Genomic DNA, 72,089 nt, shown 5'->3' on the forward strand with positions numbered 1-72,089 from the left:
CCTGGACAACATAGTGACACCCTGTCTTTATTAAAAAAAAAATCTTTTTTTTAAGACTTTTTTGTTGTTTTCCTTTTTGAGACAGAGTCTCACACTGTCGCCCAGGCTGGAGTGCAGTGGCACAGTCTCGGCTCACTGCAACCCCTGCCTGCCGGGTTCAAGCAATTCTCCTGCCTCAGTCTCCTGAGTAGCTGGGACTACAGGTGCGTGCCACGCCTGGCTAATCTTTTTTTTTTTTTTTTTTTTTTTGTATTTTTAGTAGAGACAGGGTTTCACTGTGTTAGCCAGGATGGTCTCGATCTCCTGATCTCATGAACCGCCCGCCTCAGCCTCCTAAAGTGCTGGGATTACAGGCATGAGCCACGGCGCCTGGCCGACTTTTTTGTTTTTCTTTTTTTGAGACAGAGTCTTCCTCTGTCTCCCACGCTGGAGTGCAGTGTTGCGATCTCGGTTCACTGCAACCTCTGCCTCCCGGGTTCAAGCGATTTTCCATCCTCAGCCTCCCAGGCAGCTGGGATTATAGGCATGTACCACCACACCTGACTAATTTTTTTATTTTTGGAGGGAGGATGGAGTTTGGCTCTTGTCACCCAGGCTAGAGTGCAATGGCGTGATCTCAGCTCACTGCAACCTCTGCCTCCCAGATTCAAGCAATTCTCCTGCCTCAGCCTCCCAAGTAGCACCCCCACACCCGGGATAATTTTTGTATTTTTAGTAGAAATGGGGATTCACCATGTTGGCCAGGCTAGTCTCGAACTCCTGACCTCAGGTGATCCACCTGCCTCCGCCTCCCAAAGTGCTAGAATTACAGGCGTGAGCCACCGCACCCGGCCAAAGACTTTCTTGATGAAAGAAGCAAGATGTTAACAGAAACAGTCTAGTACAGACTCCTTATCAGCATACTGACACTTTAGCCTGCTCTAGATGACATAACATTCAGATGCTTACACCCCTGCATAGAGTCAACGTGAATGCTATAGCTACAAGCGAAGACTGATACAGACTTGAAATATTGGTAATTTAATTAAAGCCTATGAGTAGTGATGCAATATTCCAAAGTTCTTGGCAAAGTTAAGAATATATCAAGTACAACTCTCTCTTGATTTGCAATGTAGTTGCATTCTTGGAAATTTTAGTGCATACTAAACCATTTATGTACAGTTTGGGATTAGGTTGTAGGCTTGGATCATTGATATCTGAGATAATCAGATTTTTGGGTTTTTTTTTAACCTCCTATGTGAATGTCCAGAGGAACATCAGAAAATCATGCAACCTTCAAGGTGTGAAACTATCTGGCATGCCACAAATCTCTAGCATCCATAGTCCTTTTCCATGCTCCATGTCAGTGGTGACCCTCCCAGTCACTGACAAGCAAAAATGGCCTCATACATTTCCACACCCTATAGGGGTAGTGCCATCCAGTCTAATTCAACCCCTCCCTTAACAGATGGTCCTGGGAGGAAAGTGGCTTCCCCAAGATGAAACATGGGTTTGAGGGGACACCAGGACTAAAATTTAGGTGCTTGATTCCTAATTCAGTCCTATTGTCAGCCTGGAGTTTCCTAGGGACGTTGTCGCACTCACCCTGCCCATTTCTGCTCTCTGGCTACTAGTCCTGCTGGCCATTAACACACTATTACCTGTAAAGCATTAATGATCTAAATGTTAACTTAAACCCTTGAAAGTCTCTTTGCAAGATTTTGATAAAGTTACCCTCAGGTGATTCTCATGCAGAATGCCTATGGCTAACACTTCACCAGTCCCTAAAGTTAGTGCTGGAAAATCTATGAAAAAAGTGGTTCTATTGTCAGATATGTTTTGGAAATTCTGGATTAGCCAAAATTAAAAAATTATTTTTCAGGCCCTTTAATAAGTGAATATGCATGTAAATCCCCAAGATGGAATATGACTTGACTCATTTTCCAAATTTATTTGCTCATGAACTGTTCCCAACCACCTCTTTGGTGTTTTCTGGTTAAGTAGCTTGCTGCTAATCGGACGTAGATTATTCACATCTTTACCCTCATTTTGTAGATAAAAGAAAGGGGGGGAATAGATACTAACTAAAGTGAGTAGTTTCAAAAAGCTGTAGGAAGTTTGTGTATTATTTTAAATAGAACATAAAGGAGACAGTTGGGCACAGTGGTACACACCTATAGTCCCAGCTACTCAGTAGGCTGAGGCAGGAGGATCGAGGAGTTGAGCCCAGGAGTTCGAGGCTATAGTGTGTGATAATTGTACCTGTCAATAGCCACTGCACTTCAGCCTAGGCAACACAGTGAGACTCCGTCTCAAAAAAAAAATTATTTTTGACAACTGTTTTCTCTTTAAGGAAAAAAGAAAGGAGAGATTTTTTGATTTTTTAATTTTAATTTTCTAATCCCCATGAGGACAATCTTATATTGGTTCTTTTGCAGTTGGGGAATCTTATTCTTTTCATTGCTTGGGCACCAGAGCCTGGCCTGTAGTTGTTACCCAAATCATGTTTGCTAAATGAGTTATTCGATAAATTAAATAATCAATAGCAGTCTACTTAAAAGATGGCAGGATAGCTTCAGATCATTCTGAGAAGTGGGATTGTTCTCTGTATTTCTTAGGAAGAGCAGGAAGATCAGAAAACTTAAAGAATACAGAAGGAGCATCACAGCAAAACCTTTTAACCTCCACATATAAAACTAACCATAATCAGGACAGGCAGGAACAGTTGGGTAGGTTACGCACTATATAAATTATGGTGATGCCATTCACTATTCCTAAAACGTGTGTTTACAATTGACCTGAGCTGATATGACATATACATAGAAATAATTCAAGGACAGTCAGAGATTTATAGTTTTTTTATATGCCAGGGGGTGCTGTGGTTCAAGCTTTGAGAGAGATATATATACATATTTATGTTCTTTGTTATATTCTTTTTTTTTTTTTTCTGAGACAGAGTCTCACTCTGTTACCCAGGCTAGAGTGCAGTGGCATGTTCTCAGCTCACTACAGCCTCTGCCTCCCAGCTTCCAGCGATTCTCCTGCCTCAGCCTCCTGAGTAGCTGGGATTATAGGCACACGTCACCACACCCGGCTAATTTTTGTATTTTCAGTAGAGACAGGGTTTCACCATGAGCCACCACACCCGGCCCTGAAAATGCTTTGTCCTCCTCTACCACGGGGCCAGGATGCAAATATTCCAAATTTTTGTACTCTGCTTCCCTTTTAATTATAAGTTCCAACTTTAAGTCATTGCTTTCCTCCTGTACCTGACCATAGGTTGTTTGACCAGGCCACATCTTCATCTTGAACACGTTGCAGCTTAGAAATTTCTTCCACCTGGCCAGGCATGGTGACTCATGCTTGTAATCCCAGCACTTTGGGAGGCCAAGGCGGGTAGATCACCTGACATCAGAGTTTGAGATCAGCCTGGCCAACACGGCGAAACCCTGTCTCTACTAAAAATACAAAAAATTAGCCAGGCGTGGTGGTGGGTGCCTGTAGTCCCAGCTACTTGGGAGGCTGAGGCAGGAGAATAGCTTGAACTGGGGAGGTGGAAGTTGCAGTGAGCCGAGATCGTGCCATTGCACTCCAGCCTGGGTGACAGAATGAGACTCTGTCTCAAAAAAAAAAAAAAAAAAAGAAAAAAAAATTCCTCTACCACTCTTAAGTTAAAACTTCCACAAATTCCTGTGGATACAATCCAGCCAAGCTCTTTGCTAAGGCATAACCAATTCAAGGGTTTTTTTTTTTTCCAGTTTGAGAATTTCCTCATTTCCATCTGAGACTTCCTCAGACTGGCCTTTACTGTTGATATTTTATCAGCATTTTTGTCACAACCATTTACCCAGTCTCTAAGACATTCCAAACTTGCCCTCATCTTCCTGTTTTCTTCTGTAACCTCCAAACTCTTCCAATCTCTGCCATTACACAGTTCCAAAGCTGCTTCCACATCTTCAGATATCTTTATAGCAGCACCCCACTCCTCAGTACCAATTTTCTGTCAGTCCATTTGTATTGCTCTAAAGGAATGCCTGAAGCTGGGTAATTTATTTAAAAAGAGGTTTATTTGGATCATAGTTCTACAGGCTATACAAACATGGCACAAGTATCTGGTCAGCTTTTGGTAAAGCCTAAAGACACTCATGATGCCAGGTGCCAGGTGTGGTGGCTCACATCCGTAATCTCAGCACTCTGGGAGACCAAGGTGTGCAGATCACCTGAGGTCAGGAGGAGTTCAAGACCAGCCTGGCCAACATGGCGAAACCCTGTCTCTACTAAAAATACAAAAACTAGCTGAGCATGGTGGCATGCACCTGTAGTCCCAGCTACTCAGGAGGCTGAAGTAGGAGAATCACTTGAACCTTGAAGGTGGAGGTTGCAGTCAGCCAAGATCATGTCACTGTACTCTAGCCTGGGTGATAGAAAGAGACTCCATCTCAAAAAGACAAAGAAAAAAAAAAAAAAAAGAAAAGAAAAGAAAAAAGAAAAAAAAGAAACTTACAATCATGGTGGAAGACAAAGGATGAACAAGTGCAGGGGTGTCATACAGTGAGAGAAAGAACAAGAGAGAGAAGGGGGAGATCCTAGAATCTTTTAAACAGCCAGATCTCATTACCACTGGGAGGGAACCAAGTCATTCCTGAAGGATCTACCCTTATGGCCCAAACATCCTACTAGGCCCTACATCCAACATTTGGAATCACATTTCAACATGAGATGTGGAAGGGACAAACATCAAAACTATATTATATCTGTGATCCCAACACTTTGGGAGGCTGAGGTAGGAAGACGACTTGAGGCCAGGAGTTCAAGACCAGCCTGGGAAACATGGTGAAACTCTATCTCTACAAAAAATAAAAAATTAGCCAGGCATGATGGTGTGCATCTGTAGTCCTAACTACTCAGGAGGCTGAAGTGAGAGGATCACTTGAGCCCTGGAGTTCAAGGCTGCAGTGAGCTATGATGGCTCCACTGCACTCCAGCCTGGGAGACACAGCAAGACCTCATCTTTAATAATAATGATAATAAATGAAAGTTTTCTTAGTCTATCACTTATTTTTGGCATTGGGGTTTGCTTACATTTTTTTTTATCTTATAAATGGCACTAGTAGAAATATCTTTGTCCACTTCATTTTTGGTTATTTTTTGAGGAGGGTTTATCTTCCAATGAAATTACCTAACCACACCTATTATAATATTTGCAAGTTACTTACCTGATCCAACCAATTTGCAGCTACCAAGTGATGTGCAAGTGAACCTGTTTCTCATAATCACAGAATGTTACCCTTTTAATTTTTGAAATCAACTCAGTAGAGATATAATAATATCTTAAACCTATTTGGTGTTGCATTTTTCCCCCCTACTAGGAAGCTTGTAAGTTTTTGAAGTGATCATAGACTGTCTGCATTTTCTTGAGTATAAACTATATTTGGTCACATTGAGTTAGTTACTTTCACCTGCTTCTGTTGAACATTTAATAATAATGAGACATAGTCAGAGATGGAGGTGATGATGATGACCAATATTGGGCAGAACATAGCTGCTCATTTAGTCAAAAATTAAGAAAGATAAAGAGCTGTTTTAAACTCCCCAAATAGAAGATACTTACAACAATCCCTAAATGGAAAGGATTAATGGCAGACAGGACTTCTACGACTCTTGAAGATTAGCAGGGTCCATCCATATACCAGTAGAAATCCTGAATACAATCACTGTCTTTCTTGTCTTAGATTCTAAAATTCAGATGCCTACAGGGACAAGGTAAGGAACATAAATGTGTATTGGGCCAGAGGATCATAAGGTAGTGGGAGGCAAGGACTAGGAAAACTAGCAAGTGATGCCCACCTGTGACATTCTTATTAAGGAAAACATTCTTTGGGCCAAGCAAAACACATCTGTGGGCAGAGTTTGGCCATTGGCCACCAGGCTGTGCCCTCTGCTTAAGACTTCTTTTAGAGACAGTGTACTTGAAGGAGTGTACAGGAGCCACGCACAGGAAAAGAAAATGAGGCAAATAGGAGAGGTGTGAAAACATGTCAGTAGACTTTTTTTTTTTTTTTTTTGAGACGGAGTCTTGTTCTGTCACCAGGATGGAGTGCAATGGCGTGATCTCAGCTCACTGCAATCTCTGCCTCCTGGGTTCACGCAATTCCCCTGCCTCAGCCTCCCTAGTAGCTGGGACTACAGGCACGCACCACCATGCCTGGCTAATCTTTTGTATTTTAGTAGAGACGGGGTTTCACCATGTTGGCCAGGATGGTCTCGAACTCTTGGCCTCAAATGATCCATCTGCCTCGGCCTCCCAAAGTGCTGGGATACAGGTGTGAGCCACCACACCCGGCCATCAGTAGACTTTCAATACTACTAAGAAAAAGAGTAGCTCAATTCCAGTGAATGGTAACTAACACTCTGCCTCAATTACAGTAGCACAGGGTGGAGACTGTGGCCACTTGAAGAATGCATACCCTGAATTTTTCATTTGCTTTAAACCTGTTATACCTGTTATTATAGACATCTAAAAATATATGCAAAGAAGAGATGACAGCATAATGCAGTCCCTTGAACCCATCACCCAGCTCATCGATCCTAGGCAGGTTATGGAAGTCTTGGCCCATTCGTGCATCTGGTCAGTGGAAACAGCTACTATTCTACGCTAGCTTGGAGTTATATGCCAGTACAGAAGTCCAGCACTTCCAGGTTTTTAAAAAAATATTTTATTTATTTATTTAATTTAGACACAGTATATTGCTCTGTTGCCCAGGCTGGAGTGCAGTGGCATGATCATAACTCACTACAGCTTTGAACTCCTGAGCTCAAGTGGTCCTCCCTCCTGGGTCTTTCAATTAGCTGGGACTATAGGCATATGCCACCATTCCCAACTACTTTTTGTATTTTTGTGGAGACGGGGTTTTGCATGTTGCCCAGGCTGGTCTCAAACTCCTGGGTTCAAGCAATCCACCTCCCAAAGTGCTTGGATTGCAGGAGTAAGCCACCACACTCAGTCCAAATTTTTTTTTCTTTTCTTTTTGAGACAGAGTCTTGCTCTGTTGCCCAGGCTGGAGTGCAGTGGTGTGATCTCTGCTCACTGCAAACTCCGCCTCCCAGGTTCAAGCTATTCTCCTGTCTCAGCCTCCCAAGCAGCTGGGATTATAGGTGCATGCCACCACACCTGGCCAATTTTTATATTTTAGTAGAGATGGGGTTTCACCCTGTTGGCTAGGCTGGTCTCGAACTCCTCACCTCAAGTTATCCACCTGCCTCGGCCTCCCAAAGTGCTGGGATTACAGGCATGAGTCACTGCACCTGGCCCAGCCCAGATTTTTAAAAGAAACTAGACATTTTGATTTTTATTTAAAATCTTTTAATTGTTATTACATATTTATTTATTTATTTTTATAAACTAATTTTTTTTTTTTTTGTAGAGAATGGGGTCTTGCTATGTTGCCCAGACTGATCTCAAACTCCTGGCCTCAAGTGATTCTCCCACTTTGGCCTCCCGAGTTGCTGGGGTTACAAGCATGAGCCACTGTGCCTGGCCACTATTTTTTTTATTTTATTTTTGAGACGGAGTCTCACTCTGTCGCCCAGGCTGCAGTACAGTGGCACGATCTCGGCTCACTGCAATCTACACCTCCTGGGTTCATGCCATTCTCCTGCCTCAGCCTCCCGAGTAGCTGGGACTACAGGCGCCCGCCACCACGCCTGGCTAATTTTTTGTATTTTTAGTACAGATGGGGTTTCATCGTGTTAGCCAGGATGGTCTCAATCTCCTGACCTCGTGATCTGCCCACCTCAGCCTACCAAAGTGCTGGGATTACAGGCGTGAGCCACCGCGCCTGGCCACTGTTTTTTATATGTTGCTGATTTGTTTAAAACTTTAATTTTTATTTATTTGTTTTTCTTAAGACAGACTCTTGCTCTGCCACCCAGGCTGGAGTGCAGTAGTGTCATCATAGCTGGCTGCAGCCTCAAATTCCTGGGCTCAAGGATCCTCCCATCTCAGCTTCCCTTGTAGCTAGGACTACAGGTGCACCACCATTCCAGGCTAATTTTTTAAAAGACAGGGTCTAGCTATGTTGCCCAGGTTAGAGTGCAATGGCTATTCACAGGCACGATCATAGCACAGTGCAAGGCACCCTTGAAGTCCTGGGTTCAAGCAATACTCCTGGGCTGAGCCTCCCAAGTAGTGGGTCCCATAGGTGATGTGCCACTGTCCATGGCTACTTACTTCACATTTTTAATACATTGTAGAGGTCATGATTGTGCTGTCAGTTGATGATTTGGGGTCATAACATATACTTGGAGAAAATGCTGCTGGTAAGAGAGGAAATGCAGTCAAATGCTGGGCTGATTCTGGGCCCTTTGAGAATATCTGTGCATAAAAACAATTGCACTGTCGGTCAGGTCCTGCTGGGCCTGGAACATTGCTGTGATGGCCCTTCTAGCACATTATCATCAGCACTACAAGAATTTGGTCACAGGTTTAGCCCTTACGTTAGACACTGAGGTCCTTGAGGAAACTCCCAGTCTCTCCCCAGGGCCCAGCACATACTAACAATCAGTAGTGGTTTGAGAGATGTGTAAGTGAACAAATAAAAACATGAGAGTCTTTGTGTCATGTTTGAGTCTTAAAGTCACTCCTCACGTCATCGAACGGAGGTGTCTCCAGGTCTACTGACATGACTATTACTTTCCTTGTTGCTTAGGAAAAATGTTTTATATTCTTATTAATTAAAATTTGAATAATTGATGCTATTTATTCTCTGAACTTCTTCCTGTTTTTGTCTTTTAGAAGGTCATGAATCAATTCATCAAGAATAATGTGATTTGTGGTCACCTCAGAAAATAAAAACATAAGTTATTGATAATTCGATGATGTTGAACAGCAATGTTTGAACACTGAAGACTGTCAGCTATTTGAGAGTGAGAACTGTGCTTTAGACTTAAAAAAATTGATATATAATTTGCATACCATAAAAGTCATGCTTTAGAAGTGTACTACTTGGTGGCTTTTAGTGTATTCATAAAGTTGTGCAATCATCACCACTGTCTAATTTGAGAACCTTTCATCAACTCCCCAAAAAACCTCATACTCTTGAACCCGGGAGGCGGAGGTTGCAGTGAGCTGAGATCGTGCCACTGCACTCCAGCCTGGGTGACAGAGCGAAACTCCATCTCAAAGAAAAAAAAAAACAAAAAAAAAGCCACCTCATACTCATTAGCAGTCACTCCCCATTTCTTCCTCCGCCAGCCCCTGGCAATCACTAATGTACTTTCTGTCTCCATGGATTTGCCTATTCTGGACACTTCACATGAATGTAAATGGAGTCATACACTGTTGGCCTTTTGCAACTGGCTTCTTTCGCTTAGCATAATTTGTTTTGTTTTGTTTTTTTGAGACAGATGATTTTTTGCTCAGGTGATCTTGGCTCACTGTGACCTCCGCCTCCCGGGTTCAAGAGATTCTCGTGCTCCAGCCTCCCAAGTAGCTGGGATTACAGGCGTGTGCCACCATGCCTGGCTAATTTTTGTATTTTCCATAGAGACGGGGTTTCACCATGTTGACCAGGCTGGTCTCGAACTCCTGATCTCAAGTGATCCACCTGCTTTGGCCTCCCAGAGTGTTGGTATTATAGGCTTGAGCTACCATGCCTACCTGTAGCATAATGTTTTTAAGGCTTATCCACATTGTAGTATGTATCATACCAAATTTGTTTTCATTACTCTGTAATATTCCGTTGTATGAATATACAGGTTGAATAGACTTTATTCAAAATGCTTGGGACCAGAAATGTTTCAAATTTGGGTTTTTTGTTTTTTTTTTTGAGACAGAGTTTCGCTCTTGTTGCCCAGGCTGGAGTGCAATGGCACTATCTTGGCTCACCGCAACCTCCACCTCCCGGATTCAAGCGATTCTCCTGCCTCAGCCTCCCGAGTAGCTGGGATTACAGGCATGCGCCACCACACCCGGCTAATTTTGTATTTTTAGTAGAGACGGGGTTTCTCCATGTTGGTCAGGCTGGTCTCGAACTCCTGACCTCAGGTGATCCGCCTGCCTTGGCCTCCCAAAGTGCTGGGATTACAGGCGTGAGCCACTGTGTCTGGCCTCAAATTTGGGATTTTTTTAAAATTTGGGAATATTTGCATTATACTTACTGGTGGAGCATCCGAAATCCAAAAATCAAAAATTCTAAATGTTCCCAATCAACATTTCCTTTGAGCATCATCACAGTCTCTCCCCAGGGCCCAGCACAAACTAACAACCAGTAGTGGTTTGAGAGATGAGTAAGTGAACAAATGAAAAATAAGAGTCTTTGTGTCATGTCTGAGTCTTAAAGTTACTCCTCACATCATCGAACGGAGGTGTCTCCAGGTCTACTGACATGACTATTATTTTCCTTGTTGCTTAGGAAAAATGTTTTATATTCTTATTAATTAAAATTTGAATAATTAATGCTATTTATTCTCTGAACTTCTTTCCATTTTTGTCTTTTAGGAGGTCATGAATCAATTAATCCATCAAGAATAATGTGATCTGTGGTCACCTCAGAAAATAAAAACGTAAGTTATTGATAATGAGATGATGTTGAACAGCAATGTTTGAAAGCATATGTTCATATGTTTATATGTTGAATGTTTGAACATTCAACATATAAAAAGAGCATCATGTCCGTGCTCAAAAAGCTTCAGATTTTATATTTCAAATTTTCAAATTCGGAATACTCAACCTGTACTACATTTTATTTATCCATTCATCTGATGATAGACATTTGGGTTGTTTCTACTTGCTGGCTACTGTAAATAATGCTGCTATGAATATTCGTGTTCAAGCTTTTGCGTGGACATAACGTTTTCAGTTCTCATGAACTAAGAGTGGAAGTGCTGCTCTATGCATAGGATTGAATAGTAATTCCATGTTTGACTTTTGAGGCACTGCCATACTTTTTCCAGCATGTAAGTGGCTGCACCATTTTACATTCTCAGCAGCAATGTATGAGAATGTATGATTTTTCCTTGCCTACGCTTACTGTTGTCTATATGTCTGCTTATAGCCATCCTGGTGGATGTGAAATGGTAGTCCATTGTAATTTTGATTTACATTTTCCCAATGATTGTGTTGAACATTGTTTGATGTGCTTATTGGCCATTTGCATTATTTATTTATTTAATTTATTTTTTGAGACAGGGACTTGTTCTGTTGCCCAAGCTGGAGTACAGTGGCTCAGTCACAGCCCACTGCAGCCTCGAATTCCTGAACTCAAGCCATCATCCCACCTCAGCCTCCCAAGTAGCGGGAACTACTGGCACCAGCCACCATGCCCAGCTAATTTTTTTCTTTTAGTAAAGATGAGGTCTCGCTATGTTGCTCAGGCTGGTCTCAAATTCCTGGTCTCAAGAGTTCGTCTCTCCTCAGCCTCCCAAAGTACTGGGATTACAGGTGTGAGCCACTATGCCCTGCCCCATTTGTATATTTTCTTTGTAGAAATGCCTGTTCAAATCTTTTTAAATCGGATTATCTTTTTTTTTTTTTTTTTTTTTTTTGCCTTGCCTTTGTCAGGCTAGCATTGTTTTTCTACTGTTAAACTGTCATTGTTCTTTATATATTTTGGACACGAGGCCACTGTCTAGTAGATAATGTACAAATATTTTCTCCTATTCTGTGAGTTGTCTCTTCTTGATGCTTATAAATTACAGGATTTGATTTTCCAAGTTCAAGCTAGTTTATATTTGTCAAATTTACTCATGCTATACTGTGTGGTTTGGTTTATCCGATTTTGTGTGGGATTTTTACTTAGGTGCTAATGTGTTTTTCTCTCTTATTTTAAGGGTATCCATTTATCATATCACATAACAAGACATCCAGACATAGATGGGCTTAGAGGCCCTTTCTCTGAAGTTCTCTGGGCTCTTCCGCTTTCCAGGAACACACTTTTCTTTTCTTTTCTTTTCTTTTTTTTTCTTTCAGCTTCAGACTGTTTGTTGTCAGATAGAAGTACTATCACTCAAGTCTACCCACGAACCACCCGGACACAGCATGGCTGGCAAGCAGATCTCAAGGCTCAGCCAGTACAGCTGTCACGAGGCATCGATGATCAGGGTAACATCACGCAGGAGAGAGACAGTAAAGGGTGGTGTCACCAATGCACAACTGCTGAGGTCATCAGCATCTTCAGCTTCTGTGAAGGGGCTGGCGGGCAGGCATGCTGCACCTCTGCAGGCTGCCCTGAGTTTGCCCAGGGTGGCAGTGGTGGGAAGTGCCAGCCAGCACAGAATGAGGGGAACCCAGGTAGCAATTAAGTGGGGATAAATAGCCATTACCAAGGAGGCCTGACAACTGCAGGAGACCGCAGTCTATTCACAAGCAACTGCTTATTTTCCCATTGATCCTTGGCGGGATAGGGCCTTGCCTTCTGCAGCGCCCCAAATAACAGGCTCGCAAAGCCCAGTGCTAAGAGGTGGCATCTGAGAAGAATCCGCTCAGGTCTTCCTGTCTGTTTCATCTTAAGGCCTGCCAGGAGAAGAGATAATTACGGGTCTGAGATTTTGTTCCATCATAGACAATGGAGGGATCAACACATGCCTCTCTGAAATCAGATTAAAAAATTTTTAAAAGATTTCAGCTCAGGAAGATACCAGCATTTCCCACAGGTTTCAGTTGGATGAAAAAGGAGAGATTGAGAAAAAAGAAAGGAAGGGAGGGAGGAAGGAAGGAAAGGAAACTTGACGATTCTAAAAATAGAAATCATCAACATGGAGGGTGCTAAAGAGACTTTGCTTTCCTATTGTCCCATCCCCTCCCCCCAGAATATCTTTCCCTTGGCTTGTCACCCAACCCGAAAGTCACCCATTCAGGACTTATTCCATCTGGAGCCAAGGATCCCTAGTGAAGCCCAAGCTCTCCAGGGAGGTTTCCCTGGATGTTAGACCCTCTGCTGGACCTGCCTTTATCCTTCAAGGTCGCTACAAGTCATGGTTTGGGTCTCTTTAGGGAGGTGGTACAGTCTAGAGTTAAATGCACACGGTTCAGAATTAATTTTCTACATTTGACTAGAGTCCTGTATTCATTAGTGTTGACCTTGCACAGACTACATGACCTTGAGCTTCAACTCCCCATGCCCTTATCTGAAAAATAAGGAGAGCAGTGCCTTTCCTCTAAGGCTAGTCCCTGGGATCTGATGACATACTACATGGAAAGGCACTTAGTTCATAGCAGGGACCTGTAAATGCTAGCTGGAATTTTCCTCCACCCCAATGAGGGGAGTAACCAGTCCAAGGATGAGGACTGAGCGTACAGAAGGGGTTGCAAACTCACATGGCTTCAGGGGTCCAGTGATGATGGAGACTAGTTAAGCAGGCAGGATGTCACGTTTTCTTTCTTTCTTTTTTTTTTTGAGATGGACTCTTGCTCTCTCACCCAGGCTGGAGTGCAGTGGTGCGATCTCAGCTCACTGCAACCTCTGCCTCCTGGGTTCAAGCAATTCTCCTGCCTCAGCCTCCTGAGTAGCTGGGACTACAGGCATGCACCACCACACCCGGCTAATTTTTGTATTTTTAGTAGAGACAGGGTTTCGCCATGTTGGCCAGGATGGTCTCGATCTCTTGACCTCGTCATCCGCCTGCCTCTGCCTCCCAAAGTGCTGGGATTACAGGAGTGAGCCACCAGACCCAGCCAGGTGTCACTTTTTCAACAACAACAACACTTTTTACAGCAATATCATGTAATTTGCTTCCATTGTAAATGACTCCCTATGAAATCAGAGGCATTTACCACTCCAAATCTAAGTCATAAATGTTTATATTTCTTTGGTTTGGTTTTGTTTCTACAATAAGAATGTATACTTTTACAATAATTTTTTAAAAACCAATGAAGACCAATGAAGATTTAGGCTTGATTCCACAGCACATATACTGAAAATTAGAACAATACAGAGAAAATTAGCATGGCCTCTACGCCAGGATGACATGCAAATTCCTGGAGTGTTCCATTAAAATAAATAAATAAATAAAGATTTGGAGTAATGAGAGAGAGAGAGAAGGGGAAATTGAGATGAATAAAACCTAGTCTAAGCCAGAAAGGAAAAGTCCTTTCTTTTTCTTTTCTTTCCTTTTCTTTCCCTCCCTCCCTCCCTCCCTCCCTCCCTCCCTCCCTCCCTCCCTCCCTCCCTCCCTCCCTCCCTCCCTCCCTCCCTCCCTCCCTCCCTCCCTCCCTCCCTCTCTCTCTCTTTCTTTCCTTTTTTTGAGACACGGTCTTGCTCTGTCACCCAGGCTGGAGTGCAGTGGCATGATCTCGGCTCATTGCAGCCTTGACCTCCTGGGCTTAGAAGATACTCTCACCTCAGCCTCCTGAGTAGCTCAACTACAGACTCAAGCCACAATGTCCAGGTAATTTTTGTATTTTTTCGTAGAGACATAGTTTTGCTATGTTGCCTAGGCTGGTCTCAAACTCCTGGGCTCAGGGGATCCATCTGCCTCGGCCTCCCAAAGTCCTGGAATTACAGGCATGAGCCACCATGCCCAGTCAGAAAAGTCCTTTCATATTAAATGATTGTTTTCAGCTTTATTGAGGCATAATTGAAAAATAAATATTGTATATATTTTAGGTGTACGATGTGATGTTTTTATATATGTATACATTGTGAAATGATCACCATAATCAAGCTAATTAGCATATCCATCACCACTCATATTTACTTTTTTTTGTTTTTGACAGTTTTTTTGTTTGTTTGTTTGAGACAGAGTCTCGCTCTGTCGCCCAGGCTGGAGTGCAGTGGCGCCATCTCGGCTCACTGCAAGCTCCACCTTCCCGGGTTCACGCCATTCTCCTGTCTCAGCCTCCCAAGTAGCTGGGACTACAGGTGCCCACCACCACGCCCGGCTAATTTTTTGTATTTTTAGTAGAGACGGGGTTTCACCATGTTAGCCAGGATGGTCTCGATTTCCTGACCTCGTGATCCGCCCACCTCAGCCTCCCAAAGTGCTGGGATTACAGGCGTGAGCCACTGCGCCCGGCCTGTTTTTCGACAGTTGAAAGGAGTTGGCGGGGTGCTGTGGCTCATATCTGTAATCCCAGCACTTTGAGAGGCCGAGGCGGATGGATCACTTGAGCTTAGGAGTCAAGACCAGCCTGGCCAACATATTGAGTGTCCCTCTCTACAAAAAAACAAAAACAAAAACAAAATTAGCTGGGCATTGTGATTTGTGTTTGTGGTCCCAGCTACTTGGGAAGCTGAGGTGGGAGGATCCCTTGAGCCCTGGAGGTCGAGGCTGCAGCTATTGCATTCCAGCCTGAGCAACAGAGTGAGACCCTGTCTCAAAAAAAAAAAAAAAAAAAAAAAAAAAAGAGAAAAGAGTGGAAGGAGTTCGCCGGATGTGGTGGTTCATCTTAGCAGGTTTTTTGGGGGTGATGTCCAGTCTACTCAGTGTACTGGGAAGTGCATTGGTTGTGGAACAGGTAAAATGTAACAAGAATAAATGACTTTTATTTGTATTATTTCCGTCAGAATTGCTGCACTATCTCGCACAATGCCTTGCCCCAACAGCTATTTGGTGAATTAAAATGATTCTGATTAATTTCATCCTATCACTCTCTGGTAAGCAACTATGGTGGTTTCTTATTGGCTGCAGGATACAACACAAGCTCCTCTTCAATTTTCACACCTCTTTCTAATCTGGTCCCACCCATGTAAAAATTAATAAATAAAACTTGAAGGCCAGGTGCAGTGACTCACGCCTGTAATCCCAGCACTTTGGGAGGCCGAGGCAGGTGGATCACCTGAGGTCAGGAGTTCGAGACCAGCCTGACCAACACAGTGAAACCCTGTCCCTATTAAAAATGCAAAAATCAGCCAGGCGTGGTGGCACATGCCTGTAATCCCAGCTACTTGGGAGGCTGAGGCAGGAGAATTGCTTGAACCTGGGAGGCAGAGGTTGCAGGGAGCCGAGATCACGCCATTGCACTCCAGCCTGGGCAACAGAGCAAGACTCCATCTCAAAACAAACAAACAAACAAACAAAAAACAACCAACCAAACAAACAAACAAACAAAACCTTGATTGAGGTATAGTTACGTATAGGACAGGGACCCATTTTGGTAGTCAGTTGGCTATGTTTTGGTACTTATAAAGCCATTTACCCACCACCTATTCAAAATGTAGAACACTTCCTTCACCTCACAGAGCTCCCTTCTGCCCCTTTGTGGTGACTGCTCACCCAGCTCATGACCGATCTTATTTCTGTCACCACAGATCAGTTTTGCTTGCTACAGAACTTTATGTAAATGAAATACACAGTGTAGTCTTTTTGTCTGGCTTTTTTCACTCAGCATGATAATTGTGAGATTCATCTGTGTTATTGCATGTATCAATAATTCAGTGTTTTTTTTTCTTGCTGAGTAATATTCTACTGTGTAGATGTACGTCAGATTCTTTATCAAGTCCCCCATTGATGGACATTTGGTTGATTTCCAGTTTTTGGCTATTATGAATAAAGCTACTGTTTTAGTCTGTCTTTGCTGCTATAATATTAGAATGCTAGACTGGGTAACTTATAAAGAACAGAAGTTTATTTCTCAGGGTTCTGGAGGCTGGAAAGTCCATGATCAAGGCATCAGCATCTGGTGAGAGCTGCTCTCTGCTTCCAAGAGGGAGCCTTGAACACTGCATCTTCCAGAGGGGAGGAATACTGTGTCCTCACATGGTGGAAAGTGGAAAGGAAAAAATGGGTCCAATTTCCTCCATCAAGCCCATTTATAACAGCATTAATCTACTCATGCAAGCAGAGCTCTCCTGATCTAATCACCTCCCCAAAGGCCCTACCTCTCAACACTGTTGCATTAGGGATTAAGTTTCCAAAACATGGCCAGGCATGGTGGCTCACGCCTGTAATCCCAGCACTTTGGGGGGCCTAGGCGGGAGGATGGCTTGAGCCCAGGAGCTCAAGACCAGCCCAGGCAATATAGTGAGAGCCTATTTTTACAAAAATTAAACAACTAGCCAGGCACAGTGGTGTGTGCACTTGTGGTCTCAGCTACTCAGGAGCCTGAGGCAGGAAGATTGCTTGAGCCCCAGAGGTGAAGGCTACACTGAGCCATGATCGCACCACTGCACTCCAGCCTGGGCAACAGGGTGAGACCCTGTCTTTAAAAAATAGTAATAAAATAAAATAAGTTTCCAAAACATGAATTTTGGAGGGACACATTCAGAACATGGCAGCTACTATTATATAAACATTTATATGGAAGTGATTTTGTGGACATCCGCTGCTACCTAGAAGTGGAATTTGCTGGATCATAATATAGGTGTTTTTGTCTTTTTTTTTTTTGAGATGGAATCTCTCTCTGTTGCCCAGGCTGGAGTGCAGTGGTGCAATCTCGGCCTACTGCAACCTCCGTCTCCCAGGTTCGAGCAATTCTGTTTGAGCAATTCTCTGCCTCAGCCTCCCGAGTAGCTGGGATTACAGGCACCTACTACATTTCCCGGCTAATTTTTGTATTTTTAGTAGAGATAGGGTTTCACCATTTTGGCCAGGCTGGTCTTGAACTCCTGACCTCGTGATCCACCCACCTTGGCCTCCCAAGTCCTGGGATTCCAGGTGTGAGCCACAGCACCCGGCCGTGTCATTTTTATATGAAACTTACAATCGGTGTTCAAAGGTGGTTGTAGCATTTTACCCTCCCACGATCTGTGTATGAAGTTCTCATTGTTCCACATCCTTGTCAACTCTTGTAATTATCGGTCTTTTAACACTTAGCTATTATTGTGGTTTTCATATGCATTTCCTTGATAACTCATGATGTCGAACATAACTTCATGTGTTTATGGGCCATTTGCATATCTTTTTTGGTGGTTTCTGGTCAAAATTTTGACCATTTAAAAATTGGGTTGGGGGCTGGGCACGGTGGCACACGCCTGTAATCCCAGCACTTTGGGAGGGATTATTGAGACATTCTCTGAACCTTTTTGAATCTCACTTTCTTTGTCTCCAGGATGAGAATACAAGCAGACACCTCACGGAATGGTTGGGAATATTAAACGGATTATATGCGTGGAAATCACACATATAATATCCGCACAAGCTCAAGTGATCCTCTGGCCTCCACAGCTACTTGGGAGGCTGAGGTGGGAGGATCCCTTGAGCCCTGGAGGTCAAGGCTACAGCTACTGCACTGCAGCCTGAGCTGATCACTTGCAAGGCGAGCAGATCACTTGAGCTCAGGAGTTCCAAAACAGCCTGGGCAACATAGCAAGACCTCATCTCAAAAGAAAAGGGTTGGTTTTCTTATTATTAATTTGTATGAATTATTATTATGAATTAATTTACTTATTTATTTTTGAGACAGAGTTTTGCTCTTGTCACCCAGGCTGGAGTGTAATGGCACGGTCTTTGTTCACTGCAAACTCTGCCTCCCAGGTTTAAGCAACTCACCTGCCTCAGCCTCCCGAGTACCTGGGATTACAGATGCCCACCACCACACTCGGCTAATTTTTGTATTTTTAGTAGAGACAGAGTTTCACCATGTTGGCCAGGCTGGTCTCAAAATCCTGACCTCAGGTGATCTTCCCGCCTCAGCCTCCCAAAGTGCTGGGATTACAGACGTGGGCCACGCGCCCAGCCTGAACTATTTCTTATTGGGATTAAAGACATTTGCTACATATGCACGTTGTGAATATTTCCTCCCAGTCTGTGGCTTGCCCTTTTATTATCTCTGGAGAATAGAAGTATCTATAAAGTCAAATTTATTTATTTCTTCTTTAACATTTTTTATGTCCTGTTCAGGAAATCTTTGATAACTTCAAGATTGCTTTTTGTTGTGTTTTGTTTCTGGAAGCTTTCTGGTTTTGGTTTTTATGTTTTGTCTGTGATTAATTTCAAATTAATTTTACATGTGGAGTGAGATTGGGTTGGGATTAAATTTTTTTCCTTAAAAGATACACAGTTTCAGCACTGCTTTTTAGAAATAACTGTCTTGACCAGGCCCAGTGGCTCATGCCTGTAATCCCAGCACTTTAGGAGGCTGAGGCGGGTGGATCTTCTGAGATCAGGAGTTCAAAACCAGCCTGGCCAACATGGTGAAACCCCAGCTCTACTAAACATAGAAAAATTAGCCGGGCGTGGTAGCAGGCGCCTGTAATCCCAGCTACTCAGGAGGCTGAGGCAGGAGAATCACTTGAACCTGAGAGGCAGAGGCTGCGGTGAGCCAAGATCATGCCACTGCACTCACTCAAGCCTGGGTGACAAAGTGAGACTGTCTCAAAAAATAATAATAACAATTCAACATATTTAATAGATATGAAGCTATTTGGATTTTAAAATTTCTCCTTGGGTTAGTTTTGATAAGTTACTTTTTTCTTTTAATTTTTTATAATTTTTATTCTTTTAATTCTAATCTTATGACAGATAAGATAAATTATGTTTTTAAAGGAACCCATCCATTTTATCTAGGTTGTTGAACATATTGGCATGCAGTTGTTTATAAGATTCTCTTATTATTTGTTTATATGTGTAAGATCTATAGTAAATAAAAAGAACACTCCTGCACTGAATAGGAGTTGGCAGAAAATCTCTAGGAATCTTTCTAATGGGAGACTTCAAGATTGATAACCTGTCATGCCTTCTCTGCAGTCCTCTGCTTCTAGATTTTCTTAGTTCTTCAGCTGTCGATCAAAAATAGGAATTGTGTTCTCACCAGTAACATCCTTTCCTCTTTACTTCATCTTCCTTTCTCTCTCACCCTTTTAGAGGAGTTGCTCCAATCTTTTGCTCTATTGCAAATGAACCTAAAATGGCAATTTAAATTTGCAATGGTAATTTGAATGCAGTGGTTTCCTTAGCAACAAAAACTTATTTGTGGTTCAGACTTTGGAATTTAAAAAATCTCAGAGGTCTAATTAGTACTTTTCCTGAGCAAGCCATTTACAACCAATATTTTAAAAAGCCAACATAATTTTAAAACAGTAAATTAAGATTATTTTATCACAGCAGGTACATGGGGCATTGGATTTCCCAACACTCTTCCCACAAACTTCCTGGAACTAAAACTTAACAAAAATTCATAAGGACACAGTGCCAGCTTCTACAATCCAGCAAGTCCAGCATGGATGAAATACTGACCACAAAAAAAGACAGCCATTCTTGCCAAATCCCTGACCATTTTAACCCAGTAACAGGCATAGCTTAGTATTAGAAAGATTTCATTCCTGGGTGGCACAGGCATATGGGGTCAAATCCTCCTCCCAAACCACCTGCTATCTCATACCTCCAACACATACACACAGACACACAGACACACACACACACACACACACACACACAGCAGTGTTCTGCACTGTTTCTTCTCCAAATTATCAAATTATCCAGTGGTCAAAAGGTATTTGGTCCCATCCAGTCTCTCTCAGTTTGTGGTACGACTAATTTGTTAATGGGGCTCCAGAAGGAAAGTGCCTAATGTTTCTTCTAATTGGACATGACTGCTTCAAAATGACTGCGGCTGCCAGCCAGTTCTCACTGTCCCCGAGGCTGGATAATAAGCTTCTGCCATCAGGCCCTGGGTCCTGACCAGGACCATCTGCGGTAATGAACTTGGAAGGCTCATTGTAGATTGCAAAAAAGGAAAAGAGAGAGAAAAGCACAGTCCAGCTCTTGTCAGGAGGCTCAATTATGGCTTCTGTCAGCTTAACAAAAGAAATTCAGAAAAGCTAGGATTGGAAGGGGTGGGAGGGAGCAGGCAAAGAAGGATGGGTGATGGGAGAGACCCATGATGGCAGAACAAGACTGAAATTCCTCCAGGACCAAGGTTTCTGGAAGGAGAAGCTCAGAGGTCACCACAATAGGGATTCAGTTCCCAGAGTCCAAATGTGAGGCTCTGCAGCCATGGGCACCAGGGGTCAGGGTTCACTGCGTGTCACTGATTTGAGGGTACAAGCTTCTCCCTACTCGCTGCAAATCCCCATCACCCATACTGCAGAGGGATGGGGCCTACGTGCACATTATAGGCTGATTATTATTATCATCATTGTTGATTGTTTTCTAAGACAGGATCTTGGAGCATTAAGATTTTTTTTAAAAGCCCTTTTATTGTGAAATGATACATATAAATAAAAGTGCCCAACATGTAAATCTATGGCTTAAGGTATTATTTAAAAGGAAACACTTGTAATCAGCACTCAGACAAAGAAATAAAACTTTGTCAGAAGCTTCATCCTGCCCCTTCCTGATTGTAACGCCTTCCATCACCCCAAAAAAGAAGTCACTCCCCTGAGTTTTATGCTGATAAGTTCATTGTTTTATTTATAGTTTTATCACCTAAGTAGGCAGCCCTGAACAGTTTAGTTTAGATTTGAGTGTTTTAAGCTTTATCTAACTGGGAACTAATACAGTATATATTGGTCTGGCTTCTTTTGTTCAACATTGTGAGATTCATCTAGGTTGTTGCATATGGTCATAGTTGGTTAATCATGATAGTGGGTTTATAGTTGGAGTATTATGTCATATAAATATAGCACAATTTATGTGGTTAATTGCTGAATAGTGTTTGGGCTATCAAATATCTTTTGTCCAAGAACAATGCTTTTAGGGATATTCTTGTCCATTAGTACACATGTCTCCAGAGAATACAGCTAGAAGAGAAACTGCTGAGTGTTAAGCATCCCAGAGAGATTTGACAAGACTAATTCTTGAGTCACTGTAAACATCTAGAGAAGAGACCACTCATCAGAAATTTATCTGTTAGACCAGGTGAGGTGTTTGTAATCCCAGCACTTTGGGAGGCTGAGGTGGGAGGGTTGCTTGAGCCCAGGAGTTCGAGACCAGCCTGGGCAACATAGCGAGATTTTGTTTCTACTAAAATAAAATAAAATTAGCTAGGCATGGTGGTGAGCGTCTATAGTCCAAATTATCTGGGAGGCTGAGGTGGGGAGATCACTTGAGCCCAGCAGGTTGCGGCTGCTGTCAGCCGTGATTGTGCCACTGTACTCCAGCCTAGGTGACAGTGAGCAGTAAGACTCTGTCTCAAAAAAAAGAATTTTTTCTTTTGCCTTGTGTGATTACCAGTCTCCAAGATGGCCTTGAATGATCCCCAGATTCTGATATTCATGTTGTTCTGTAGTTCCCTTCCACACTGTATAAAAGGTGGGTATGGTCAACTGAATAGGGTAGAAGTGATGGTCTGTGACTTCCAAGGTAAGTCATAAAAGACACTGTGACTTCTACCTTGCTCTCTTGGATCACTCCTTCTGGGGGAAGCTTGCTGCCATGTCATGAGGATACTCAAGCAGTCCTACAGACAGGCCCAGCTGGCAAGGAGCTGAGGCCTGTAGTCAGTGTAGATGAAGCATCTGATTCTCTAGCCCCAGTCAAGCCTTCAGATGACTGCAGCCCTGGCTGTATCTTGACTTCAACCTCGTGAGAAACTCTGAGCCAGAATTACCCAGCTAAGCAACCCTTGGATTCCTGATTCTTACAAACTGTGTGAGATAATACATGTTTGTTGCTTTAAGCTACTAAGTTTTGGGCTAATTTGTTATGCAGCAATAGACACCTTGGTTTATTTAGACTGGCAGAGGTCGGAAAGCAAAGCATTCCCAAATATCAGCTGTTCAAAAACAACCTATAGTGTATATTTATCTTCTCCTCCTACTTGGCTTAGAAATTAAAATAGTAGTCACCATCAGGTTGAGTTTTCATTCTTTTTCTCTCTTCCTTTTTGTCTTCCTTTCTTTCTTTCCATCCTTTCTCAACTGCCCCTCTTTGACCTAAAATTTGAGTGATAAGAATTCCTCTCCTCTCCTTCTCTCCCCTCATATTTCCTCCTTTCCTTTTCCTTCCTTTCCCTTCACATTTCCTCTCCACCTTCTTCTCCTCTTCTCTGCTCTTGCCTGTCCCATCCCGTTCCCTTCTCTCTTCTTCCATCTTCTCCCCTTTGTTCTTCTCCTCTCTTCTTTATTCTCCTGATTCATTTATTCTTCCATTTCTATTGTCTCATCTCCTGGCCCCTGCCACTCTCCCCATTTCCCTCTCTTGCCCCAGGGAAGAAAAACAAGCTTTGCCTTGGCTGGGAACCCCAGCAAGAAGAAATGAACCATTTCTAACTGTAGGGTTTGGATGTTGTCCTTGCTAAACCTCATGTTGAATTGTAATTCCCAAAGTTGGAGGTGGGGCCTGGTGGAAGGTGATTGGACCATGGGGATGATTTCTCATGAATGGTTTAGTGCCATCCCTTTGGTGCTGTCCTTGAGATAGCGAGTTCTCTTGAGATCTGGTTGTTTAAAAGTGTGCAGAGCTTCCCCCACCCACCACCACTTGCTCCTGCTGTTACCATGTGAGACACTTGCTCCCTACTTCACCTTCAGCCAGTAAGTACTTATTAGGTTGGTGCAAAAGTAATACTTTTACTTGCCATTAAAAGTAATGGCAAAAACAGCAATTACTTTTGCACCACATAATACTTCAAGAAGTAAGCTTCCTGAGGCCCTCACCAGAAATGAATGCTGGCACCAGCCTTCTTGTACTGCCTGCAGACCGTAAGCCAATTAAACTTCTTTTTATTACAAGTTACTAGCCTCAGGTATTTCCTTACAACAATGCAAGAATGGCCTAACACACTAACCATGATGACATCCATGCACATGGTGGCCCCGCCTGTGCCATCCAACAGCTTTATGTCAAAAGATGTGATGCTGTTCTGGACGATAAGCGTTTTTTTGTTTTGTTTTGTTTTGTTTTGAGACAGAGTCTTGCTCTGTCGCCCCGGCTGGAGTGCAGTGGCACGATCCCAGCTCACTGCAACCTCTGCCTCCCAGGCTTAAGCAATTCCCCTGCCTCAGCCTCCTTCAGCCTCCCAAGTAGCTGGGATTACAGGTGCCCACCACCACATCCAGCTAATTTTTTGTATTTTTAGTAGAGATGGGGCCTCACCATGTTGACCAGGCCGGTCTCAAACTCCTGGCCTCAAGTGATCCACCCGCCTGGCCTCAAGTGATCCACCCGCCTCGGCCTCCAAAGGTGCTGGGTTTACAGGCATAAGCCACCGTGCCTGGCCGCGGACAATAGGCATCAAGCTGACAATTCTAGCACCAAGGCAATGGGTCACATCTTACCTGCTCAGCTCAAGGCAGGTGCCAGGGAGGTTGCTTTAAACTTTTGGTATCTCTTTGGAAGGTTATATTTCCCTAGCATGACACCAATTTGCAGATAGCTCCTTGCCTTCAAATTCACCTCAAATTTATATTAGTACATAAACACACAGTTACTGTAAAGTGCTCACACAAAATAGAAATAAGTAGAGGAAAAGAAAAATGCCCTTTCTCCTATTCTTCCACTCCTGCTTGGTGTGAGGCTTTCTGGAACTTTTTCTATATCCACACAGGCTGGTAGCTTTGTGGTATTTACATGAATGGGACTACACACTCTATATGTGCTGTGATTTTCTTCTTTTACATGCAATATTCAGTACCGTGGACCTCTACCCATGCCAGGACTTATTGATCTACTTCACTCTTTTTAATGGCTGCATATGTACAACCATTTTACCATTCCTTTCTTAAAGAGTGTTTAAATTCTTAACAATTTTTTTCTCTTAAAAAACGGCCAGGCTGGGCCTGGTGGCTCATGCCTATAATCTCAGTGCTTTGGGAGGTAGAGGTAGGAGGACTGCTTGAGCCTAGGAATTCGAGACAGGCCTGGGCACCACAGCGAAATCCCTTATCTATTAAAAAAGAAAAAAAAAAAGGCCGGTGTGGTGGCTTTCACCTGTAATCCCAGCACTTTGGGAGGCCAGGGCAGGGAATCGCTTGAGCCCAGGAGTTCAAGATCAGCCTGAGCAGCATGGTGAGACCCCCCCAACTCTATAAAAAAATTTAAAAATTAGCTCGGCTTGGTGGCACATGCCTGTAGTCCCAGCTACACAGGAGGCTGAGGTGGGAGGATTGCTTGAGCCTGGGGAAATCAAGGCTGCAACAAGTCATGATTGTTTCACTGCACTTCAGCCTGTGCAACAGAACAAGACCCTATCTCAAACAAACAAACAAAAAAATGCTGAGCTGGGTGTGGTGACTCATGTCTGTGATCCCAGTGCTTTGGAAAGCCAAGGCAGGAGGATTTCTTGAGTACAGGTGTTCAAGATCAGCCTGGGCAACATACTTAGACCCATCTCTATAAAAAATAAAAATAAATAAAAAAATTAGTGAGGAGTGGTGGCACGCCTATAGTTCCAGCTACCAGGGAGGCTAAGGTGGAAGTATCACTTGAGTTCAAGAATTCAAGGCTGCAGTGAGCTATGATTGCACCACTGCACTCCAGCCTGGGTGACACAGCAAGACTCTGTGTAAAAAATAAAAATAAAAGATGTTGCAATAATCATCCTTTTACTGTTATGGGCTACTATATGAATATTTCTTCATATGGGCTCATAGGTAAATATCTTACATCTTGACAGTTACTGTCAAATTGCAACAAACCCGAAGAGAAAGAGGCAGCCAATCACTGAAGGAGTCTGGAAAACACTTCAGGCTAAAGGACCTTGAAGGTGAAGGCAGAGGAGAGGGGCACAAGAGAGCTAGACCTGTACCAGAGGCTTAAGGACAGTGGGGTGATTGAGTTTAGTGAGAAAGGAGAGGAGGAAAGTGACCTTAACTGAGTTCAGTAAGATAAGGTTGGCCCAGTCAAGGAGGGAAATTGGGAGATTGCATTCTGTTTTCCACAGTATTTGGCACCATTGAGAGGTATTAAACAAGAGTGGCCCTGAAGGGCTGTGATAACTGGTGCCTTCAGGCACTCACCTCGAGGTCAAAGTCAGCCTTCAGCCTTAGGTCACTCATAGACAAAAATACAGGAGGCTACATGGACTGTTCTGGATATAACCTGAATGATTCAAGGTCCGATACAGTCAGATCTCTGTTTCTGTGGGTTCTGCATTGGTGGATTCAACCAACTGCAGATTGGAAATATTTGGATCAACACTGACACTGGAGAAAGAAAAAAGAAAAAAAATTGGAGAAAAAAATTGCCTCTGTCCGTGTGTGGTGGCTCACGCATGTAATCGCAGCACTTTGGAAGAAGGAGTTGAGAGGACCGCTTGAGCTCACGAGAGTTCAAGACCAGCCTGGGTAACATGACAAAACCCATCTCTACAAAAAAATACAAAAATTAGCTGGCTGTGGTAGTGTGCACCTGTAGTCCCAGCTACCAACTACTCAGGAGGCTGAGATGGGAGGATGGTTTGAGCCTGGGAGGTGGACGTTGCAGTGAGCCGAGATTGCGCCACTGAACTCCAGCCTGGGCGATAGAGCCAGATCTTGTCTCAGAAAAAGAAAAAAAGTCTGTACTGAACATGCACAGACTTTTTTCCTGTCATTATTCCCTAAACAATACAGTACAACAATGGTTTACATAGCATTTACATTGTATTAGGTACTATAAATAATCTAAAGATGATTTAGAATATACAGGAGGATGTGTGTAGGTTATATGCAAAATACTATGCCATTTTATATAAAGGACTTGAGCATCCACAGATTTTGGTATTTGAGGGAGTTCCTGGAGCCAGTCCCTCCCGGATACCAAGGGACAAATGTACTTTTCAATTAAGTGACTTAGATGATGGCAGTAAAAGTTCATTTTAGTCATGGAGGTATAAATCCTTTCAGGTTTACAGGCAGCTCAGAGCTCCAACCAGGCTGAGAGGGTCTTGGGCTTTAGGATGATGGGAAGGGAGTTTGGGGAAGGGAGGAGAAATGGAGGCAGGGACGGGTCCACTGTTGAACGAGAAAGGGAAGAGGGCCTAAGGTTGATGGCGTGGATCAAGTGGCTCATTGTGGTAGGAAATCTTGAAAAAAAAGAATTTTAAAAATCAGTAAATATTTCAAGGCAGATGTTAGGGGAGAGGAGTTCCCAAGATTCTATGCTTTCCTGAAGATAGGCCATCTAGAGGAATGGCTTCCAACATTTTTGGCTCATGTACCCTGTGGTAGAATTTTTTAAAACTATATACTATTTCATATAACAGACATTACAATTTTTTAATTTGTTTAGTTTGAAAAATGTGATTTTTGAATACATAAACACATATACATACATACATAATTTTAAAATATGATTGTTTCCCCAATTTGTATTTATCCAATGTAATCTAAATTCCACAATGACTTTTGTATTTATCGGCCACTGACAAATACATAAACAATTTTGAAAAATTGGAAATTTTATATTTCTTTTTTTCTCCCAGAATCTTATCCTAATATAATTTTGCTTGAAAGTCTTTTATTGACCAGACGTATGGCTCATGCCTGTCATCCCAGGACTTTGGGTGGCCAAGATGGGAGGATCACTTGAGCCCAGGAGTTCCAGACCAGCGTGAGCAACATGGTAAGACCCTGTCTTTATGAAAAAGTTTAAAAATTAGCTGGATGTGGTGGTGCACGCACTTGTAGTCCCATCTACTCTGAGGACTGAGGTGGGAGGATCATTTGAGCCCTGGAGGTTGAGGCTGTAGTGAGCTATGACCACGCCACTGTACTCCAGCCTGTGTGACAGAGCGAGACCCTGTGTCAAAAAAAAAAAAAGAAGTTTATTATAATAATGAAGTCTTGAGGTCATCACGGCTTGGACCAGACAGGTGGCAATTTTGGATACTACCTCTTTGTTGAAGGGGATAGAACTTAGAGAGACAACCATACCAATTATACAATGCTGAAACATGATGGAGTGGGATTCTCAATAGCCCTTGGGTAGGTTGTGAGGATTAAAGCAAGTCAACAAATGAAAAGAAAAAAAAAATTCAAAGAAATAGAAACCATTCAATGAAGAAAACAATGTGTTCCAAGTTATTAGTGTTATTCCCTCTCTCAGTTCCTGAGAAATATATCATAAAGCCTTTTACAAAGTTAACAAATAATTTTTAATTATATCTGTTACTCTTTCTCTTAGAGACACCTTGTTGATGAAACCAGGTTAAAAGCTATTTCAAATGGGTAATGGTGCATTTTGTAATTTTTCCTGACATCTGTGAACAAAGTTCCAAACATACATGCCACATTTTATTTTATTTTAATTAATTAATTACCTTAAAAAGAAAATAGAGATGATATATTGCTATGCTGTCCAGGCCAGTCTTGAACTCCTGGCTTCAAGTGATCCTCCCACCTAGGCCTCCCAAAGTGCTGGTATTAAAAGTGTGTTACTGTGCCGAGCCCACATTTTATTTTTAAAGATAATTTTGGAATATCTTCAATGAGCATGATATACAAACATGTATAATGGACACCTGAGAATTGAAGTTTGGTAATCTCATTTTATAATGGAACATGATTATGTTTAATAATAAAATATTTACAAATAAACTGATACAATGTCCAGGTTTTATTTCAAAATAATGACAGTAAAGAAGTAGGTGACAGTATAGATGAAAGAGATTGTCCATTACTTGAAATTTGTTGAAGCTGGATGTTGTATACATGAGATTTCATTACACCATTCCTTCTAACTGAGCATATTTATAATTTTCCAAAACAAAAAGTTAGAGGCCAGGCGTGGTGGCTCACACATGTAATCCCAACACTTTGGGAGGCCAAGGCAGGACGATCATTTGAGCTCAGGAGTTTGAGACTAGCCTGGGCAATATAGTGAGCCCTCATCTCTATTAAAAATTAAAAAAAGAAAAAAAAATTAGCCAGCTGTGACAGTCTGTGCCTGTGATCCTAGCTACTCCAGAGACTGAGGCAGGAGGATCACATCGGCCTGGGAGTTCAAGGCTGCAGTGAGCTATGATCATGCCAGCCTGGGTTACAAAGTGAGACCCTGTCTCTAAATAAATAAATAAATATTAAAAATACAGAAATAAAAAGTGAGAAAAAAGAGACAAAAAACAAGTTATGTTTAAAAATCATGGTTAAAGGCCGGGTGCAGTGGCTTATGCCTGTAATCACAGCACTTTGGGAGACCAAGGCAGGTGGATCACTTGAGGTCAGGAGTTCAAGACTAACATGGTAAAATCCTGTCTCTGCTAAAAATACAAAAATTAGCCAGGGGTGGTGGCATGTGCCTGTAGTCCCAGCTGCTCAGAAGGCTGAGGCAGGAGCTTGAACCTTGGGAGGCAGAGGTTGCAGTGAGCCAATATTGCACCACTGCACTCCAGCCTGGACAACAGAGCAAGACTCTGTCTCAAAAAAAAATAATACAATAACATCATGGTTAGGACAGAATTAATAAGCATGTCAACAGTTTAAAAGGATGAATTAATCTTAATAAACTAAAACTCATTTTTAAAACTTCTGTTCATTATGTCTTAGATTGCATTTAAAGGAATGGGAGAGGCCAGGTGTGATGGCTCATGCCTATAATCCCAGCACTTTGGGAGGTCAAGGTGGGTGGATTGTTTGAGCCCAGGAGTTTGAGACCAGCCTGGGCAACATGGTGGAAGCCCCCTCTCTACAAAATATACAAAAAACTCGCCAGGCATGGTGGTGCGTGCCTGCAGTCCCACCTACTTGGGAGGCTAAGGTGGTAAGATCACTTGAACCTAAAAGTTTAAGGCTGTAGTGAGCCAAGAATTGCTTGAACCGGGAGGCAGACGTTGCTGTGAGCCGAGAACACACCACTGCACTCCAGCCTGGGTGATAAAGCAAGACCCTATCTCTAGAAAGAATATTTAAAAATACATAAATAAAAGAATAGAAGGAAAAATGAAAAGAGCAAACAAAAGGCATTGGTTAATAAAGCTTATAAAAGTTATGTAGTATCTGCTTCAGCAGCACATACAGTAAAATTAGAATGATGCCAAGAATATTAGCATGGCCGTTGTGCAAGGATTTTTTTGTTTTGTTTTTTGAGACGTAGTTTCGCTCTTGTTGCCCAGACTGGAGTGCAATGGCGCCATCTCGGCTCACCGTAACCTCTGCCTCCCGGGTTCAAGCGATTCTCCTGCCTCAGCCTCTCGAGTAGCTGGGATTATAGGCATGCACCACCACGCCCGGCTAATTTTGTATTTTTAGTAGAGACGGGTTTCTCCATGTTGGTCAGGCTGGTCTCAAACTCCCAACCTCAGGTGATCTGCCTGCCTCAGCCTCCCAAAGTGCTGGGATTATAGGCGTGAGCTACTGCGCCCGGCCAAGGATATTTTTAAAATAAATTTTAAAAATTTAAAAGTTATACTCATAATGGTTATTAAGAGCATTATTTACAGTCAAACCCACCACATAAGGCAGAGGTTCAAAGGTAGTATTTCACTCTCCTGCTCAGACCCATCAAAATCTTCCTAAGGCCCCTTAAGATAGTTCAAACCCCATGATAGACTCTTACCATGACTGGTTTTTGCCCATTTTCTCCAGCCCACCTTTCACCAAGCACCACCCCATCCCACACTCTGCTCTCCAGCCATTAAAACTTTTTCTGACATTTCCACTCAACTACACATTTGGGTATTGGAACATTTGGAAGAATTCACTTGTAAATCCACTTGGGTTTAGTGTATTCTTTGTGGAAAGATTCTCAAATAGTCATTCAATTTCTTTCTTTCTTTTTTTCTTTTTTCTTTTCTTTTTTTTTTTTTTTGAGACGGAGTCTGGCTCTGTTGCCCAGGCTGGAGTGCAGTGGCGCAATCTGGCTCACTGCAAGCTCCGCCTCCCGGGTTCACGCCATTCTCCTGCCTCAGCCTCCCGAGTAGCTGGGATTACAGGCGCATGCCACCACGGCTGGCTAATTTTTTTGTATTTTTAGTAGAGACGGGGTTTCACCGTGTTAGCCAGGATGGTCTCCATCTCCTGACCTCGTGATCTGCCCACCTCGGTCTTCCAAAGTGCTGGAATTACAGGCTTGAGCCACTGCGCCCGGCCCGTCATTCAATTTCTTTAGTCGTTACAGTCTCCATGGTTTGTCTTTATTCTCAAGTATTTATTTATCTCTCTTTTTCAATCCCAACTAATGTGTAGCATCAAGTAAGTTTTTTTTTTAACTTGAGGTAAAATTTACATAATATAAAATTAACCATTTTAAAGTGTATGATTCAGTGGCATTTAGTATATTCATAATGTTGTACAACCACCACCTCTATCTAGTTCCAAAGTATTTTAATTACCCGCAAAGGAGATTTCATTCCCATTAGCAGTCACTATCTTCCCTTCTGCTCAGGCTCTGGTAAACCACTAATCTGCTGTCTGACTTTATGGGTTTGCCTATTCTGGATATTTCATATAAATGGAATCATGTAATATGTGACCTTTTGTGTCTGGCTTCCTTCATTTAGCATGTTTTAGAGGTTCATCTGCATTGTAGCATGTATAAGTTCTTCCTTTTTTTTTTTTTTTTTCTTTTTTGAGACAGGGTCTCACTTTGTAGCCCAGGCTGGAGTGCAGTGGCGTGATCACAGCTCATTGCAGCCTCCATCTCCTGGGCTCAAGTGATCCTCCCACCTCAGCCTCCCAAGTAGCTGGGACCAGGAGCATGTGCCACCACACCCAGCTAATTATTATTATTTTTTTTTTAGAAACAGGTTCTTCCTATGTTGCCCAGTTGCAAACTCCTGGGCTCAAGTGATCCTTCCGCCTCAGCCTCCCAAAGTGTTAGGATTACAAGTGTGAACCACCATGCCTGGCCCTTCATTCCTTTTTAAAAATTGTGATAAAATATACAGAACATTGGCCGGGCATGGTGGCTCATGCCTGTCATCCCAACACTTTTGGACGCCAAGGTGGGTGGATTATCTGAGATCGTGAGTTTGAGGCCAGCCTGGTCAACATAGCGAAACCCCGTCAAAAAAAATTAGCTGGGCGTGGTGGCAGGCGCCTCTAGTCCCAGCTACTCGGGAGGCTGAGGCAGGAAAGTGGCGTAAACCCGGGAGGTGGAGATTGCAGTGAGCCGAGATCGTGCCACTGCACTGCAGCCTGGGCGACAGAGCGAGACTCCGTCGAAAAAAAACAAAACCAAAACCAAAACCAAACAAACAAAAACCTTCCTAGCAGCATTTGCGTGAACAAAATGGCAGCCCCCATATCTCAGGGGTTGTCTCTTTTATCAAGGGTTTTGGGCTGGTGATCTCCGCAGCCAGTTCTGGTGAGTCAGTCTGCAGCTATAGTTCCAGTAAGAACTAAAAAACGTTTCACACCTCCTATTTATCAACCTAAATACAAAACAGAAAAGGAGTTTATGAAACACGCCTGGAAAGCAGGACTGGTTATTCCTCCAGAACGTCTGGATCATCCCATACATCTGGCCTGTACAGCTGGTATCTTTGATGCCTATGTTCCTCCTGAGGGTGATGCTCACATGCCGTCTCTTTCAAAGGAAGGACTGAAACAGAGAACTGAAAAAATGAAGAAGAATGTGGCATCACAATTTTTAATCCAGAAGATAAAAGAGGGTGGCGACAATTTTGAAACAAAGGACTTTCCTGAAAAAGCTAAGGATATATTTACTGAAGTTCACCTTTGTCTAAACAACTCACACATGACTGACTGCATACCTTGGTAACTGAGCACTGTTTTCCAGACATGATCTGAGACATCAAATATAAGACCATCCGCTGGAGCTTCGTGGAATCTTTAGAGCCCCACCATGTGGTTCAAGTTCGCTGTTCAAGTCTGATGAACCAGGGCAACATATACATCTAGTCACCGTAGGCATGCACACCCAGCAGACTCTGGCCATCTGTGACTGGTTTGGCCGGTTGATGTATGGACAGGAAGATGTACCCAAGAATGTCCTGGAGTATGTTGTATTTGAAAAGCACCTGACAAACCCCTATGGAAGCTGGAGAATGCATGGCAAGATTGTTCCCCCATGGGCACCCGCTAAGCACCATCCTTAAGATGGTTATGATCCCTGGCCCTCAGCTGAAACCAGGGGAAGAATATGAAGAGGCACAAGGAGAGGCCCAGAAGCCTCAGCTAGCCTGATGGCAAGAATAACTTCTGGGGTGAAGCCTGGGTGATGAGGCTTCTGGAAGCTTTAAAGTCTTCCATCTCCATCATGCTATAGAAAGAAATACCTTTGTTCTCTCCCGCCCTGCTCGGGTCTTTTCAGCAGTCTCACCGTCAACAACCATGGCTGATGGCTGGCCCCAGGCAGGTGGCAGGTATAACACGGCCTTGGATCCTCTTCTTTTTTAAATTGTATATCTAGCTTCTGAGTCTAGATGAAAGGCAGTATGTTTCAGAGAATGTCGGATACCAGTTTTTCCCACAGCAGGGGCTGTGGGAGATAACCAGCAGTATTCTGTTTGTAATCACAGGGCAGGGATCAGAGTTTAAAATAAAACACTGTCAGAGTGTGTGGGGGCGAGGGGGGTGGGCAGAACAGAACATAAAATTCACAATTTAACTTTTTTTTTTTTTTTTTTTTTGAGATGGAGTCTCACTCTGTCGCCCAGGCTGGAGTGCAGTGGCACCATCTCATCTCACTGCAACCTCTGCCTCCTGGGTTCAAGCGATTCTCCTGCTTCAGCCTCCCAAGTAGCTGGGATGATAGATGTGCATCACCACACCCAGCTAATTTTTGTATTTTTATTAGAGACGGGGTTTCACCATTTTGACCAGGCTGGTCTCGAACTCCTGACCTCAGGTGATCCGCCCTCCTCAGCCTTCCAAAGTGCTGGGATTACAGGTGTGAGCTACCACACCCGGCCCAATTTAATCACTTTTAAGTATACAATTAAGAGTACATTGTATACAATGTATACAATTAAGTATACATTGAGTACATCCACATTGTTGGGTAACCTTCACCACCATCTATTTCCAGAACTTTTTCATTATCCCAAACTGGAAGTCTGTACTCATTAAGCAGTAACTCCTCATTTCCCCCTTGATAACCACTATTCTACTTCCTGTCTCTATGAATTGGACTATTCTAGGTTTTCCATATAAGTGGAATCATACAATGTTTGTCCATTTGTGTCTGGCTTATTTCACTTTTAAGTTTCATCCCTGTTGTAGTATGTATCAAAATTTTCTTTCTTTGTAAGGCTGAATTATATTCCATTTTATATATATACCACATTTGTTTATCCATTCATTTGTTGATGGACATTTAGGTTGTAACTACCTTTTGGCTATTGTAAATAATACTGCTATTGGCTGGGCACGGTGGCTCACACCTGTAATCCCAGCACTTTGGGAGGCCGAGGCAGGCGGATCACCAGAGGTCAGGAGTTCAAGACCAGCCTGGCCAACATGGTGAAACCCCATCTCTACTAAAAATACAAAAATTAGTCGGGGGTGGTGGCAGGCGCCTGTAATCTCAGCTACTCCAGAGTCTGAGGCAGGAGAATCGCTTGAACCCAGGAGGTGGAGGTTGCAGTGAGCCGAGATCGCCCCATTGCACTCCAGCCTGGGGGACAAGAGCGAGACTTCGTCTCAAAAAAAAAAAAAAAATAATAATAATACTACTATTAACCTGGGTATACGAATATCTGCTTGAGTTCCTATTTTCAATTATTTTGGGTATATACGCAAAGTGGAATTTCTGAGTTCTATGGTAATTCTACATAGTTTAACTTGTTTGTTTTTTAAAATTTATTTTGTATTTCAATAGGATTTTGGGGAACAGGTGGTGTTTGGTTACATGAATAAGTTCTTTAGTGGTGATTTCTGAGATTGTGGTGCACCCATCACCCAAGAAGTGTAGACTGTACCCAAATGTGTAGTGTTTTATCCTTCACCCCCGCCCACCCTTTTCCCCAAGTCCCCAAAGTCCATTGTATCATTCTTATGCCTTTGCGTCTTCATAGCTTAGCTCTCAATTATGAGTGAGAACATACAATGGTTGGTTTTCCATTTCTGAGTTACTTCACTTAGAATAATAGTCTCCAATTCCATCCAATTTGCTGCGAATGCCATTATTTCATTCCTTTTTTATGGCTGAGTAGTATTCCATGGTAGATATATCTACCACATTTTCTTTATCCACACATTGATTTAACTTTCTGTGGAACCACTGGACTGTTTTCCACAGCTGCTGCACCATTTTAAATTCCTCCCAGCAGTGCCTAAGGGTTTCAATTTCTCCACATCCTAATCAACACTTGTTATTTTCTGTTTGTTTGTTTGTTTGTTTTGAGACGGATTTTTGCTCTTGTCGCCCAGGCTGGAGTGCAATGGCATGATCTCGGCTCACTGCAACCTCCGTCTGCCAGGTTCAAGAGATGATTCCCCTGCCTCAGCCTCCCGAGTAGCTGAGATTACAGGCACCTCCACCATGCCCAGCTTTTTTTTGTATTTTTAGTAGAGATGGGGTTTCACCATGTTGGCCAGGCTGGTCTCGAACTCCTGACCTCAGGAGATCCACCTGCCTTGGCCTCCCAAAGTGCTGGGATTACAGGCATGAGCCACTGTCCCTGGCCTCTTTGTTTGTTTTCAGTAATAGCCATCCTAATGTGTGTGAAGTGTGTGGTTTCAATGTGCATTTCCTTAATGATTAGTAATGTTAAACATCTTTAAGAATACAGAAAATTAGAACAAAACCTATTGACAAGGTTGATCTGATGGGCACGTATAGAAATGATTGGAGAATATAACATCTCTTGAGGGACATTAGAAAGCTTTATGAACTAGGGCCAGGCACAGTGGCTTAAGCCTGTAATCCCAGCACTTTGGGAGGCCGAGGTGGGTGGATCACGAGGTCAGGAGATCGAGACCATCCTGGCTTACACAGTGAAACCCCGTCTGTACTAAAAATGCAAAAAATTAGCCGGGTGTGGTGGCGGGTACCTGTAGTCCCAGCTACTCGGGAGGCTGAGGCAGGAGAATGGCGTGAACTCGGGAAGCAGAGGTTGCAGTGAGCTGAGATGGCACCACTGCACTCCAGCCTGGGCAACAGAGCAAGACTCCATCTCAAAAAAAAAAAAAAAAAAAAAAGAGAAAGCTTTATGAACTTGACTAGGCACTATGCCATAATATAAAACTAAACTTCAAAAATCTGGTCTAGACTTTATGTTCTTTGTCAATAAAGGTTTTCAGTAAGACATCATTAATAAATAACTAAAAAAATCACCTGGAACCTTAAAAACACACTTCTAATTATCTCATGGTGCAAGAAACAAATCTTTAAATTGAAAGAAATGTTGATTTCCAAAACTGTTGAATATTAGAAATCATTTATAATTTAATTTTAGCAAAAATATAAACTATCATGAGATGCAGCGAAAGCTCTAATCAGCTAAAGCTCTCCTGCTGAAGCAGGAGAATTGCTTGAGCCCGGGAGGTGGAGGTTGCAGTGAGCTGAGATTGCACTACGGCACTCCAGCCTGGGCGACAGTACGAGACTCTGTCTCAAAAAAAAAAAAAAAAAAAAAAGAAAAAAAATTTAGATCTTCAAATGCTTGTATTAGAAACTAAGAAAAATTGGCCAGGCACAGTGGCGAACACCTGTAATCCCAGTACTTTGGGAGGCCAAGGTGGGCGAATCACCTGAGGTCAGGAGTTTGAGACCAGCCTGGACAACATAGTGAAACCCTGTATCTACTAAAAATACAAAAAATTAGCTGGGCATGGTGACAGGTGCCTGTAATCCCAGCTACTCAGGAGAATTGCTTGAACCTGGGAGGTGAAGGTTGCAGTGAGCTGAGATTGCACCACTGCACTCCAGCCTGGGCAGTAAGAGTGAAACTCCTCAAAAAAAAAAAAAAAAAAAAAAAAAAAAGAAAGAAACTAAGAAAAATGAAAATTAATGTAATAAGCATCCTACTAAAAGTTAGGAAAAGAATACTATCTAACTTGCTGTGCATTAGTCTCTGAGTTTGTAATTTCAATTATTGGAATTTTCCTGTCTACCATTTCCATCTTTTTTTTTTAAGTTTACCTCTTTATTTCTGATGTTTTCCTATGTTATGCTCATCTTTGTGATTGCATCTTTTATTTCTTTAACCATCTCACACACAGCCTTTTTGTATTCTCTACCTGACATTTCCAACTCTTTATAGTTGGGGATCTAAATCTATTGTCTTGTTTCTATAAACTGCCTCACAGCGGCTTTCTTTCTTACATGTTGTGAGTTCTTTGTTTTTTAGTTTATTCCTGATTTTCATTTATGACAGTGCTATAGGCCTGCTTTGGGAACGTTTTTCAGATTGGAGTTGGCTTTGCTTCTGCAGGGGGTTGGGTACACCCCTACCCTTCTTGTTATTTCAAAAAATCAGTATACTATTTTAGCGCTGGGATAGTAAGGGCATTATTAAGAATGGAATGTTTGTGTTCTCCCAAATTCATATGTTGGAATCCTAACCCTCAAATTGATGATATTCAGAGTTGGAGCCCTTGAGAGGTGATTAGGTCATGAGCTTGAAGCCCTCATGAATAGGATTAATGCCCTCGTAAAAGGAAATCCCAGCGAGCTCTCATCCCTCTCTGCCATGTAAGAGCACAACTAGAAGTTGGCCATCAGCAACCCAGAAGAGGGTCCTCATCAGAACCTGACCATGCTGGCACCCTGATCTCAGACTTCCAGTTTCAGAACTGTGAGAAATAAATTTCTGTTGTTTATAAGCTACACAATCAATGGTACTATGTTATAGCAGCCTGAACAGACTGATGTAGACACCGTGCTATCCCTGCTGCCAGCTTGTTAGGTCTGACTTCCGGACTCTCCTACGGCTCTCCTCCTGCTCTCTGCCATTCTGGCCCTGATCTCCTGCCACCATGGCCTCACCTACCTACATGTATAGAGCTGGCTTCTGACACCCTAGGCCCCAGGGCCCAGATTTTCCAAGCCCCCTATTCCTCCCTCACCCAGGATTTAGCTTTTTAAATTATTTTGTTTGGTTAGTTAATTTTAGGGGGTTGTCTTTGGGGATCTCTAATAACTCCTATAAGATTGAGAGATTGATCAGCATTTCCTACCAAAGTGCATCATTTCTGGAGTCTTACTGTTTTGGAACAGAATTCCTTTTTTTTTTTGAGATGGAGTCTCACTCTGTCACCAGGCTGGAGTGCAATGGTGTGATCTCAGCTCACTGCAACCTCTACCTCCCAGGTTCAAGCAATTCTCCTGCCTCAGCCTCCCAAGTAGCTGGGACTACAGGTGCACACCACCACGCCCAGCTAATTTTTGTATTTTTAGTAGAGACGGGGTTTCACCATGTTGGCCAGGATGGTCTCCATCTCTTGACCTCATGATCCACCTGCCTCAGCCTCCCAAAGTGCTGGGATTACAGGTGTGAGCCACCACACCCAGCCTGGAACACAATTTCTTGGAGCTCCTACTCACTCATGATTGTTGAAGTAGAGAAGCTGGATTAGTCTTCTTCTTATCTACAATAATATCTGTTTACATCATTTTACTTTCAACCTTTCTAAGGTTTCTTGGTTTTATTTTTAGATGTATTTCCTAATAACATATACTCTGACAAATTATGCCCCTTAACTGGAGGGCTTAATCTGTTTCCACATATTGTTACACATTTAGATTTATTTCTACCATATATTTTCCACCTTTTGTTTTTCTTACCTTTTCTGCATTGTGATTTTATTTATTTATTTATTTATTTATGAAATATGGTCTTGCCATGTTGCCCACCTGGCCTCAAAGCGATCCTCCCACCTTGGCCTCCTGAAGTGCTGGGATTACCAGCATGAGCCACCGTGGCTGGCTTAATTTGCATTTTTGACTTAAAGGCTAAAGTTGAGTTATTATCTTCAGGCTGGTCCTGAACAATTCAAATGTGTCTGGAAGCCTTAACTCTAATCACCAAGCTTCCAGCTTATATGCTATTATTTGTTGTCCACTGTTTTACCACTACTTACTTTTATTTTTATTATTATTATTTTTTGAGATGGAGTCTTGCTCTTTCATCCAGGCTGGAGTGCAGTGGCATGATCTCAGCTCACTGCAACCTCTGCCTCCCAGGTTCAAGTGATTCTCCTACCTCAGCCTCCCGAGTAGTTGGGATTACAGGCGTGCACCACCAAACCTGGCTAATTTTTGTATTTTTAATAGAGAAGGGGTTTCACCATGTTGGCCAAGCTGGTCTTGAACTCCTGACCTCAGGTGACCCACACACCTCAGCCTCCCAAAGTGCTGTGATTACAGGCGTGAGCCACCACACCCCACCTCTAGTATTGTTTTATAGTGGAAATGTTTGTTCAACAATTCCCCTCGTTTACCATTTTCTTTGCTGAAATTGCTCCTTGAATCTCAAGTCATCCTTTGACATCAAAATTTGGTTTCTTGAAATACACACTTTAGGAATTCCACTAGTGAAGTTTTATTGCTATAAACTCACTCAGTTTTTTCTTATCTAACAAAGGTCTTCATTGTTTCAATGTGAAGATAGCTTCACATTTAAGATATTTTCTACTGTCTTCGATATTCATTTGTTCCTGTTGGGAAGCTAGCTTCCAGTGCAATTCTTATTACTATATAGAGATTCTTTTTTTTCTTAGTTACTTTTTTTTTTTCTAATCTCATGTCCATCTCTGATCCATTCTTAGTTACTTTTCAATAATCTTGCTGTCTTCAATGTTCTTCAGATTTATTAAGCTATGTCTCAGTATGGAGTTCTTTTTATATGTTATGCATGAGAGTTTTTATCTTTTCAATGTTTATCATCAATTTTGAAAAATTCTAGCAATCATCTTTTTTTTTTTTTTTTTTTTGAGACAGAGTCTCACTCTGTCACCTAGGCTGGAGTGCAATGGCACAATCTCGGCTCACTGCAACTTCTGCCTCCCAGGTTTAAGCGATTATTCTGCCTCAGCCTCCCGAGTAGCTGGAATTACAGGTGCCCACCACCATGCTTGGCTAATTTTTGTATTTTTGTAGAGACGGGGTTTCACCATGTTGGCCAGGCTGGGCTCGAACTCCTGACCTCAGGTGATCTGCCCGCCTCGGTTTCCCAAAGTGCTGGGATTACAGGCGTGAGCCACCGTGCCCGGCCACAATCATCTTTTTGAATACCACCTCTCCTTCATTGTTTCTATTCTCTTTTCTAAGAGTTTGTTTTAATATATGGTAAAACTTATTCTATCATGTCTTTTTTTTTTTTTTGAGATGGCATCTCACTCTGTCGCCCAGGCTAGAGTGCAGTGGCGCAATCTCGACTCACTGCAACCTCCACCTCCCTGGTTCAAGCAATTCCCCTGCCTCAGCCTCCTGAGTAGCTGGGATTACAGGCGCACACCACCAGGCTCGGCTAATTTTTTTGTATTTTTAGTAGAAACAGGGTTTTACCATGTTGGCCAGACTGGTCTTCAACTCCTGACCTCAGACAATCCACCCACCTTGGCCTCCCAAAGTGCTGAGTTTACAGGCATGAGCTACCGCACGCAGCCATCTATCATTTCTTTTACTTAACCTCTTTATTTTATTTTCCACCTTTTTTTCTCCAAGTCACATTTTTCATAATTTCTTTATATTTATCTCCCTTTCATCAGTTTTCATTTTAATGTATATTCTCCTATTTAATTCTTCTATTGAGCCTTAAAAATCAACTGTAATTCTTGTTTATAGAAATATACTGTGTATTCATAGTAATTCTTATTTATAGAAATACATAAATAAGTGTATTCATACTAAGAGAACATTTATATATGAGTCTGTTTCTGAACTCTTCATTTTGTTCCATCAGTCTATTTGCTTATCCTTTGCCAACACCACAATTCTATCACAATTGCTTTAAAATAAGTTTTGATATCAGCAAAAGTGGTCTTCCTACTTTGTCTTTTTCCTTAAGATTGTCAGTTATTCTTGACCCTAAGCAATTATAAACACACACAGGCACACACACAGTTGAGATTTTGATTGTAATTGCATCAAATCTATAGATTATGTTGGGGGAAACTGACATCTTTATGAACTTGAGTGTTCAAATCTATGAAGGAGGTACGTCTTTGTATCTATTTAGATTTTAATTTTACTCAATAATGATTTTAGTTTTCTCTGTAATGCTCTGTTCTTCTTTTGTTAGATTTTTCTTAGGTATTTGGTGTTTTTCAATGCTATTGGAAATGATATTTTTAAAATTTGATTTTTGAATTGTATATTTCTAGTATCTAGGAATGCAATTACGTTTTCTAAAAAGATTTTGTATCCAGCAATTTTGCTAAGGCCACTTACTAATTCTTTTGTATTTCTGTCCCTAATAATATTCAAGTAATGAATATTTTATTTCATATTTATTTATTTTGAGATGGAGTCTGCCTTTATCTCCCAGGCTGGAGTGCATTGGTGCGATCTTAGCTCACTACAGCCTCTGCCTCCTGGGTTCAAGTGATTCTCCTGCCTCAGCCTCCCGAGTAGCTGGGATTACAGGCATGCGTCACCACTCCCGGTTAATTTTTTTGTATTTTTAGTAGAGACGGGGTTTCACCATGTTGGTCAGGCTGGTCCCAAACTCCTGACCTCAAATGATCCACCCGCCTTGGCCTCCCAAAGTGCTGGGATTTCAGGCGTGAGCCACTGTGCCTGGCCTTCCATTTAATATTTTTAAACCATGTGAACTCATGATAGAAATTTTCAAACATATGCAAAATTGGAATAGTATAACATTCCATCTCTCCATCACCCAGCTTCAATAATTGTCAACTCATGGACATTCTAGTTTCCACTGATAGCCTCTATCCATATCCCCCTCACTTACCATTACATGTAAATTACAACATCTTATAATTGTACCTATAAATATTTCACTGTGTACATCTAATAGATAAGTACTTTATTAAAAGCCCCAAACCACATTACCATTATCACACCTAAAGAAACTCAGGCCTTTGACTATGAGTTTTCTGAGAAGACTCTCCCTGAACCTACCTAGAGCCAAGGCCAAGACAAACTCTTTTCCATGCTGTCTTCTTCCTATACAGATTTTTTTTTTTTTTTCCTGTCTCACTGTTTCCCTATGGTGTAGCCCTTTGTGGAGGTCCAGCTTTAAAAGCGGGTCTCTGATCTTACTCCTGGCTCTTTGTCTGGTTCCCAGCAAGTGGTCTAAACTCTAGGCACCAGGGGTGAAATGGTGCCCTCAGGGCAGCTGAGGATTCAGAGCTGATGATTACCCAGCATTGCCTCTTCTCACAAGGATTTCCCTTTGTTGTTGTTTGACTTTCTTTTTGTAAGCTCATCCAGGCATTGTAAAGGGTGAAGCTGTTGTGCACTGGAGGATTTCAGTATATTTAGGTTACCTTCTTCCTGGAAATTCTGAACTCATACTTAATCATATAGTTTTAGAATTATCATTTAACGATCCCTTATCTAGAATTTTGAGCAGAAATAATGGGGTGTCACATGGAGAATTCCTCCATAAAATGATGTTAAACCTGAGACTCGAAGGATGCGTATAAGAGGGGGCTGGGTAAGGAGCAGGGGAGACACAGTGTTTTGAAAACTGGGAAGAGTATTTTAAACAGAGGCGGCAATCATATGAAGCCTTTGTGGTAGGAAGGGGAGGCACAAAGGAAGAAGGCTCAGTATGAACCAACCCAGAAAGACCTGCTCCATCCAGCCTATTAGGCTGGGTTGGAGCAATGAGATTCCCACTGCAGTTGAAATCTTTGGTGTGATTTCCGCAGGCAGCCTCTCTTATCTTTATAAAGGTTCCAGGATGTACAGAGGACCTTCCCCACTCTCTTCAACAGCAGGAGGTTATTCTCATTGTATCATTTAGGACACTGTGGATGGAAAACCTAAACTGCCCACAAGCTTGGGTCCACGCTTAATAGATGAGATTACCCTGTACATTTATTAAGACTTAAAGCAAATGGCTGGTCTGGGTGGCAAATACCACACCCTCAGACTCCTTTACTCAATGTCCCACCTTCCTTTTCTTGTGCTGTTTGGGAGGCATTTTCCTCAGCAGGTAACTGCATCCCCAAACTAACGCAGGAAGCTTGGGTGGCTTCCCCTTGGGGGGCAGCTGCCTGGGAAGGCAGCCAACTTGCCTTTTGGTCTTCTGAGGGAAAGCCAGGGTACAGGTTGGGGCTGGGGAGAGGGGGGCTCAGCCCTCTCATATGCCTGCCAATAGCCTTGCACACTTATGTTACCAGCATCACTTTATTAAAAATACAAGTAGAATGACTCCATTAAATATCATTTACTTGGTGGTTAGTAGACTTTAAAAGAACTCACTCAAATAATGCATGAACTGTATTTCTCTTTTTTTAGAGAATGCATTGGTTTCCCAGGGTTGCTGCAGCAAAGTACCACAAATTGGAGGACTTAAAACAGGAGAAAGTTCTTCTCACACAGTTTTGGAGGTTCGAAATCCAGAATCAAGGTGTTGGCAGGGTTGGCTCCTTCAGAGGGCTCCCAGGGAGAATCTGTTCCATGGCCCTTTCCTAGCTACTGGTGTTGCTGGCAGCCCTTGGCATTCCTTGGCTTGTAGGTGCATCATTCCAATCTGTGCTTCCATCTACACATGGCTTCTCCTTGTGTGCATTTTTTTTTTTCTTTTCAGATGGGGTTTCGCTCTTGTTGCCCAGGCTGGAGTGCAATGGCACCATCTGGGCTCACTGCAACCTCTGCCTCCCAGGTTCCAGCGATTCTCCTACCTCAGCCTCCCAAGTAGCTGGGATTACAGGCATGTGCCACCATGCTCGGCTAATTTTGTATTTTTAGTAGGCACGGGGTTTCTCCATGTTGGTCAGGCTTGTCTCAAACTCCTGACCTCAGATGATCCGCCTGCCTCAGCCTCCCAAAGTGCTGGGATTATAGGCGTGAGCCAGTGAGTCACTGTGCCCGGCCCCTTGTGTGCTGCTTCTTTTGTTTTTGATATGGAGTCTCGCTCTGTTGCCCAGGCTGGAGTGCAGTGGCATGATCTCGGCTCACTGCAAGCTCCGCCTCCCGGGTTCACTCCAGTCTCCTGTCCCAGCCTCCCGAGTAGCTGGGACTACAGGCGCCCGCTACCATGCCCCGCTAATTTCTTTGTATTTTTTTTAGTAGAGACGGGGTTTCACCATGTTAGCCAGGATGGTCTTGATCTCCTGACCTCTTGATCCACCCGCCTCGGCCTCGCAAAGAGCTGGGAGCCACCACGCCCGGCCCCTTGTGTGCTTCTTATACAGACAACAGTCATATTGAATTAAGGACCCAGTGTAATTGAGTATGACCTCATTTTAGCTTAACTAATTATATCTGTAATGATTCTATTTCTAAATGAACTTACCATCTTTTCTTTTCTTTTCTTTTTTGAGATGGAGTCTGGCTCTGTCACCCAGGCTGGAGTGCAGTGGTGAGATCCTGGCTCACTGCAACTTCCACCTCCTGGGTTCAACTGATTCTCCTGCCTCAGCCTCCCAAGTAGCTGGGATTACAGGCGCCTGCCACCACACCTGGCTAACTTTTGTATTTTTAGTAGATACGGGGTTTCATCATGTTGGCCAGGCTGGTCTCGAACTCCTGACCTCAGGTGATCTGCCCGCCTCGGCCTCCCAAAGTGCTAGGATTATAGGCATGAGCCACTGTGCCTGGCTAAAGTTACCTTCTGAATGAAGTATTGGGGGTTAGGACTTCAACATATCTTTTTGGGGCATGCAACTCAACCCATAACAGAGAAAGACAATATATGTGAAATACAGTACTATGATCTCTGTGGTACAAAGTTCTCTCCTCAGCAATCTGGCAGAATGTCATCTGCTGGTTTTAACCTCTGGTATTCTAGGCTTCTGTGTCAGGATATAACAGCCTGACTCCTCAAAGAAGGCAAATACTTTCTCCTCATTTTCCTTACTCATGAACTCAGGCAGAGTCTGGGTTTGCCAGAGTCAGTGTCCATGGGTTTCCGTCATTTATGAGGCCTTTACCTACAGACGCAAGGCCTGGCTCATGAGAACTCTGGCAAGAAGATTTAAAGTCACAAGCAAGGGGTGAGAAATACTAGAATCTTTTTGGAACCGATTTTGGAGTGTGATGGGATCTTATTTTATAATTATTCCAAATGATTATCCAGTTCTCTCTCTATTCTTTTTAGGGAATAGATGCATAGCATGTTGATTTGAAAGTGCCTCCCCTTATGACACACTAAAGTTTTATGTATATTTGTGTCTTTCCATTTAGAGTTGTAAGTGTCCTTCAGAAAGTGCTGAAGTTTTAGCCTAGGCAGCAGAGTGGGACCCCATCTCTATAAAGATTTTTTTTTTTTAATTGACAGGAGTGGTGGCATGCCCCTGTCGTTCTTGTTTACTCGGGAAGTTGAGGCAGGAGGATTGTTTGAGCCCAGGAGTTCAAGACTGCCATGAGCAATAATTGAGCTATCATGCCACTGCACTCCAGCCTGGGTGACAGAACAAGATGGCTAAAAAAATACAAAGTGCTGGGGCCAGGCGCGGTGGCTCATGCCTATAATCCCAGCACTTTGGGAAGCGGAGGCAGGCGGATCACGAGGTCAGGAGATCGAGACTATCCTGGCTAACAAGGTGAAACCCCGTCTCTACTAAAAAATATAAAAAATTAGCCGGGCGTGGTGGCGGGCGCCTGTAGTCCCAGCTACTCAGGAGGCTGAGGCAGGAGAATGTCATCTGAACCCGTGAGGCGGAGATTGTAGTGAGCCGAGATTGCTCCACTGCACTCCAGCCTGGGTGACAGAGCGAGACTCCATCTCAAAAAAAAAAAAAAAAAAAAAGCTGAAATTTTGTTCATCTACATTCTGCACCTTTATTTCTTGCTCTTTTGCTTGTTGTTGCTATTGTTACCAAAAGGAAAACCTTTTTGCTCATTACTTACTTCTAGAATAAAAAAAAATTCAAACTTGATTTTTTTCCGGTTATTTTGTAATCAGGTCTAATTAGCTCTAATACTTTTTTAGATGATTCTTTTTGTGTTCTCAGTGTAGATCTTCACATCATCTGAAAATAGTAATACCATTCTTCAATTATTGTCTGCACTTTCTTGCTTCAAGGTCTTTGATTCTGAAGTTATTGTCTGAATTTCTATCATTCCTGTCGTTCAAACGCCTACTCTTCATCAGGACCCAGTTCCTCTGTGAAACCTCGTTCAACGTCCCAGGAAGAGTTAATTTCCCTCTCCTTGAACTTCCAGAAAACTTGGTACATGCCTTTATTATAACCGTATCATACTGCATTGTAATTATCTGCTTATAAAACTGCTTTCCCCAAGAAAACTCAAAACAACACACGTTTCTTCTCTAGGCCATGAGTCAAGCTGGAGGTGTTCTCTGTGGAAGAGGGAGGAGTGATGCTCTCTTATTCATCCAGGTGTTCCCTGTTCAGCAGTTTGGTACCGACAGAGAAGAGAGAGGGCGGGGGTGCACTAGGAAATCAATGAGTAGACAAGGGAGCCCACCAGTAGGGGACATGCTGGAACCAGATCTAGGACCCTGGCTTTTCTGCCCCACTGTTATGCCTCTCTAGATGCTGAAATCCAGTTCGGGGACCTATCGTCTCTGGACTGCCTTTTAGCTCTTGTGGGACTTGATTAACTTGGAAAAGTGGCGCTACTCTGTGCCCTGTACCCTTCCCACGCCTCACTATGCCACAGCCGCAGGCCCAGCCAGGGTTTCACCCACGCGTCCCCGGGAAGAATCGCGCCACCTAGAGGTCCAACATGGAACTCCTCTTCCTGCAAGTTGGTTCGCGGCCTGAATTCCAATCCCCCAGCCGGCGCCGCCGTGGCGCAGGTCCATCTCCTCCCGCGCAGTGCTAGGTGTTTGAGGCGCGGTCCCCTGGCTAGAGGCTGCCCAGGCGTTATGGGGCCACACTTGCTGAGGTAGAAGCTGGGTCTGATCTTCCTCTGCTCCCCACTGAGAATTCCCAGGTGGGCCAGAACAAGTGGCAGGAAGAAGGCTCGCGGCTCGCGGTGATTCAGCCGGGTCGCCGCTCTGGGATCCTCCCTCTCACCAAGAAAGCCTCCGGGAAGCCCGGGGTTACCAGGCGCGGGAAAAAAGGCGGCTTTATTTTGCATAATGCCTTCGGACAAACGGCCCGGGAAGGCGGCGGGGGAGGCGGCTGGCAGGCCTGGAATGCACACACCTGTACCTGAGAAGGCTCCTTTGAATTCCTTCTGCTCTGTGGTCTCCTGGGGGCTTCGCCGGCGGCAGTGGGTGGGAGTTTGGCAGCCTGTGCCCTCGGGAGGAGCACCCCACCCAGACCTCCAAGTGGGGCGGCCACCGGGGGAGGGGAGGGGTGGCGCCAGCCTATTTATGAACTTCCCTCCCCTACTCCCTCTCCACCTGCAGTTCCCACCCCTCCTCCTCCCCAGACCCACTGGAAGCAAAGCTTTCGGGAAAGAAATAGTTCGATGACAGTTTCCTGAAGGGATTTCAGGTCGGGAACGGGGCGTCCAGCGCATGCGGCAGGGCCCTTTGTCCTGCCAGCCTGAGTCTGGCTTGTCCTTTTTCTTGCTTCCCAGTGCTTCACCTGACAGGTGAAACTGAAGCCCAGGAAAGTCGGCTTTCCAGCAGTGGGTGGCAGAGCAGCATTCGTATCTGTTTACCTTTTCTAGCCTGTTCTGTAAAATTATTTCATAGCTTAGCCTTGCTTGACATTATCAGGTTAGTACTGCGCACAAATCAATAGTTGGGAAACTCCACCTGAAAGACACTCTAAGGTGGTCATCGGAAATATTGTATTCTTTGAACCTGGCCTAGTCCTCCAGAAGGCGGCCCCACCCCATCTGCAAGGAGAAGTCCATCAGGTGTCACTCAAGAGAGGAGGGAGGCGAGGACCTCCTTCCCTTCACCCTGGTCTCATCAGCCCCTGTACGTGCCTACCTTCAGCCAGAAGGTGGCCAAAGTAGGAGGGAAACACATCAATTACATAAAGTTGTTCAGGCTATCCTTCTAGCAGTTGCTTTCCTTTAAATCTGCAGAGATCCTTTCAAAAAGTTCAAGGACAAAGCGGGTTGTTGTTGTTGTTTTGAGATGGAGTCTCACTCTGTCGCCCAGGCTGGAGTGCAGTGGCGGGATCTCGGCTCACTGCCACCTCCGCCCCCCCCGGGTTCAAGCGATTCTCCTGCCTCAGCCTCCCGAGTAGCTGGGATTACAAGGCGCCTGCCACCGCGCCCGGCTAATTTTTGTGGTTTTAGTAGAGGAGGGGTTCACCATGTTGGCCGAACTCCTGACCTCGTGATCCACCGGCCTTGGCCTCCCAAAGTGCTGGGATTACAGGCGTGAGTCACCGCGCCTGGCCCAAAGCGGGTTTTCTTCTGAGTCAGGGCAGGCAGAGGTGAGAGACAGTGCTCAGGGACCCAGAGCCTGTCACAGTTCAAGCAGAGCCCCAGGAGAAAGGGAACCAGAGAGGGTGGCGGCCCCTATGGCCCCAGGCCACCACCTCTCCTAGAATGGGGAGGTTGTATCTCACTTCCGGTGGATCCCTCTGCAGCTAGAACAGAAAGACTCAAGGCTGCATTCCGTTTCTTTCTTTCTTTTTTTTTTTTTTTTGAGACGGAGTCTTGCTCTGTTGCCTAGGCTGGAGTGCAGTGGCATGATCTTGGCTCACTGCAACCTCTGCCTCCGGGGTTCAAGCGATTCTCCTGCCTCAGCCTCCCGAGTAGCTGGGATTACAGGCGTCCGCCAACACGCCCACCTAATTTTTGTATTTTTAGTAGAGACAGGGTTTCACCAAGTTGGCCAGGCTGCTCTCATGATCCACCTGCCTCAGCCTTCCAAAGTGCTGTGCTGGGATTAAAGGTGTGAGCCACCGCGCCTGGCCTTTTTTTTTTCTTTTCTAACTTTTATTTTAGATTTAGGGGGTACATGTGTGAGTTTGTTACCTGGTTATATATTGCATGATGCTGAGGTATGAGGCATGAATGAGCCCACCAGCCAGGTACTGAGCATAGTACCCAACAGCTTTTCAACACTTACCCTCCTCCCTCCCCCCACCAGTAGTTCCCAGTGTCTGTTGTTCCCATCTTTGCATCCGTGTGTAATGTTTAGCTCCCACTTATAAGGGAGAACACGCAGTATTTGATTTTCTGTTCCTGCATTAATTCGCTTAGAATAATGGCCTCCAGCTGCATCCGTGTTGCTGCAAAGGACACGACTTCATTCTTTTTTATGGCTGCACGGTAAGGCTCCATTCTTGAACAAGGCCTGGTGCAGAATGAGAAAGTGAGTGAGGAGGAGAGGAAAGCAAGAGAAGGAAGAAGGGGAGGAGACGGCATGGCCACAGGAGCCACTAGGTCTCTCATTAAAAGGGCATTTGTTTGAGGCAGAGGACCCTGTGCAAGATGTGGCGAGCCGGCTGGTGATGATGGAGTTGAGCATGGGGGCTCAGGAGGGTCCCCTGGCTAAAGCAGGGGAAGGAGAGATTTGCTCGTGGCTGAGCACAGGACTCCCGCTGAGGGTGTGGAAAGTCCTGGGCTACAGTTCCAGCCCTTAGGCCAACACAGACAGGCCCACATCTTTCAGATGGGATATCCATGTTGACCAGAGACAAGGGAATGAGAAACTGTAGCTAGAAAACGATCCTAGACGTTTCTTATCCCTCAAAGCCTTCTGAATGAACAGCAGTGTGACAAACCACAGGAACTCCAAGAAGGCAAACAGACATGAGATCACTGGTTCCAGAGCTAGAAACCTTTCCCTATGTCTTTTGGGCCCAGCCAGGCAGGTGGTCGGGGACAGCTATGAGACTTCACTGCTCTCATGAGGAACAGAAAGCCCACCAAGGGCCGGGGTTACAATCTGGACACTGAGTCCAAAACAAGTCACATTTTGACTCCTGTAGCACATTGTGTTTTCCAGAAATTGCTCCAACAGTATTTTCAGTCTCACATGCCTTATCTCTCCCCTATAAAGAGGTGGAGACTATTTTCCCTCCCCTTGAACCCGGGCAGGCCTTTGTGACCGCCTCAGCTGATAGAATGCAGGGTAGTGATGATCCCTGACTTCCAAGGCTTGGTCTTAAAGGTGATAGGTATCGCTTCCACCTGGTTTTCTCTCTTGAGATGTGTGTATTGAAGTTTAAGAAGTCTGGCTATCCTGAGGCCATTTTCTACAGAAACAAGAGAGACGGAGAGAGACGGGGTGAGGGGTGGGGGGTAGAGAGAGAGAGAGAGAGAAACAGAAATACGAGACACGGGGAGAGAAGAGGTGAGATGGGGTGAGAGAGAGAGACATTGAACTCCAGTTGTTCCAGTCCTGAGATGTTCAAATGTTCTCAGCTTCGGTGTCAAACATGGGAGAGAGTGAGCTTCAGAGGACTCCAGCCCCCAACCCCTCCAGATGATGCTAAATGGAGCAGAGATGACCTGTCCCTGCCAATCCCTGCCCAGACCACAGACTCATGAACAAAAATGCTGTTTTAGGGCCAGGCGTGGTGCCTCACACCTGTAATCTCAACACTTTGGGAGGCTGATGCAGGTGGATCACTTGAGGTCAAGAGTTTGAGACCAGTCTGGGCAACATGGCAAAACCCCATCTCTACTAAAAATACAAAAATTAGCCAAATGTGGTAGTGTGCGCCTGTAATCCCAGTTACTTGGGTGGCTGAGTCAGGAGAATCACTTGAACCCAGGAGGCAGAGGTTGCAGTGAGCCGAGATTGTGCCACTGCACTCCAGCCTGGGTGACAGAGTAAGACTCTGTCTAAAAAAAAATTAAATAAAAATAAAATGCTGTTTTAATTCACTAGGTTTTTAGGTTTTTGGGTAGCTTGCTGTACAGTATCGAATAATCAGAACACATAAAGTTTCTTGGCCCTATTTATGCTCTCAGTAACTATGAAGAGGAGTGAGTTACCATCCTTAATTTACAGGCAAGACCACCAAAGCGCAGTGGGCATTAGTCACAAGATTTTATGGACTGAATTGTGTCCCAAAATTCGTATGTTGAGGCTCTAACTCCCACTGTGACTATTTGGAGATAGGGCCTTTAGGGAGGTCATTAAAGTTAAATGAAGTCATTAGGGAGGGGTCCTAGTCCAATGGGACTAGTGTCCTTGTAAGAAGAGAGAGACACCAGAGCTCGTTCTTTCTACACCATGTGAGGACACAGGGAGAAGGTGGCTGTCTGCAAGCCAGGAAGAGAGACCTCACTAGAAACTAACCCTGATGGCACCTTGATCTTGGACTTCTGTCTTCCAGAACTGTGAGAAAATGAATCTCTGTTGTTTAAGCCACCAGTCTGTGGCATTCTGTTATGACAGCCTGAGAAGACTAAGACACAAGATAAGTGGCACAGCCTTGATTCATAACACAGTTCTCTGACTCCAAAACTGGCAGCCTACTCAGCACTCTGCTGAAAGTCAGAACAGGACCCTGTCTACAAGCAATGATGCTCCTGGGTCCAGACTCACGCAACAGGGTCATTATCGAAGCGTCAGCAGAACCAGATTCTGCTTGCTCTACTAAGAGTTCAAGGGCAAAGCCAAGAAACAACACCAAGAAGTAGTTTCAGAAGCCAAGGGAGGCATTCAATTATGACCTGGAATATGACAGGCCTGGGGTAAAGCCTGGATGATGTTAGGGACCCTGGAACCGGGGACATAGCCAGGCTATTTTCTCTGGCTTCCTCTCTTTCATGGGCATTTATTGCATGTCAGTGATCTGCCAGGCGCTCTTCCAGGCATTGAGAAAAGAGCAGCCAACAAGCCAGACAGGGCCCCTGATCTCATGGAACTTACATTCCAAGGGGGACAGAAGGCAAGTGAATAAACACAAAGTGAATTCCCTTCTAATTGTAATAAGTGCTGTGAAGCGAATGAACAGCGACATAACAGAGAACATCTTGGGGAAAAGGGGATCTGTGGCGGTGACGTTTGAGCTGGGATGTAAAGAATGAGAAGCAGCCACCCATGAAGAACAGGGAGATTGTTCCAGGCAGAGGGATGATAGGTGCAAAGGCCCTGCAGTGGGAAATCACGAGAGTCATCCGGAAAATATACAGGAGGGAGTTGCTGAGATTCAAGCATAGCGATGAGGTGAGGAGAGGTCAGAAGGAAACTTGGTGAGGCAGACCAGACTTTACAGGCCTTGTAGGCCACAGCAAGGAGGAGTCTCACTTTAATAAATTAAAGGTAGATGTTTTGTCACTGTGGTGCAGAACAAGGGGGATAAATGCCCAGATGTTCCCAGGAAGGAAATGGAGCTCAGGTGAGCTGAGGAGACACTGTTGTTGAAAAGCATGCTTGGCCGGGCATGGTGGCTCACGCCTGTAATCCCAGCACTTTGGGAGGCCGAGTTGGGCAGATCACTTGAGATCAGGAGTTCGAGACTAGCCTGGCCAACAAGGTGAAACTCCAACTCTACTAAAAATATACTAAAAATTACCGGCAAGTGCCGGTAATTCCAGCTACTCAGGAGGCTGAGGCAGGAGAATCGCCTGAACCCGGGAGGCGGAGATTGCGCTGAGCCAAGATTGTGCCACTGCACTCTGGCCTGGGCGACAGAGCAAGACTCCATTTCAAAAAAAGAAAAGCATGCTCATCCCTTTGAGGTCATCACAAGGCCTGGTGATGAGCCCTTTGAGTCCCTGTTTGCCTGCTCAGCTGGGACTCTCTCCCACTGCTGGGGACATGGGAAAAAAGTAACCATTTGCTTAATTCCAAAATTGATTCCCAGGGTATAGGGACATCAGAGCACTGAGTGCTCAGTGCTGAGATTAGGGACTTATCCCCAAGTGTAGCCAGGAAGAGAGCAAAGGGAACTACAATGCTTGCATTAGTTTTCTATTGTTAAACTTCTGACATACTTAGTGGCTTAAAACAACACAAGTTTATTATCGTACAGTTCTGTAGGTTGAAATTCCAATACAGGTGTCATCAGGCAGGGTCTAGCTGTCAGCAGGGCTGCATCCCTCTCTGGAGCTCTTTGGGACAATCGATTTTCATTTCCTTGACTTTCAGCTCCTGAAGACTGTCTGCATTTCTTGGTTCATGGCTCCTTCCTATGTCTTCCAAGCTGGCAGTGGCAGGTTAAGTCCTTCTCACACTGCCATATCTCTGGCTCTTTAGTTATCACATGTGCCTCTGATCACAGCCTGGGAGGGCTCTCCATTTTGAAGGACTCATGTAATCAGTTGGGCCCACCTGGATAATCCAAGATACCTTCCCCCTCTCAGGATCCTTAATCACATCTGCAATGTCCCTTTTGCTATGTAAAATGACTTACAGATTCCAGAGATTAGGATGTGAACATCTTTTGGGATCATTATTCTGCCTACCACAATGCAAGTTCATGGCTAAAGGAAGGATAAAAGTGGATGGATCTGGGGTTCTTCAGATTGACACATCCAAAGATTCTACTAAATATATATTTTTAAAATTTCAATTTATATTTTAGATCCAGGTAGTACATGTGCAGGTTTGTTACAAGGATATATTGGCTAGGTGCAGTAGCTCATGCCTGTAATCCTAGCACTTTGGGAGGCTGAGGCAGGAGGATTGCTTGAGGCCAGGAGTTCAAGACCAGCCTGGGCAACCAAGTGAGACCCCCATCTTTACAAAAAATTAAAAAATTAGCCAGGTGCGATGGTGCATGCCTGTGATCCCAACTACTTGGGAGTCTGAGGTGGGAGGATTGTTTGAGCCTAGGAGGTTGAGGTTGCGGTGAGCTGTGAACATGCCACTGCACTCCAGCCACGGTGACAGAGTGAAACCCTGTTTCAAAGAAAAAAGAAAGATATATTTCGTGGTGCTGAAGTTTGGGCTTCTATCAATCTCATCAGCCAGAGAGTGAACATAGTACCTAATAGTAAGTTTTTCAGCCCTTTCCCCCCTCCCTTTGGAGTCCTCAGTATCTATTGTTCCCATCTTTATGTCCACGTGAACCCAAGATTTAGCTTCCACTTTTAAGTGAGAACACACAATACCTGTTTTTTTTCCTTTTTTAGATTTTATTTATTTATTTTTAGATACAAGGTCTCACTCACTATGTTGCCCAGTCTGGTCTTGAACTCCTGGGCTCAAGCAATCCTGCTGCAGCTTCTCAAAGTGTTGGGATTACAGCCATGAGCCACTGCACCCATCGATATTTGGTTTTCTGTTTCTGCATTAGTTCGCTTAGGATAACAACCTCCAACTGCATCCACATTGCTGTAAAGGACATGATTTCATTCCTTTTTATGGCTGTATAAATCCTTTTGGTGGGCTCTTTTTTCTAAAGTTTTATGCTCTGTCATATACAGATATGAACAGTAGGAATAATCTTCATTTACTGGGAGCCTGTCTGGTACCAGGTACTTTTCTATAACTTCTACTATTTACTACTTATAGTAATAAATAGTATTTTATGTTTGTCGAGTACTTGCTACATGCCAAGCATTGTGAGAAGTGCTTTGCATGTGTCATAAGAATGAAAACAACTTACATGTTAACAATTTGTCTCTTTTTCCATCCCTCCAGCAGCTGAAGAAACTTTTGCCTTTGCCCACTTGTCTTCTCCCACTTCCCTGCTGTTCAAAGGGTATTTCGTCTTTGTAAACTATGTTCTTAAACTTCTGGGGTTCAAAATCAGAAGAATGGGTAAAGAGAGACTGCACTGTTACCTTGGAGCTTCCCTTCACTGTCATTTCAGAAATGCCTTCCCACGTTTCCTATATTGGGTCTCCTGTGTTCCCGTTTATTAAGCTGCTGTTGCTCATTTTCAATGCACCTGTCTATACTCTGCTCTGGGAGCTGGGCCTGAGACCTTGCACACCACATGTCTGCTTTGCCAGCTGGCTCTCCATTAGACTTTGCCCAGAGGGGTGCCAGTGGGAGGCTGGGAGGCTGAAGGAAGGGAAGGGATCTGCTCCTTCCTGTTTGCTCCTTTTTCCTGTCAGCGTCATCATGATAGCATTTTCTCACAGTTGGTTCCAGTGGCAGTGGTTGGTTTTCAGTTTCATTTTCCCCCATATTCTCAGAATCAGCTTCATTGTGCCCATGAAGTGACACCAGCAAGTCCCAGGTGATGGATGCATCGTCTTCAGAAATCTGAGTCTCAGCCCCTCGTGGTTCCTTCTCTGAGGTCTTGAGGCACCAGCACCAGAACAGCAATGCCTCTTTCTCAGACATCTTGGTGCCAGCTCTATAGAACTCTTCTTCAAATTTGCACATCCCAGTACTAATACTCTTCCTTTAATTATCCCATTCCTAGGTGGTTGCTGCTTTCTGGAGCTATTACTTTCTTTTTTTTTTTCTTTCATTATTATACTTTAAGTTCTAGGGTACATGTGCACAACATGCAGGTTTGTTACATAAGTATACATGTGCCATGCTGGTGTGCTGCACCCATTAACTCGTCATTTACATTAGGTATATCTCCTAATGCTATCCCTCCCCGCTCCCGCCACCCCACAACAGGCCCCAGTGCATGATGTTCCCTACCCTGTGTCCAAGTGTTCTTATTGTTCATTCCCACCTATAAGTGAGAACATGCAGTGTTTGGTTTTCTGTCCTTGCGATAGTTTGCTCAGAATGATGGTTTCCAGCTTCATCCATGTCCCTACAAAGGACACGAATTCATCCTTTTTTATGGCTGCATAGTATTCCATGGTATATATGTGCCACATTTTCTTTATGCAGTCTATCATTGATGGACATTTGAGTTGGTTCCAAGTCTTTGCTATTGTGAATAGTGCTGCAATAAACATACATGTACATGTGTCTTTACAGCAGCATGATTTGTAATCCTTTGGGTGTATACCCAGTAATGGGATGGCTGGGTCAAATGGTATTTCTAGTTCTAGATCCTTGAGGAATCGCCACACTGTCTTCCACAATGGTTGAACTAGTTTACAGTCCCACCAACAGTGTAAAAGTGTTCCTATTTCTCCACATCCTCTCCAGCACCTGTTGTTTCCTGACTTTTTAATGATCGCCATTCTAACTGGTGTGAGATGGTATGTCATTGTGGTTTTGATTTGCATTTCTCTGATGGCCAGTGATGATGAGCATTTTTTCATGTGTCTGTTGGCTGCATAAATGTCTTCTTTTGAGAAGTGTCTGCTCATATCCTTTGCCCACTTTTTGACGGGGTTGTTTGATTTTTTCTTGTAAATTTGTTTAAGTTCTTTGTAGATTCTGGATATTAGCCCTTTGTCAGATGGGTAGCTTGCAAAAATTTTCTCCCATTCTGTAGGTTGCCTGTTCACTCTGATGGTAGTTTCTTTTGCTGTGCAGAAGCTCTTTAGTTTAATTAGACACTGTTTGTCTATTTTGGCTTTTGTTGCCATTGCTTTTGGTGTTTTAGTCATCAAGTCCTTGCCCATGCCTATGTCCTGAATGGTATGGCCTAGGTTTTCTTCTAGGGTTTTTATGGTTTTAGGTCTAACATTTAAGTCTTTAATCTATCTTGAATTAATTTTTGTATAAGGTATAAGGAAGGGATCCAGTTTCAGCTTTCTACATTTGGCTAGCCAGTTTTCCCAGCACAATTTATTAAATAGGGAATCCTTTCCCCATTTCTTGTTTTTGTCAGGTTTGTCAAAGATCAGATGGTTGTAGATGTGTGGTATTATTTCTGAGGGCTCTGTTCTGTTCCATTGGTCTATATCTCTGTTTTAGTACCAGTACCATGCTGTTTTGTTTACTGTAGCCTTGTAGTATAGTTTGGAGTCAGGTAGCATGATGCCTCCAGCTTTGTTCTTTTGGCAATGTGGGCTCTTTTTTTGTTCCATATGAACTTTAAAGTAGTTTTTTTCCAATTCTGTGAAGAAAGTCATTGGTAGCTTGATGGGGATGGCATTGAATCTATAAATTACCTTAGGCAGTATGGCCATTTTCACGATATTGATTCTTCCTATCTATGAGCATGGAATGTTCTTCCATTTGTTTGTGTCCTCTTTTATTTCGCTGAGCAGTGGCCTGTAGTTCTCTGCAGCTACTACTTTCATGATACCTCAGTGTGTCCTTTTCGCCTTTTCAGTTCTCCAATACTTGGTTAGCAATTCTTTATATTAAATTCTCCCTGCCAAAATAACTGGTATGGTTTCTGTTTCCAGGAATGGTCCCAGGAAGCAAACTTTCAAAGATACGATATTGTTTGGGTCCTGTTCTTGAACTTGAATGCAGTGCTGAGGTCCTTGCCAGTGAGAAATGGGAAGAAGGTAATTCACAGCATGTAGTGGTAATGCAAATAATCCAACTATCATCTGTGTTTGTTGTCAGTGCTTACTAACAATTACAGTACTTGACATTTATGATGGTAATAATGGCTACATAGACTATGGAGTAGGATGGTTGCTTCAGAGTATATTGGAATGCTTATAGAAAGAAAATAACAGGTTTAGGGCTATGAACTCGCAGATCAAGTTATAGTGACACAACCAGAAAGTTTCTATGGCAGCCTTAAGGAATCTCATTTCTTGCACACTGACAATCATGTGAATAATAATACATTTTAAAAAGGAATCTCATTTCTTATAGTCACAGGACTAACTTCCATGAAAACTGATGCAAAATTGAATAGTGCAGTTTGAAGAATTATTATGTAACTATAAACTACAGCCTTATCCAATCTCTTGCGTGAATATCAGGGCATTGGTTGGAAAGTAGGAGGACCCTGAGACTTGGAAGGGGGATATCTTGGTAGAGATGAAGCTGAGAATCTTGAACCTCTAAGCCATTCTGATCTTCTGTTTACCAGTTGATATAACCTGCACTCTCATATCTGAGGAGAATCGCTTATCATTGCTTGAAGACACTGTAACAATATCATGACACATCCCAACTATCCTTTGTTTCTTCTACCTATAATAAGGGTCATATCTCTTAATGCTCTAGGGGACAAACATGAAGTTTGACTTATAAGCTTATAATTCCAAAAAACTGCAATATTTTGCAAATATAAATTGACAGTAACATGAAGAATATATGTGGGAATTATTCCAAGGGATAGATTGCAAATTTATATCAGGCTAAATTTGATATGAGTGCTCTTGCCCGAGATTCTGTATTTTATCTGTCTACTTAAGTAGCTGAAAGTGGCTCTAACAGTTTACTTAGTTCATTGAATTTTGGACTCAACAATAATTTTATGAGTTTGAGATGCTACAGCATCTATGATGACATAATGCCAAAAAAAAAGGAATACAAAGGGGACGAGAGTGTTGATATCTCCCTCTTTTACTGCATCACCCTAGAAAGCCAGGGAACACAATTTTCACCAAGAAATTAAGAAAGATATGCATGAGGGGAACACCGGTGTTTAAAACTTTATGGTATGTATGACAATAGAACTTGCACAGTTGAGATTTCAGTAAGATGATGAGATTTGGGTATAGTAGATACCAAGTGGCAGACTTTAACTACCAGAGATAAGGTAGGCACATTTATAGCAATGGGAAACAGTAGTAGAGCAAGCATCAAGGTATTTTGACCCCTTTTTATTAGTGGCTGATTGATCACAGTATCCCCAGGAATGAAACAGATGAAGAGCCTACTAGAAAATTATTTAATCTGGCTGGGTGTGGTGCCTCATGCCTGTAATCCTAGCACTTTGGGAGGCAGAGGTGGGTGCATCACTTGAGCCCAGGGTTTGAGACCAGCCTGGGCAACATGGTGAAACCCTGTATCTACAAAAAATACAAACATAGTTGGGTGTGGTGGCATGCACCTGTAGTCCCAGCTACTCAGGAGGCTGAGATGAAAAGATCGCTTGAGCCTGGGAGGTTGAGACTGCAGTGAGCCATGGTCGTGCCACTGCACTCCAGCACTCCAGCACTGGGTGGCAGAGCCAGACCCTGTCTCAAAACAAAACAAAATAAAACAAAACAAAAATTACATAATCCATACAATAGGGAAAACTCCAAGTCAGGAATAATGAAAGGAAGAAGTTGGAATTATTACAACAGCAGCAGCTAAATCTAGTTTGCAGTTTTTCTAATACTTGCAGAACCAGCTTTATCATATCTCATTCAGAAACACCAGCACCAGCTGTCTGGTGTCCCCTCCTTAAAGGTCTAGTTCCTGTGCTCACAGGGACCCTCCTCTGAGCTAAGAGATATCAACACCAGCTAGGTAGTACCTCTTCAGAGCTTTGAGTTTCGGCTCTTTGGTGCCTTTCTTCTAAGTTTCTAAGCATTAATATTTCCAGCCTCTTTTTTATGTTCATTCAGCCCTGATAGGAGCTTTCTGTATTTCTTACATTTTTTATGCCTTTAACGTTAGGATTTACCCTTCTAGTTACCTACTTAACAAATGTATACCTACATAGCATTTTTAACATTATCTTTTTTCTATTTAAGTAATGGTGCAGATTGTGTCATCTGGATGGTCACTGACATACAGAAATTGGTAGCAAAAGTGGCCTCAGGAAACAGACTCTCAAAGATGGTATTTTGGGATTGGTTCAGTCACAGCCTTGCATTTCTTGCCAATGGAAAATGGGATGCTAGTATCCAGGCACACAGTGGCATCATGTGTGTTGGATTACGCTGAAGTACCTACTGGAGACTTCTCCCAAAAAACTTTCTGCCATTTCCTAGAATGATTATAAGAATCATTTAATAGAATTTCTCACTTACTAAGAAAAGGGAATTACCCAGAGCTTTCAGGAATTACTAGGCGCTAGCTCTAAATTGATGCTGACTCCTAGAGACTCAAAATGCCACAGTGCCACCAATAAAATAAGGGCTATTGTGGCCAGGTGACATATGGACTCTTAAATCAATTTCAAATCACAGATGGTCTAATATGTCCATGGACCAATTGTATAGTTATTTCCCCAGTTAATTAATGTAAATTGGATAGACACATTTAGTAACTAGAAGAATACCAATCTTGGCTGTCCGACCCATAGAGTAAGGACCACGATGGTTGGAAGAATCAAATGGAAGCCACTGGAACTTACTCTGTCAGGATAGTAAACGCAAAAACAATACCATATTCCTGAGAGAATTACAGAGATTATCACCACCATCAAAGACTTAAAAGATGCTGAGGTGGTGAAGCCACATCTAACTTTCCTGTTTGCCCATGCAGAAGGCAGATAGATATTGGAGAATGACTGTACATTATCATAAACTTTATCAGGCAGTTATTCCAAGTTGTGGTTTAATATATAGAAACTTCACCAGAAACAAAAATCAATATAGCTCCTATTACCTGGCATGTAGCTACTGACCTAGCGAATACTTTTCTCTCTATACCAATTTGTAAGGACCATCAGAAGCAGCTTGCTTCTATCCCACAGGGCCAACAGCATACCTTCACAAATTTGCCTCAGGGCTTCACCAGTTTTGCTCTGTGCCATAATACATGCTGGAGACAATCTCGATCCTCTTGATACCACACTGGTCTACAATCTTGTTAACATTATGTTGATCTGATCTGGTGAACTAGAATTAGCAGTAATTTAGATGCCTTAATAAGACTTATGCAAATCAGAGAGTAGGAAATAAACCTCATGGAAATTCAGGGCTTGTCACTCCAGTGAAGGTTCTGGGTATCTAATGGTCTGGAGCACATCAGGCTATCCCTGAGGTGAAAGATGAGTTGCTATACTGTGTACCACCTACCACAATAAAAGAGACGCAATGCTTTGTAGGCTTTTCTGAGTGTTACAAATAACATCTACCATATTTGAATGTGCTATTTAGACACACTTACCAAGTAATATGGAAGGCTATAAATTTTGAATGATGATCAAAGCAAGCAAAGGCTCCGCAGGAAGTCTAGTCAGCTCTTCAAACTGCTTTTCCTTTTGAGGCTTTTGATCCCCAGACTCTTTCCAACATCAGTTTCTGCTGCACTGCCTTCTCTCCATCAGTATACTCTAGTGGTTTCATGCGCTCCTTATAACCTGTTAACCAAGGAGAGAAAAAAATTCTTCTACACATAAATACATAAAACAGATAGGATTATATATTATAGAAAGAGTTATATGCTTTGAATTGGAGATAAATTTACGTTTCTACCACTCCCATGGCCAGGATACATGGGTCTGAAAATCAAGAGGTAGAAATGGGAGTGAGTCCTCTTACTATTACATCTAACAGCCCACTTGTAGAATTTGTTTCTCATTCCCAATTTTTTTTTTTTTTTTTTTTTTGAGATGGAGTTTTGTTCTTGTCTCCCAGGCTGGAGTGCAATGGCACAATTTCAACTCACTGCAACCTCCGCCTCCCGGGTTCAGGCAATTCTCCTGCCTCAGCCTCCCGAGTAGCTGGGATTATAGGCACACACCACCACGCCTGGCTCATTTTTGTATTTTTAGTAGAGACGGGGTTTCACTGCATCTGCCAGGCTGGTCTCGAACTCCTGACCTCAGGTGATCCACCCGCCTCAGTCTCCCGAAGTGCTAGGGTTACAGGCATGAGCCACCATGCCTGGCCTGAGATCTGTTGACTTTGAAATTTTTATTCCCCCTAAAAGAATGCTTCTACCAGGAGACACATCTATAGTTCCACTGGTTTCCTAGATGAAACTGTTTGGCCACTTTGAGTTTCTCATACCAAAGACCCAAGAGACAAGGAAGGGTATTACTCTTCTTTGTGGAGATAGAGTAATTGATCTTGGTTACCAAGAAGGAATTAAATTGTGGCTACACAACAGGAACATGAAGGTCAATGTTTGGAACATAAAAGATTCATTGAGGTATCTCTAAGTACAGGTTGTGTGTTGCTTAAGATGGGGATACATTCTGAGAAATTTGTCAGGCAATTTCATGCTTGTGTGAACGTAACAGAGTGTACTTACATCAACCTAGATGTTATAGCCTAATACACCTATGTACCCAGGCTATATGGTATAGCCTATTGCTCCTGGGCTACAAACCTGTAAGAATGTTACTGTATTCGGCCAGGCGCAGTGGCTCACGCCTATAATCCCAGCACTTTGGGAGGCCAAGGTGGGCAGATCACGAGGTCAGGAGATCGAGACCATCCTGGCCAACATGGTGAAACCCTGTCTCTACTAAAAATACAAAAATTTGCCAGGCGTGGTGGCATGTGCCTGTAATCCCAACTACGCTGGAGGCGGAGGCAGGAGAATCGCTTGAACCAGGGAGTCGGAGGTTGCAGTGAGCCAAGATCGCACCACTGCACTCCAGCCTGGTGACAGCGCGAGACTCTGTCTCAAAAAAAAAAAAAAGTTACTGTACTCAATACCATAGGCAATTGCAACACAAGGGTATTTGTGTGTCTAGACATATCTAACCATAGAATAAAGTAGAGTAAAAATACCATATTATAATTTCATGGAACCTCTGTCATATATGCAATCCGTTGCTGACGAAAATGTTATTATGTGGCACGTGACTTTACTTTCATGTTCATTAGTAAAAGGTAATAGAAAACTTCAGCAACCAAAAATGTCAAAGACACTGAAGATTCAGACCTTTCAAGAATGAAGATCTGTGCTATTCTACCAGGTAAAGGACCCTGATCAGCTGAGGTTCTGGCTGAAGACAAAACAGGATGGGTAGTGGAAGAAGGAAGTTCGTGAACATCAGCTGCAGCCTTGTGACCATTTGCAGAATTCAGACTGTAACAGCTGTGCACATTTGCTTTCTCATTGGTGTGTGTGTGTACATATTATTTTCCTCTTCTTTCTCCTCCTTTCCTTTAGTATTTTTATTTATTCATTCATTCATTCATTCATTCATTCATTTATTTATTAGAGATGGGATCCCATTATGCTATCCAGGCTGGTCTCAAACTCCTAGGCTCAAGCAATCCTCTCACCTCAGTCTCCCAAAGTGCTGGGATTACAAGCAGGAACCACCACGCCCGGCCTCCCTTACTATTGTATACAAATTTTGTTAGAAGCTAACTTCACAATTTAGTACTTAGATAACAGAATATTCAAATGAGATTTTGAATACATTTGAGAAGTAATTAACATATGTCAGAGAAGAATATCGTGACCATCGGGCTTTGCATCTCTTTCTTTGGGGTAGTAAGAAGATCTGTCTATTTGGATAGTTGCTGTGAGGAACGAAACACAGAATTCTTTTGTTGTATGAATATTCATATATGTGTAGAAGAGTGCCTGTGAGTAAGTTATTGTCTCTCAGCTCCTTCTCTACTCAGCTTTGTGATAGTAGCATTGGGAATCTGGAAACTACATTTTTTGCTTTGCCTACTGGCTCCCTTGTTAGGCTCTACCAATATAAAGCACTAGAGCTGGTTTTCTTCTGACGCCTGTGAGCATCATCCCAGGGAGGCTTCTTCATCCCGGCAGCAGCAATTCCTTCTGTTGGCAGAAGCTGACTCTAGTTTGCACTTTGTCCAGTATTTGAAGAACAAGCCTCATTGTACCCACCTCAGAGATACCAGCCCTACTAGGGCAGGAACATCAGCTCAGAGGCCTGAGTTTTAGCTCTGTGGAGCCCCTTATCTAAGCTTCTAAGTTTTCAATATTCCAGTGTCTTCTTTTGGTTCCCTAAGTCTTTGAGGTGGCAGTTGCTTACTGCAGTTGCTATATCTGTGCTAACTTAATGTTGGTATTTGTACCCTTTTTGTAAGCTAATTGACAACACTGTGTCTAGTTAACAGTTCTTTATATCACGTTCTATCTATTTAAATAATGAGTGTGGTTTTGGTCTCTCAAATGGACCCTGGCCGATATGGACGCTTTGGTCTGTTTGAAATTTTGGCATGAACCAGAGCTGCAGCCCAAGTTTACATCTCTTTGCTGCCTATACTGTCACTACAGATAATGTAGTTCATAGCTTTAAACCTTACTTATACGCTAATGAACCTCAAATTCATACCTCTTGCCCTGGCCTATGATGAGAATTACAGACATATATTGTACTATCTACTTGATATCTCCACTTGACAAGTTAAGTATACCTCAAATTTAATATGGCCAAAATGGGACTCATAATTCTCTATGTTCACATCACCCACCCAAGTCTGTCCTCCCTAGGTTTTCTTCATTACAGTAAATTATACCTGCCAGCAGTTCCTCAAGTATAAAAACACAGAAATCACCCTTGATTTCTTTCTTCCTCACTCTTCATATCCAAACCATCCGCAAGTCTAATAAAAATATCTCAAAATATTTCCACATCTCACCACTCTGCTCGAAGCCACCAGACTCTCCAGCCTGGACATCTGTAAAGGCTTCTTTCATTTTTTTTTTTTTGAGACAGTCTTGCTCTGTCGCCCAGGCTGGAGTGCAGTGGTGCGGTCTTGGCTCATTGCAACCTGTCTCCCGGGTTCAAGTTATTTTCCTGCTTCAGCCTCCCTAGTAGCTGGGATGACAGGCATGAGCCACCATACCCAGCTAATTTTTTTGTATTTTTAGTAGAGACAGGGTTTCGCCATGTTTGCCAGGCTGATCTCGAACTCCTGACCTCAGGTGGTCTACCCTCCTTGGTTTCCCAAAGTGCTGGGATTACAGGCGTGAGCCACCATGCCCAGCCCATGCCTTCTAAAAGGTATCCCTTCTCCTGCTCTTGCCAATCCCCTATACTGTATCCTCTATGCAGCAGCCAGATATTCTTTTAGAAACATAAATCAGAGCACATTAAATCCCTCTGAAGCTTTACTAACACAAATATTATAAGGTGAACATGCTTTATCCTAGTCTAAAGGTCTTATCAAATGAGGTCCCTGTTCATCCCTCTGAATCACCCCTGCCACTCTCCTCAGCTTTCCTCTTGAGGCTGATGCATTTGTGAAAGTCCTAGAGTTTCATAGAAAGGAGCATAAACCTAAATAGGCGGAGATGCATAGACAAAACTCTAAGGCTCAGGCTGGGAGCGGTGGCTCAAGCCTGTAATCTCAGCGCTTTGGAAGGCCGAGGCAGGCAGATCACGAGGTCAGGAGTTTGAGACCAGCCTGGCCAGCACAGTGAAACCCCATCTCTACTAAAAATACAAAAATTAGCTGGGCGTGGTGGCACGTGCCTGTAATCCCAGCTACTTGTGAGGCTGAGGCAGGAGAATCACTTGAACCCGTGAGGCGGAGGTTGCAGTGAGCCGAGATCGCGCCACTGCACTCGAGTCTGGCAACAGAGTGAGACTCCGTCTCAAACAAAAAACAAAAAACAAAAAACTCTAAGACTTGACATCTCGTGGCCTGGCAAATGTTAGTCTCAGCCACAATGAACTGAGTATGTACTACCTACCCATTCCCACCCTTACCTGCAGCCTATTCTTTAAGATAAATTTCACTCCTGGAAATCAACCTCTCTCCAACCCACCTCCATACACCTCACTACAGACCCTCAATACCTGACAAATTCCTTCCAACCCGCTCACAAGAAGTTACAACACAGAGAAAACGGAGAAGCAGCTTTCTTACGTCCTATGTCATGCATCCGGCTGTTGCTCTCCCTGACTTCTGCTATTAAAGCTTTTGTCAGAGTGGATAAATTAAACTCTCTGAGCTTGAGTATAGATTGTCTTTGGCTCTGGCTGTTGCAATTTGAAACGTTACCCAAGTTTCCAGTAAAAAATCAGGGCCTAGAAGAGGGAGCCTGTGGGTTTCTTTTTTCTGTCAAGATTTATCCTCTTTGGTACTTGTGGTTGTTCAGGTAAACTTAATAGTGAGATAATAACTAGGTACATCTGTTTCACTTGGTATTGGAGACACAAGCAAGGAGATCTATGTCATTTGGTCTGTCAATCCATTAAGAATAATCAGGTAAATTTAGAAAGAAAAATCTCTAAGCCCTGCCTCAAAACCGTGGCATCAGAATTTTCTGGAATGGAGCAATGTTTATGTGAAATTAAGTTTTAAAAACTTCATGAGTGATTCTGATGCACATCCTGGATAAGAATGGATGATGCTTTACTAAGCTTCCCAGGTGATTTAAATGTCCCTGCCCTCCAAGGAGTCACATGAAACTCCAACTAGAGTCACAGTCTTAACAATTCCCTCACAGCTCATCATCTGAAAGTTGAGAAAAAGAGTCAAGGGGGGGGGTAAGCAGCCCTCATCCCCATCCCGCACAGCTTCCCAGTGGCAGCGCCAGAGCCTCAACCCATGTCTTTGAATGAATGGTACAGAGGGAAGGCAGAATTGATCATGGCAGGACCAGTCAGAGAGAGAGAACTTCCAGCAATAAGGAAAGTCCTGAACAGGCTTTAAAAAAGGAAACGAATATGGATAGTTCCAAGGCAGACAGGTCTATATGGAGGAAAAAGTAAGGCATCCCCTCCTCCAACGTGCCGCCTCCACAGCTATGATGAATTTTTCCAATGAAGGTAAACTCTACCTGGCAGGATTGCTGGAAGAATGGGAGGGTAACATCTGGTGAAGGATAAAAATAGAAAGTATTATTGGGCTTTCTGAGGCTGCTTACTTGAAAGAAGAGCATAAATCATTCCTTTGCCCAGAGCCCTTATCTGTTCTTTATGCCTTTGACTGTGGGTGTGCAGCAGGTGGGGAGAGAGAAGGGGCTGGTGAGGAAATTTCTCATCAGTGGAAATCCCCTCTTGGTCATGCATCCATCTGAGGGAGTTGGGGGGGTTGCAGCCATAGTATCTATGGCAGGGGAGCATATCCAGAGGATAAGAGAGTGACAGACACGAATGAGAAAGAGGGAGAGGATCAAGACAGGCAGACATGGGTGGATACAATGATAGAAACAGAAAGTCCTACAGGGAAGTAGGAAATGAGAAAAGAGAAGAAAGGAACAGGATGGAGCCTATCATACTGTAAAATGTATCTTATATGCCTCACTGAATTTGTTTGTGACCCTTTGGTTCCCTGGGTCCCCTGGCACGTTGCCTCCATGTCTCCCAGGGCTTAGCCCTTCTTTGTGTTCAGTGCTTGTGGTGAGTTTCCTCCTAGGGTTTCAGTCAAGAATTTGGGAGGAAGGGCAGGCGCGGTGGCTCAGGTCTGTAATCCCAGCACTTTGGGAGGCCAAGGCAGGTGGATCACCTGAGGTCAGGAGTTCGAGACCAGCCTGGCCAAAATGGTGAAACCCCATCTCTACTAAAAATACAAAAATCAGCTGGGCTTGGTGGCAGGCACCTGTAATCCCAGCTACTCAGGAGGCTGAGGCAGGAGAATCGCTTGAACCCAGGAGGCAGAGGTTGAAGTGAGCTGAGATGGCGCCATTGCACTCCAACCTGGGCGACAGAGTGGGACTCCATCTAAAAAATAAAAAATAAAAAGTCTGGGAGGAGATTGGAGGTAGCGGCCAGGGGAACTCTGGTAGTCCTCAGCCGACTACTCCTAACCAACAGGGACCCTAAAGGTCCCTATGCCTTGACTTCTCCCTATAGGCTGAAAACCTGGCATTCTTATTCACCTTTGACTTCTAGCCCCCTCTCACTGCGAGCAGCCAGGCTGCTGAGATATTCTTTTCATTTGCTTCTCCTCTTAGTCAGCACAAAGGCCTCTATTCTGCTCAACTGATACCCTGCTCCTCTCCCTACAGTCAACATTTCTTTAGCCCTAATCCCTTAAAATCCCCTTAAACAACTCAAAAGCAATAAAGAGATAGTTCTTGGTTACATTTCTCCCCCTTGCTTTGTTCTTCCTAAACCTCTTCTCAGATTGCAGGCCAGAAGGTCTTTGTGTGAATGTTGACTCATCTCATTCATTCTAATGAGCTCACCGACAGCATAAACTGGGTGGCTGGCCGCTCCCAGGCTGGGTGTTGGGTAACAGAGAGCTGTCTGGCTATGGGACTGAGCTTCCTGGAAGAGAGGAGGTGGGGAGGACCTGCTAAGCCTGGGACTTTTCAACATCAGTTACTCCCAGGAGCCTAAAGGCATGTTCTTCAGATGCGGCAGGGTGGCTTATCCCTGAGTGACTGGAACTCTTCTGTCCTCCCACTACGGTCCCCAAACACCTACACCTGTAATGTGGTCAGCAAATCATCTTCCGTCTCACTCCCTGGGGATTAGTATTTCATCCTCATGTGAAAATGCACGTTACTCATTAAACTATTAGTTTTAATTCTGCTTCATAGCACAAAAGTGTTTGACAGAATTAGCTAGGACAGACACGTTTTGATGAAGGAAAATGGTTTTGGTCTATAGCTGAGGAGGACAAGCCTTGGTTGAATGTTAGAAGAGAGAATACAGCATGCAGTCCACAGGGGCCTAGGTGCGGTGCCTACTAGTGAATGGTAGATTTGGGCAAAGTCCACTCTTAACCTAGGAACCTCATCTGTAAAATAAGAAACATAGAATGTTGTTAGGCTGGCTGACATTGGCAGGTAGAGACAAACAAAAATGAAATGGATCAGTATATTGGCTATAAGACAGTAACTGGTAGGTCAGGTAACGAAACAAATTATGAAGGGAGTGTTATCACCTGGATGTTGTGTGTGCATGCATGAGTGTGCACAATTAACTCCAATCATGCAGCATGGAGATCCGCAGCCATGGGTACAGGGAGGGAAGCAGGCAGAGAAGGGGAAGGGCAGAATTCTACCCAAATCAAGCAATAGAAAGGTAATTAACATAAAATAAAAATGTATATATTTACATACACATATATACATATACAATACACACTTATGTATATGTATATGTATGTATGTGCATGAATATGTACGTATGTGCATATAAGTATATTTCCCTAGATTTGCAACATTTCTTACCAATAAAAAGGACTGCATTTAGCATTTAGGCTGAGATTCTTGGGTTGAAGATTCTGGTCCATGACATGGTCAAATATTAGGTTATTGGTTAAAGGCATGAGGCCAACGTACAGATATGGGTACCACATCCAGGATGATGCTACCCAACTACCCAAGACACAGGTTAATATGCAGAGCCCCTTCTTATTTTGGGGATTTTTTTTTCAAGCCCACATCTTTTTGTACATCATGTTCACAAATCCCTTGTGGTGCCCATAGTTTTTATATTACATATGGAAGGGGATGAATGGATATCCATTCTCTTCTGATGGTTGATAGAACTCATAAGTACAGTAGTCCCCGCTTATCCATGGTTTCACTTTCTGTGGTTTCAGTTACCCATGGCCAACTATGATCTGAAAATATTAAATGGAAAATTCCAGAGGTAAATAATTCATAAGTTTTAAATTGTATGCTATTTTAAGAAGCATGATGAAATCTCTGGCCATCCCGCTCCATCCCACCTGGGATGTGAATTAGCTCTTTGTCCGGCATATCCACTCTTTATACACTGTTAGTCACTTAGAAGCCATCTTGATTATCAGATAGAGAAAACATACTATATATAGGGTTCAGTACTATCTATGGTTTTAGGCACCCTCTGGGGTCTTGGAATGTATCCCCCAAAGATAAGAGAGGACTACTCTAAAACCATTTGGGCCTAGGATTTTTACAGTGAGAAAGTTCTCAATTACGAAGTCAAAATATTTATATGATATTAAGCTATTCAAATTTTCTATTTCTTCTTGAGGAAGTTTTGTAAATTTGTGTCTTTCAAGAAGTTGGTCTATTTATTCAAGTTTTCAATTATATTGGCATAAAGTTCTAGAAGTTTTTTGTTTTGTTTTGTTTTTTTGAGCTAGGATCTTGCTCTGTCACCCAGGCTGGAGTGCAGAGGCATGAACATGGCTCACTGCAACCTCAACCTCCTGGGCTCATACAATCCTCCCACCTCAGCCTCCTGAGTAGCTGGGACTACAGGTGTGCATCACCATGCCCATCTAATTAAAAAAAATAATTGTAGAGATGGAGTCTTACCATATTGCCCAGGCTGGTCTTGAACTTTGGACTCGAGCAATCCTCCTGCCTCACCTCCCAAAGTGCTGGAATAACAGGTGTGAGCCACTGTGCCTGGCCTAAAATATTTTAAAATTCTTTTTATAATTTTTAAAATATCCAGTGGTGTCCTCTTTCATTTCTCATTTTGGTAATTTGTGTCTTCTCTCTGTTTTTCTTGACTAGCCTTGCTAAAGTTTTACCAGTTTTATTGATCCTTTCAAAGGATGAGCCTTTTTTTTCTCTATTCTTTGTTAATTTTGCTTTTCATTGATTTCTGCTCTTATTTTTACTATTTCTTCCTTCAATTTATTTTGGGTTTAATTTGCTCTTCTTTCTCTAATTTCTTAGGATGGGAGCTTAAATCATTCATTTTAGGTCTTTCTTCTTTTCTAAAATAAGCATTTAGTTTAATGCTATATATTTCTCATTAAGCATAGCTTTAGCTACATTCCACAAATGTCAATTCAAAATATTTTCTAATTTCTAATGTGATTACTTTTTCAATCTATAAATTACTTAGAATGATGGTTCTCAACTGGGGTGACTTGTCCCCCCAGGGAATAGATGGCAATGTCTAGGGACATTTTTGGTTTTCACAATTAGAAGGGTACAACTGGCATCTAGTAGGAATAGACAAGGATGCTACTGAGCTTCCTAAGTGCATAGGATAGCTCCCCACAACAAGAAATTGTCCAGCCCAGGGTGGTAAACACTGTCTGTAAAACTATGTTGCTTAATTTCCAGATGTATGTTTTTTTCCTAGTTATTTGTATGGTCATTGATTTCTAATTAATTCCATTGTGGCCAGAGAGCATAGCTGATATGATTTTAGTCTTTTTTCTTTCTTTCTTTTTATAGAGATGGGGTCTTGATATGTTGTCAGGCTGGTCTTGGACTCCTGACCTCAAGCAATCTTCCCCCTTCAGCCTCCCAAAGTGCTGCAATTACAGGTGTGAGCCACCACACCCAGTCTATTCTAATCTTTTAAAATTTATTGAGACTTATTGTATGGCACAGTGTGTATTCTATTCTGGTGAACATACCTCGTGCACTTGAAAAGAATGTGTTCTGCAGTTGATAGGTGGACTGTTCAAAGTGGTTGATGGTGTTACTCGTTTTGTCTATGTGTTTGCTGATGGTTTTTTTGTTTTGGTCTGATTTTTATATACTTGCTGATAAGGGAGAGAAGTGTTAACATTTTAAAATATGATTGCAAAATTGTGTCTTTCTCTCTTTAATTCTGGGAAGTTTTACTTCATGTATTTTGAAACTCTGTTATTTGGTGTATACATATTTATGACTACTGTCTTCCTGATGAATTTTTCTTTCTACGATTATCAAATGTTCCTCTATCTCTAGTAGTACTTTTTGTCTTGAAATCTATTTTATCTGATATTACTATAGTCACTTCAGCTTTATTCTCTGCTCACTGTTAGAATAGTATGCACTTTCTTGTCTATTGACTTTCAACCTCAATGTGTCTTCTAAAGAAAGAAGATAATTGTTGTCTTAGTTAGCTCAGGGGCTGCCATAACAAAACACTATAAATTGGATGGCTTAAACAATGAAAATTTGTATTCTCACAGTTCTGGAAGCAAGGAAGCCCAGGGTCAAAGCTCTGGGCAATTCAGTTTCTTGTGAGGGTTCCCTTCTGGCTTGCAGGTGGCTGCCTGTCCCTGTGTTCTCACATAGTGGAGAGAAAGAGTAAACTCTCTGGTGTCTCCTCTTGAAGGACACCAGTGCTATTGGATCAGGGTTCCACTCTAATGATCTCGCTTAATCCTATTTCCTGACTCCAAATACAGCCACACTGGGAGTTAGGGCTTCAATATACTAATTTGGGGTGACACAGTTCAGTCCATAGCAGTGGGTCTGGCTTTTTAATTCATTTTTACAATTTCTGCCCTTAGTGGTTGGCCTGGGGATTACAATATACATTTTTATCTTTTTACAGTTTACTTACAGTTACTCTTGTTCTACTTCATGAAAAAATACAGAAACCTTGGAACTGTATAGGTTCCTATCGCCATCATCTCCTTTATGTTATGACTGTCATGGTTTTTTGTTTGTTTTGTTTTGTTTTTCTGAGATGGGGGTCTCACTCTGTCACCCAGGTTGGAGTGCACATTACACCCTCCACCTCCCAGGCTCAAGCAGTCCTCCCATCTCAGCCTCCTGAGTAGCTGGGACTACAGGCATGAACCACCACACCCAGCTAGTTTTTGTTTTTTTTTTTTTTTTTTGTAGAGACGGGGTTTCCCCATGTTGCCCAGGCTGGTCTCGAACTCCTGAGCTCAAACAATTTGCCTGCCTCAGCCTCTCAGAGTGCTGGGATTACAGGCACGAGCCACTGCGCCCAAACTGTTTTTTGTTTGTTTGTTTTTGTTTTTGTTTTGTTTTGTTTTGTTTTGAGACAGTGTCTTGCTCTGTTGTCCAGGCTGGAGTGCAGTGGCATGATCATAGCTCACTGCAGCTTCAATCTCCTGGGCTCAAGGGATCCTCCCACCTCAGCCTCCTGATTAGTTGGGACTATAGGCATGCACCACCACACACACCTGTTTTTTTTGTTTTTTGTTTTTAATCTTATTTTTAGTAGAAATGAGGTCTTGCTATGTTGCCCAGGCTTGTTATATGTTGTATATCTGTATAGGTTATAAATCCCACAAGAAAATGCTTCAATTTTTGCTTTTAATAGCCATATGTATTATAAAGA

At 43.1% G+C, this 72,089-nt stretch overlaps 1 non-coding gene and 1 pseudogene across 1 annotated transcript; both read left to right on the plus strand.

Moving 5' to 3' along the window:
* The first annotated feature begins 13,870 nt into the window (after positions 1-13,870).
* Positions 13,871-13,974, plus strand: LOC112438944 (U6 spliceosomal RNA). Its single transcript, XR_003027260.1, has one exon. It is a non-coding gene; the product is annotated as a U6 spliceosomal RNA (small nuclear RNA).
* Positions 13,975-29,562: 15,588 nt separating this feature from the next.
* LOC100984476 (large ribosomal subunit protein mL45-like) lies at positions 29,563-33,644 on the plus strand (annotated as a pseudogene).
* The last annotated feature ends 38,445 nt before the right edge of the window (positions 33,645-72,089 follow it).

The sequence above is a fragment of the Pan paniscus genome, chromosome 12 (genome assembly GCF_029289425.2).
Source record: "Pan paniscus chromosome 12, NHGRI_mPanPan1-v2.0_pri, whole genome shotgun sequence".
NCBI lineage: Eukaryota > Metazoa > Chordata > Mammalia > Primates > Hominidae > Pan > Pan paniscus.